This window comes from Ochotona curzoniae, unplaced genomic scaffold (assembly GCF_017591425.1).
Source record: "Ochotona curzoniae isolate NIBS_2020 unplaced genomic scaffold, NIBS_Ocur_1.0 contig_2210, whole genome shotgun sequence".
Classification (NCBI taxonomy): Eukaryota; Metazoa; Chordata; class Mammalia; order Lagomorpha; family Ochotonidae; genus Ochotona; species Ochotona curzoniae.
Window position 1 is genome coordinate 49,662,097 of NW_024465369.1, and position 72,089 is coordinate 49,734,185.

Consider the following 72,089-nt stretch of genomic DNA (forward strand, 5'->3'; position numbering starts at 1 on the left):
ATAATGAAATTCCACTTACTGCTGCAATATTCATTGTTGTTTAAGATGATGGTTTTCAGTATCTCAGGCACAATCTGAAATCTCAGAGAATATATTATTATTCAATGCTAGAGGCAGAAGTTGGGAAACAGTCCAGTTAAAATTCAGCAGAATTATCTTTGATCTGCTTTTCATTTTTTCAGAAATGGCATCATTTTTAAATGCATAATTCATTCTGTGTAACCATTTTGGCACTTTGAATCTTTTGATTATCTCAAATTTTTTGACTGGTGGCAATTGCCCTCATATTTTAGAATGAATTTAGATCATAATTACACAGAGAATTAGTTTTTCTGTTGAGTCTTAATGTTTTTCATAAGAATTATATTGCAAAAATAATATTTGAATCACACTTTTATAGCACTGTTCATTTTAGCTGTCACATATGCTAAATTCAATTTTTCTAGTCTTTTTACAACTCTAACTCAGCTGACATTCTTACAAATAATTCCACTTCTCTAAGATGGATAAGTTAGATACAAGAAGAGCAGATTAGAATAACAGCTATTTTCCATTTTATATTTTAAGAAATATTTTAGCATAATAACTTATCAGCTGAGACAGTGAGTATTATAATTAAATAGCATAATTTGGTACAACTTCCAACTTCCTAATTGCCATTTCAAATAACTAAGTGAACATCAAAGTGTCATATTCTAAAAGCCATCAAACCTTGAACATTAAAAACATCAACAGAAATAAGGAACATCCCCTGTCATTCTCATTTATCATTTCTATTTCATAGCCCAACAAAGCTTGAAATGTGTTTTAAAATATATATAACCTAAGTGTTGAAATAAGAAAAGCCATCTGCTACATACAAATGTGAGCTTTGTGGTAATCATGTACAGAAAGGGACTTACCAAATTATTACTGAATTAATGGTATCTTCCTTTCCTGTAGCTGAACAATCCAAACAGGATTTGACCAAATCGTTCTTGAAGTCCTGAAAGGACTTAATTCTGTTAGAATTATCTGTAATTAGTAAGTTATAGAAAGTAAACTTCATACAACCATTTTCAATGTTCATCAGAAAACAGTGAAGAAATTCATTTTGTAATTATGAAAATATATAGAAATATTGTGGTTGGAATTATTTTTAAAAACTAACAAATCTGAAAATGTGTAAATCATGCATAAAATTCTTATTTTCTGTCTTACAATTTTGCAGTCATAAGGCTTCCTCCTTCTCTCTGCCCCTCTTCTCTTCCCTATTGTGTTTTATGGTAGATCCTTCAGCTGTCGTCTTGATTTCAGCATTCTACCCTTACATGAGTCATGACACTGTTGGTACAAGCAATGGTAGGGAGTCGGAAAGAAGAAACTTAGGAAACATAAGATATAAAGCAATAAGGACAACAGAGTGGGAGAAAAGCTTCGCACTACACAACAGACAGGGGGCTAATATCCAGAATAAACAAAGACCTCCAGAAAAACCATAACAACAAAACAAGCCAGTCAAGTAATGGTTGAGGGAAATGAGCACTTTTCAAAAGGAACAAGTCCAAATGGCTAACAGACATATGATAAAAACCTCAAGCTCCCTAACAATAAAGGAAATTCAAATAGAAAAAACATTGAGGTTCCACTTGTCTACCAACACCTGCCTATGAAGATGTGGGGAAAAAGTTACCCTCCTCCACTGCTGGTGGGACTACAGGCTGATGCAGTAACTAGGGAAGTTGGTATGGTGAATACTCAGGCAACTGAAAATTCACCTATCATATGAGTCATCAATCCCATAACTGGGAATATATCCAAAGGATCTTATACATGAGAAAGGAACTTGTACCCCTATATTCATTGCAGCATAATCAACAATTGCAAGAACATGGAAACAACCTAGATACCCATTGAAAGAGGACTGGACAAATAAACTGTTATATATCTACTCCATGGAATAATACTTAGCTATTAAAAAGAATGAAATCCTGCGATTTGCCAAATCCTGCGATAGGCCAAATTGGAGACCATTATGCTAAGTGAAATGATCCAATCCCAAAAGGAAAAATATCATATGATTGCTCCAATACAAGACAACATCCATCTAAAATACATAACAAAAGAAAAAAAAAAGAAAGAAAAGGAGAACAAACAAGCCACCCCACAATAATGTAGACCAGACTACCAAGAATCAAGGAAGATAAACAGAAGGCATCACTAATAATGAGTGTATACTTCCAGTGAAACGTCTAGTAATACCTAGACAACAAACAGTACAATCCCTACTACTGGCCATGCCAACGAAGTCATGACCCACATAAAGAGCAAAAAGTTAGAACTGTTTTTCTTTCTAATTTTAAGTGGTTGTCCCTGGTGATTATCAGTGCTGATATGGCTGAGGAGCTATTTTGTTCATGTTCTTAGGGAATGGGTCATTATTGTTTCAATTTCTAGTTTTTTTATGTAAAATCTAATTATTTTTTGCTGTGATTTTAACCTTTTCACACTTCCTAGTCATTTGTATCTTTTTCAATAAGTTCTTGTGATTCAGTAATTGATCATTCGTAAAATACAGTTTGATTGTTTGTAAGTACCTGCCATTGTAAATTTCCCTTTCAACACTGTTTTTGCAAAATATCATGGGTAATTATATTCTTGTTCTTATTGCCATTTCTTCAGTACCACATAGGTCATGCAGTAGCATCGATTTCTACAAGAATATATTTTATTTTCCTTTTCATTACTCAAGCGATGCTTTGGTATTTTTGCAGCATGTTCTTTATCTTCGTGTTGATGAAAATTTAATGTTTTTCTCCTCATTGTGGGCTCTGTTCACTGACTCTGTGTTTAAGGGGATGTATAATACACGTGTAGAGGAGACTTTCATGTTCAGATGTGGAGAGAAAGTGCAGTATGTCTCTCTGCATCCAGACCAAAGATGGACTTTCAGTGAAAGAGTTGGAAATATCCTGACAGTAGGATGCTGGACTCTGACATTGTCCATGCCTGCAATGTTGACAAACAATTCAGTAGTGATGTGATGGACTTACGGCTGTTCATGAAGGAACACACATTGTACTACTAGAAGGAAAATCATCAGCAGCAGGGGAGAAAACTTGAGGAGGGGGGATAGAAAACCCCATAGCCTATAGAACTGTATTATAAAGCATTAATAAAAATAAATTAAAAACAATAATGGAAATAAAACAGGAGATATAATAAGAAAACATGAAAAACTATTGTAGCTGCAGTAATTGTAGCAATCTGCTACTGAGTTCTGCCTGTCTGAGATGTTAAGGACATATACATATAGGTGTCACCTATGTAACCAGTTTGGCTGTGGAATAAAAAGTAAGGTGGAAATCAGTCTAATTCAAATATGCATAAAAATAAAATGTCTGATGTCTAACTTACAGATTATGTGGAAAATTGTAGTTTAAACTGTGGCCAAACTGAGATAAATAAATACACATATTTCACTATTACAAGTAGGAGAATATGAAGCCAGCACTTGTTCATAAAATAGAATGGGTATGTTAAAGCATACATATATATGTCTACAATAGATACCAGATTCAAAGATGCAAAATAGTTAAGTGATCATTCTGACTTCCTGAGCACTACGCAAATGCCATTCTTTGAAATGTTTTCTAATTTCTTTTGAGATGTGTAGCATCAAAAACATTACCTTCTTGCTCATATTTAGTGTTACAGGTATATAGCATATTGCTTTATTAACTACATTATCAGTGTTTCGGTGTCTACTCTTTCAACTCCTATCAAGTATGCTAGGTCATTGTCCCTCAAGACTAAATGCACACCACAGTATTCCAATGTCTAATTAATTTTTTAAAGGGAGGATTCTTTTTTTTTTATCAGAATGTTTGTGCCCATTCTTGTAATGTTCCTACAGTTTTGCTTCACTGAGTCATCAACAGTGGGCATTAGACATCTGGTCTTTACACATATATCTGTTGAGACAGCCATTCCTTGGTTACAGACTTGCTTAAGCAAACCAGATGTTGCAACACAATTGTTGCAATTAATAGTCATGGGGTCATATATTCCTTACTGCTGTCTCTCTCGTCTCTGCTAGAAGTCCTTCCCAGGCTTATATTGTATAAAAATCTTTTGTTAGAGAGACAAGAAAACAGCAAATTAAAATTCTCTAATTGTCGATCACTCAGCCTGTTAATATTTACAATGAAAGCAAGTGCTGACTATTAAAATGAGGTTCTAATCAATTCACATGTTGAATAAGATACTGTTATCAGAAACAACAGAAGTCTGCGGAGAATAAAATAAAATAAATTATTAAATTAAAAAAACACAACATTTTCTAATACTATCACTGGTTGTTAAACAACGAAACTTCTGAGTCTTTCCAGCTGGAACAAGGTGTAAATGTTGCACTTTACTAACCTACCTATCATTTTTTTTTTTCCTGTCAAAACAGGAGCAGGAAACTGCTCTGCAGGTAAGAAAAGTGAGACACAAACTTATGGTGAGCAAGCTGAATGGCAACACATCAGGTGCTGAAGACCTAATCCTAATCTACTGCCATGCTCCCATCAGCAGTGGATTTTCCTTGGATGGACCACTGTGTGTGCTTCATATCTTATCTCTACGTTCTGGTTTGCTTTTAATCCAAATTTAGTTTTCATTGTGCATAGGATGTGCACTAAAAATACAGTTTGCTTGTAATGCATTTTTTTTCTCAACAGACCTGTTTTCCATATAGAAGGGGATTCTTTTGTTGAATAAGAGCATCTGTAATAGTTTAAGACAGAATTCCGGATGTGACAGGTATCTTCTTTCGATAAGGTGACACATTACAGCTTCCTCACCTCTGCAATTTTTGTATAGTGAAATCTATATAGAGGCAAAATTACTCTATCAGACCAACTATCAAAGTCAATTCTTATCTTCTGCATTTTAGATTTTATATCCCCTTGAATTAATCTTCTCACATTGTGAAGGACATTTGAAGTGGATTTCTGGTTTTTGTTGGCTATATTGAGTGATAATGCTGAGTGAAATTGTATTTTGAAGAAAGGTTATTGGCAGGGATTGTAGGCTTCTGAAATGCTGTTACAGGCTGTTAAGAATTGGATTAAAAAGGAATGAAATAGCTCTGAATGTCAGTGTTCACTATTTAAAATACATTTAAAGTCTTTTTCAAGTTCCAATTCACAAAGGATCTCATATTGGACAAGAGGAAATACCATTCCTGATGCTTTATTCCCTGTATTGTGAATTTATCCAGCAAGCCCTAATATTTAATCAGTGGATAAAATAGAATATTTAAGTGATGCGATCACACTTATTGAAAATAATTCTTAATTGAATAATATTTAATTGTCTTAATATGCAAAATCACAACAAAACTAGTTCCTGGGAAAAGTATAAAGGGAGAAAATATAGAAATCAATTTACACAATAGAAAAATGTCTTTCTATTAAAATATAGCATGCATAATCCACATAAAAGACAAAACTGATCTTTTACTTTAGATAGAACACTTGCCTGGAACTTCAGCAGGATTTACAAAGATATGCAAATTTCCCATTACGGCATCAATATATAGCTACACAAAGCCATGACCTAACTTTCCTTAAAATATATATACTATACAGTGAATCTGATAGTGAATTTGAAACAAAATACTTCAAGTTGGTAAAGGAGAGTGTATTGAAAAAAGGGCCACCATTTGAGTTTTATTTAAAAATATTTCATTGTTACAGTAATGTTCATATAAACATGATTACAGGAAAAACAATGATCATTTCTCTTCAGTCATTTGTAAATAAAATTTTTATATAAAATGGTTTGAAAATAGTTTCAAACAAGTGAAGAATATGTCTAAAATATATAGTCCAGCCATTCAAAAGGAAAATCGTTAGTACTAAAGAAGCACGTTTGTGCCTGATGTGATATCCTAGTGGCTATATCCTCACCTTGCATGTGCTGGGATCCCATATGGGTGCCAGTTCACGTCCCAGCTGCTCCACTTCCCATCCAGATCTCTGCTTGTGGTTTGGGAAGGCAGTAGAGGATGTCCAAACCCTTGGGATCCTGCGCCTGCATGAGAGATTTGGAAGAAGCTCCTGGCTGCTGTGTTAGAATAGACTCAGATCTGGCAGTTGGGGCCACTTGGGAAGTGAACCAAAGAATGGAGAATCTTCCTCTTTGTCTCCTCTTCTCTCTGTAAATCTGACTTTCCAAAAATACAAGTAACATTTTTTTTTTAAAGAAGAAGCTTGTTTGTAGAAATTTTTGCGTATATAAGAAAGCAAGAATTTTGATAGACAAATTATATGTAAATCAGATAATGTGGAAATACAGTAAGCTTTTGAAGGAGAATTAGTTCAACTCTGTGCTGTGAAATCTTAAGACTATAAACCCTTTCTTTTCCCCTGTGAAATTTTCCTGTTATTTGGTTATACAATGACCAAGAGTCAGAGAGTTTAATATAATTAAATGTTAGTCATCATTGAACTGTTACCAGACTTTTGCATTTTTCATTGGATGTTACATAGACTTTGTTTTAGTACTTGCTGGTGTGTTCTCATATGTAGGATTTTTATTGCACCAGTGTTTTTGGCATTTTCTCTTTGCTCACTGACATTCACTTTAGCCAATACCTTTGGCTTGTTGTGGGACACAGCATTTGGTATTTCAAGAGTGCTTCACTGCCTTCTGGGATTCAGTGTTGCTTTGCCTTTTTTAAAAACCTGTTTTACTTTCTTTTCCATATGAAGTTGTTTACAATGATGACTGTAGAATTAGAATCCGAATATTGAATATGAATGTACTGTATTTAATTGTGCAAAGAGAGAGTGCTTGATAATATAGTACTTACATAACAATACTTAATCAATGAGTGAATTTAATAATACTTAATTTTAAATTTGCTTAACAGAAATGGCAAGAAAAAAAATAACGCAGAAACATTTGATATGTTTTGGGAAATAAAAAATGCCTAATAAATGTATACCTGTAATAACCAACAAAGAAAAGAGATATAAAGTAATAGAACTAATACATTCAGAAAAAAAAATGGTTGAGCTTTACAAAATTATCGCAGACCAAATATCAAGCAGAGAATCACAAAAATTTAAGTCCAATTTTTAAAAAATCTTCATCTATACATACAGCTTTCTTCCAGCATCATTTCATTGCCAGCGATGTAAGTAGCAATGCCTTAGGCAGCGAAACCATACTTATCACTTTTGTGAATTGAGTCTTCCTTCAGGATGCCAGCGAAGTCAGAATCTGAGTAAAGCTTTATTCTCCCTGAAAAACAACTTTGAATAGCATAATATCAGAGGTAGGGCAACTCATTCCCTAGATCTGCAACATACTCAATGCATAGTAAAATCAGTTGCGAAAAACAGCAACACAAAAATCCAACACTTCAGGTTGAGAGGACCACATACATAAAATAAGAAAAGCAGCACCAGAAGTACAACTGGTTTCTCCATTGGAACTCTTACAGCAAATAAGAAAAAAGTAAAGAGAATGCAATATTAAGAATTGAAAGAAAAAAAAATCAGCATCTGGAATTTATACAAAGGATATTACTTTTCAAAATGAAAGGGAAATAAATGTATTTGATAAAACAAGCAAACAAAGAAACAGAAAAAAAATAAAGACAGAGATAACCATTATGATTAGAACTTCTGTGCAAGAAATGTTATAGCTCTGCTGGGGAGAAGGAGATTGGCAAAGGGGAGAAGCGTGGATGTAAATAAACAGAGAAAGATGATCAGCAGAGGAACAAGTAAATGAAAAAAAAGCTCTATTTTCTTCACAATTTCAAAAGGAAACTCATAGTAGTGATAAGTTTAAAATAATAAGGGAAGAACATGGCAGTAATATCTTAAATGATGGGAAGGTGGGATTTGGAATGGTGTTTCAAGAGCGATAGTAACCGCTATTACAGGCAGCTTTGTGGGTTCCAGCTCACGTGCTGGCTGCTCCGTTTCTGACCCACCTGTCTGCTTATGGCCTGGGAAAGCAGTGGAAGAATTACCCAAGCCCTTGGTTTCCTGCACCGGTATGAGAGGCCTAAAACTTTGGCTACTGTGGCCATTTGGGAGGTAACAAGAGAAGGGAAAATTTCTCTTTGTTCCTCCTTGTCTCTGTAACTTCGTTTTTGAAACAAAAAATAAGGAACTTTTCAAAAAAGGAGATCACTTACTAAAGAAAAAATGAATGATGTTGCTATGTTTCAGTTAGCTGAATTAACCACCACGAACTTTCCTGAATGAAGCAATGCACACTTATTCCTTCACAATTCTGATTATCAGGAGTTGGAAATAATCCCTCATTCCTGCCTGATCTTTAGTGCAGAGAGAGGATTCTAGTGCAGGTTCTCTGTCTCCTCATTTTCTGTCTGCCAAAAATGTCCAAAACAGACTTTATTCCTTCGCTCAGGGCCACTTTTCTCTAAGAAAAGTTAATATCATTTTATTCTCCTAGTAAAGACACAAAATAGATAAATTCTTTCAACTGCACAAAGAACATCAAAAAAACCCTTGTAACTGATGTAATACTTGATGAGGCCTTGAATGCTCTGTGGCTTAGAATAAAGATATCCATTTTAATGGACATTATATTGTCATTCAGAGTTAGTATTATAAGACAAAAAGATGTGCAGATTGAAAAGGGGAAAATTAGCAGTAACTTTTTTATAGATTAAAGTATGCCGATGTATAGATAATACAAATCATTTCAAACAAACAAGTGTCTCCTACAAACAACAAGAAGTAATATTGTAAGGTTATGGGAACCAAGATGTGTTACTCAAGTTAAAAAAAAATAAAGATTCTTACATTTAAAGTTATTTTAAAATATCACAAGAGACACATTATCTGGATGTTTTAGAGGTGGCAAACAAGTAGATGACAGAATAGAGAACATCATATATTATTAAAGGTGTTCCTGTTCTTACCTATGACCATACTTTGGCTTGAATGGCTTTAATCCAAATCCATGACAGTACAAAATGCTAACAAGGAAGTCACACAACAGGAATTTTCATTTATTACTAGTTGGAGTGCAAAACTTCTGCAATCTACCAGATCAATAAAGGTGGTCTTTATGAGAGACACATCAGAAATACTCCTGGATATTTCATCACCAGGTAATCTATACAAGATTCAGAATATTTCTGTTTTTATCATTTATAAATTTAAATACACACAGAGTAATTTATTGGAATTCTGAATGGCCAAATAATTGACCGCTGAATTTTGTCTCTTCTTTTTAAAAGATTTATTAATTTATTTATTGAAATGTCATGCATACGGAGAGGAGGAGAGACGGGAAGATCTTTCCTCTTTTGATTCACTTCCCAAATGGCCACAGTGACTGGAGCTGTGGAGATCTGAAGCCAGGAGCCAGGAGCCTCTTCCAGGTCTCTCATGAAGGTGCAAGGTTCAAGGCTTTGGGCTGTCCTCTACTGCTTTTGCAGGCCACAAGCTGAAAGCTAGATGAGAAGCTTGGCTGCCAGGATTAGAACTAGCAACCATATGTGAACCCAGCACATGCAAGGTGAGGATTTAAGCCACTAGGTTACTGTTCTGGGTTCCTCTTTTTCTAATATCTCAATGACTGGAGCTGTGCCAATCTGCAGCCTGGAACCAGGAACCCCCCCACCCCCCAGTCTCCTATGTGGGTGCAGGATCCCAAGACTTTGGGCCATCATAGATTGCTTTCCCAGGCCACAAGCTGGTAGCTGGATGGGAAGAGGGGCAGCTGGGATTAGAAATGGCAGTCCTATGATATCCTGGTTCGTTCAAGACAAGGACTTTAGCCACTAGGCCACCATGACAGGCCCTGTCTGTATTTTCTGATTGATTGAAGCATTTTAGTCATTTTTGATCAAGGTTATCATTGCAGGTATTCACATGGTCCTACCACTTTCTTTAAATAGTCTCAAGGTTTGAGTTTTGCATGATCAGTGAATAACACCAGATTTAAAGAATTTTTAAGAATTTTTACAATTTTAACGAAAAACACTTAACAAATATGACAGTCAATACCAGAGGCCGACAGAAGCAGAGAGAAACACAAAGATGTTTTTAGGAGTCTAAAATCCCAGTGGAGCATTTGGCCACTATTGGAACATGGCATGTAGATCTGTCAGAAAACATTCCTCTTTATACACAGAGAGTAAAATGTGTGAAGGCATGTGTTTAAAACACTTTGGAAGTTGGAAAAACCAGAACAAAAAGGTGGAATATAGTGTAGTAATCTGACAGCATTAGAAATTCATGAAGTAGCATCAGTAAACAAGCTGAAGGTGCCGTTATTGGCTTAAGTAAGTTAGGAAAATATTGAAGCTTGGAGAAACAAAAGCCCAAGGCTGTGTTCATTGCGATGTATACTCATTGGTCGTTTTAAATCTGATACCTCTGTATTTTTATGGGAAATTGATGCTGAAGTAAATAGGCAGCAGATTATAGGAACCGATTTTTTTTCTTTTTATGATTTGGAGCAATAAATAAACAGATGTACAAGTTCAGTTGAATCCATGAGAAGATAGGGTATAATTTAAGAAATTTTTATGAAAACTCAATTCTGAAAATGATATTGGCAGTAATATATCCTTGTCATGGATAAATGGAATGGTATATCTCTTACATGGTTTTCCCCCTCTAAAACCTCCATATTCAGGTTAATTATAATTGAAATATTATGTAAATCTCAGAATACTTTCAGGAGCCGGTGTTTGTATTCTTGTATCCAATCTGAGTGCCTGGGTTGGAATTCTGGTTTCTCCAACTTTGACTCAGCTGCTTTCTGATGTGCCCTCCAGGAGTCTATAGGTTATGTACCTCAAGTCATTGGGTTCCTGTCCCTTCTGGAGGACCTGAGATGGAATTCCTATCCACAGGCTTCAGCCTGGATAAACCCTGGCACTTTGAGTATGTTGGACAAACTAGTGTGAGCTCTCTAAGCTACTGTATTCTCTGTTCTGTTTTTCTATTTCTCAAAACAAAGTAAATTTTTAAAATTCCAAAGGCCAACACAAAAAGGTAATAGATGGTAATACCCAAAAAGATCTTAAGGATACATGGTGACTGGACAGAGAGGACAGATTGGAGGCAAACTTGGAATTGAAAGGGAAAAAAATAGTTGAAACAGATAGTGTGTAGATGCCAATAATAATACTAAGATATCAGTGTTCTGAGAAATACGTTACACTACTGTTTGATGATAAAATAACAAAAAATGGTGTGTGATAGGAGAACTGCTTACTACCTTTGAGAGTTTTTGATCTGAAGTTGTTTACTTAAAAATTTCATATTTTTTGAATAGTTTAAGCCACTTATTTTTTTTTAAGATTTATTTATTTTTATTGGAAAGGCAGATATACAGAGAGGAGGACAGACAGTGAGGAAGATCTTCCATCCGGTGGTTCACTCCCCAAGCGGCTGCAACTGCTGGAGCTGAGACAATCCAAAGCCAGGAGCCAGGAGGCTCTTCCGGGTCTCCCACGCGGGTGCAGGGTCCCAAAGCTTTGGGCCATCCTCAACTGCTTTCTCAGGCCACAGGCAGGGAGCTGGATGGGAAGTAGGGCTGCCAGGATTAGAATTAGTGCCCATATGGAATCCCAGCACCTTCATGGCAAGGACTTTAGCTGCCATGCTATCACGTCAGGCCCAGCCACTGATTCCTTAAGTATTTTGAATTGTTATTATTATTTTCTATTATACAGTTTTGTAGGTTATTTTGTCATATATTGTATTTCTTTGTTTTACCTTCATTGCAATAGTTATAATTTTATTTTTATTTAGAATAAGCATTGTTCTTATCTGCTTTAAAAAAGCAAAGGAGAAGGTAAGAAAGTCTTGGGGGAAAGTGACCAGTTGGCAATAATAATAATAAAGATAACAACAGAAAAGTATTGAAAAACTAAAATTGGTTGAAATATTACCATTATGTAGTGACTTTAAATGGGCTGGTAATTGAAGTCAAATATAGAATCTAAAACAAAGAGTCATAAAAGAGAGAAGAAATAAGAGGAAGACAACTAAAACACACAATATAATCAAAAGCAAAACTAAGAGCACACAAAAAGTTATGCAACTATTTCCCAAATGAAGTCAAATATAAATTGCACCTTGCTAGATGACCCCCAGTGATATCTGTTCCCTTGTGTTCCTACCTTAATGTGATTCCTTCCTATGACTTGTATGCCGATCAACTGATTTGCTTCCAGAAGCGGAGAAAGAGATGGCAGAAGTAATGGAAAGTCTCCTCCCAAGATGATCTGCTTTTCTGGCACTCTTTTCTTTCTCACTCCCTGGCTCTTCTCCCCTACACTGATGATGCAAGGTGTCATGATGTGAGCTGTCCTATGGAGACATGTGGCAAAGAATTCAAGAGAGTCTTTAGTCAAATAGCTTGTGAGGAACTGAGATCCTTGGTCCAGAGGCTGGAAGGCAATAAAACCTGCTGATAGAAACCGGGGTGTGCCTGGAAGTCTGACCCCCACAGTGGTCCTTGAAATTACCTCAGCTCAGGCTGATACCTCATGAGAGATGCTGACACATATACCTTCCATAAACTAATCCCAGAATTCTGGCAGAGCAACTGTATGATAACAAGCATAATGGCTTTAAGTCAGTAAACACTGAGTAATTAGTTAATCTGAACTAGTAACCAATATGTGAATAAGGCAAGATCAGATAATTCATTTTACTTTTATATGAAGAAAAGCAATTTTTGAAATTCAGTAGCTTAATACCATTTTACAACTTCCAGCCTCCTCTTTTGGTGACTTTGTGACAACCAAATTATTACAGACTGAATCTCTAACGGATTTAACTTCCTTGAAATACATTAAGAAATGACTCTCACAATGAATGGTATGGACACATATAATCTCTGGTCTTTCACCTTTAACTTTTCCCAGTACTATGTTTGATACTCCTTTTGAGTGGTGCCTGTGTTGCCTTGTGTTCCTCTCCATTGCTTCTGGGTGCTTTGGTGAGAATTCCAACCCAATGCAGTAGAATGGAGCTGAGAGTGTCTACACTTCAAACCCAAGGTTAAAAGATCAAATAGTTTCTACCTGGTTCTCCTGTGATGCCTCATCTAGGAAATGCCATCAACCATGCTGAGATCCGATGTTGGAGAGGACATATGTGGTTAATCTGTTAAATATCTCCAGCTGAACTCCCAGCTGTCACAGCCCTCAACTGCCAGCCACCTGAGTGAGTCATCTTGGAGTCCAGCCCATTTGAGCTTTCAGATGACTGTAGCCCCATCTAATATCTGACAAACAAAGCTGTAAGTCATTGCAAGATACTTTGAGCAGAAAAACAGTAAACAGTTGATTTCAGCTGCTAAAATTTAAGATAAGTTCTTGTAATCAAAACAAGTGTTCTAACATCTTCTATGTCAACAAAATTTATTTCTTCAACTTTTTCTCCTTCTGATCCATACTCTATATGTTGGTACATAAAGATTAATAGAAGAATAGAGAATATCAATAAGAACATTTAAAGACTTAATTTTTTTTGCCAAAAGACTTTAAGAATATTCTTTTTGTAACATTGAGTTCACTTTTGATGAAAATTCTAAACTATCCTAATGAATGCCTAATTAGATTGAGTATGTCAAAAGTCCATTTTTCCATTACAAATAATTTCACAGATGCATTCTATCACACTACAACATGCCTCTTCATTCTCTACACATAGCTCTTCAATATGAATCATCATTTTTCCTGCATTATTATGATTTCCTACTATGCCAGTCATAAGCTCAAGATTCATCTTGTAATATGCCCTATCTATCTAAGCTGCCAACACATCTAATAAGGTGTCCCTAATTTGATGCTTAATACATTGTGTTATCATGACCACAAATATCCATCAGCAAATATTAGATGGGATTTACAGAAAAGAGGCCCCCCAAAGTTTTTTGAAGTGTTATTAAAATCTCTTAATTTTGATAATAATTCTACTATTACAATACAAAAATGTTCAACTGTTTATTTTAGGTTTCTATTTTTTTATTATGAACAAATTATATCAAATTAAAAGAGTGCAAGCGCCAAGAGGAAGTGGATAATTTTGAGTACAAATAGTATTTTGGGGATTTATAGAGAGCAAGTGAATACTTTCAGAATGTAAAAAAAGGGGGGGCTATCAAGGTTAACATTTAACCTACTGATTCAGGCACTGATAGTGCCCACATCCCATATTGTAGCATCTGAATTTGATTCTTACTTCCACTCCTGGATTCTACCTTCCCAAGAATACAGACCATGGGAACAGCAGTGATGACATGCAACAGCCCCTGCCATCAGCACAGGAAACATCTTTTGAGTTCCTGGCTCTGAGTATCAGGCCTAGCCCCACTCTCACTGTTGAGGTCACTTATGGAATGAATTAGTGAATAGAAGCTCTCTCTTTATGCTTCTCTGTCTCTATACACAACTACATATTAAAAGATACAAATATAAAAAGGGCTTATCCACAACTGTACAGGTTGTGTTAAAGGATGCAACAGTATTAGTGATTTCCCAAGTCCTCTCCCAGTGTTCAACAATGTTTAAACTCTTACAGCACCAATTAGGACTGAAAGGGTTAGGAAAGAGAAAGGTTAGAACTCAAAATGTGTCATGGATTGACAGGAGATGCTTACAAGGGTTGTGGCATTCATTGGAGTAAAAGGCAGAAGAAGGTAAACACTGACAAACCTTGACCAGGATCGCAATGACAGGTGCATTGCTATCAGAGCTTGTGCTCCATTCTTCTCACATCCCTAATATTTACTTTCCAGTGACATGATCAGCTAGAAGACAACACTGCAGTCTATTTTTAAGATGAATGTCATCAATCTGTCTAGCCGTTATAATTCTGATATCAAAAGGTGCAGTCTATTCTTGTTAATTTTTGAGTCTTTCCTGGTGATATTTGCTTGAGTCACCGATTCAATAATTCAACAATAAATTGGGGACTTTTGAGATTGGATCATAAAAGATGTTCCAGGTTAACTCGCTGTGTGATTTTATCTTCTTAGTCATATTTTTTGTTTTAGATAAAGAAGAGATTTATTACGTGTTCTCTTGTATAGGGACATAGGTTTAGATAATATGAGTTGGATATAGAAACATCTTAAGAATTATTGGATATAAGTGTGCTTGTTGCATCATTATTCATCCATTTCTATAGTGTTGAATATATTTTAAAATTAAATTAAGAAACAAAAATGTCAAAATGTTCAAATAAATTACAGTACTGTACACATACAAAAATTAGAAATTGTTTTTGTTAACCCTAAATTAATTTTTTCAGTATTATACTTTTGGATTTGGGGATCCAAGTACTATAATTATTAGAATAACAAAATTTAAGTAATGACAACATAGCTATTTCAAGACAAATCGAATGCAAAATTGCTTGTTATGCTATTAGTGTACATAGGATGAAAATCAATGCATTTAAATGTTGTAGATATGAAAATCACAATATTTACATATGTGTAGATATTATGATATTTAAAATGCTTAAATAAGCCACAAATTTTAGGTTATAAATAAGCAGTGTTCACAGAGACTTATAAAAATTATTTTTCTTTAAAATTTTACTCAGCATAATTTACTTTTTATATTCCTGACTCAGCCTTTAAAATGTCTTTAGTTTGTTCTCTCATTGAACATATTTCCTTCTGCAGTTTTTATCTACCAATGGCAGGTAAAAATTTTGCTTATATAGATATATGTAAAAGAAATAAGATAGTTAGACTTTACCTAGTGATAAATTTTCATTTACACAAGATAAATGCACTCATATACATAGAATGGGAGACCAGAGAAGCTTTGTAATTTTTATTGCCAGAATTTCTGTCCTAAGTGGTTATTCTAATACATGATATTTTGGGAAAAAAGACATTATACCTGCAATACAAGATTTGAAATAAGAAATATATTTTTATTTGATAAGGTATTTATTTATAATGTACTGTTAGTTGTACTGTTCCCAGATCCCAAATTCTGTCAGATAAGCATTCTGTAGAATACTCATGAATTGTCACACTAGTCCTCATCATTATTTAAGTTATTACAATCATTTGTATGCTATTAATTTCCAAACCATTAGATGCCATATTTGTATAAATTTAAATATTATTATTTTATTATCCCATTTTGTTGAATGGTATAAGTGATATTTATATGGTTAATATATATTTTATTTTCCCATTTTGTTGTTTGGTATAAATAATATTTGTGTGGTGACAAATATTCCAAATGAGCTTTTCTCTCCAAAGTGATTGTTACATTTCCAAGAAAAAACTGACTTCATTTTTTTTGAGATTATGACAAAAGTTATTTTATTTGTAATTGTAGCTGAACAGGTGATACAAATAAAACTTGAGTCTCATTGCATTACCAATGAGGCTGAGCTTATGAACAAGGAATCTCTTTCTGTGAGAGAGATCTTGTTGCCTGAGAACATCTGGGGAAAGCTATCTGCAGAGTCAGTAAAACGTTGTCTGTAAAGTCTATTACGTTTTACAATCTAGTGGCTTTCGTATCACAATTTCAAAATCTAAGCAATCAGCTATTGAATATTAAACTATGGTATGATTTTTTCCCTCCATAATAAGGTATAAGGAGATTATGCTCCTTAGTTTTATTTGGTTTCTTCTAATTGAACAAAGTATAATGAATAGTCTTTTTAAAAATCTACTAAACGGAGGAATGATTTGCATTGATATTTAGGAAGTTTAAAAATCATAATTGAGTTTTGTGCATTGTCACTATAGAAAACAAAATGATACCTGGAAATATCTTTTCAAAAGAGTTTAACTCATTGATAAAGAAGGACACAGGCATCTTGAAAAAATAATTAATTTATCCTTTTGTTATCTGGTTTAAATAAATATGCTGCGCTATACAGATCAGAATCAATTCTCTTTCTATGAATAGCTTTACAAATTCTAAAGTAATGTTCAATAATTTACTATAAATTTTAAAACTTTATAAATTGTTTGTTTCTATTTTTCATCAGTGTTTGCAATGGGACATGATGACAGCCAAGGAGATAAAGGCAAGGCTTCGTAGGAAGGAGGCTATTTGAAACGTGCTTAGGACTGTAGTCTAGCAAAGTCTATTTTTCTGTCTCCCTGAACAAGACTGCATTACTGGGTTCTACTCAAGCTGCTGTTGCAAGGAAAACTCTCCAAGAAACTGTTAAATATGTCTTGACAGTAAGATGTTGCACCTTCAATGTCATGATACACTCAAATAACAGAATGATGGACTTGTATCTACTTGTATCTACTGCTGAAGGACTATGCTAATATGAGGGACCTTGGTGAGATGAGGCAGAAAGTCTGAGGGAAAATTTCTGAGCCTATGGAACCATATCATGAAAAGGAATAAGAAAAAGAAAAAGAAAAAGAAAAAGAAAAAGAAAAAGAAAATTGCGTTAGAGCAAAAAATGTGTGCATATCTTAGGTAAAATTGTCTGGCCTCTGTGCTGTACACTGACCTAATGCAGACGAGCACAGTAAACCTAGAAGTCATGTACAGCAGCACCACATGACTGAAGGATGCTGGGTCCTTGAATTTTTTTTGTACAGGACACTTGAAACAACTCAAACCAAAGAGTTGAAGAGTTTATCTTAGATTGTGGTCACCTTAATGTAATTCAGTTTAATAACTGGTAATATATAGTAAATACTGAATCTAGCAGTTAAGATGCCCACATATCACATTGGAATACCTGAATTTGATTCCTGTCTAGCTCCTGACGTTCAAGGCTTACTAGTGTAATCTCTGGCAGGCACCTGTGATGGCTCAAGTGACTGGGTTCCTATTGTGCATGTGGAAAATCCAGCTGAATTCACAAATTCTGCTTTGGGCTTGTTAGCTCAACACAACACTAGCATTTGCAGTGTGAACTAACAAAGAAAACTCCTATCTACCTTTTAAATAGATAGATGATAGATAGATAGATAGATAGATAGATAGATAGATAGATAGATAGATAGACAGACACTTGGTGTGTTAGGCAGCATGCTTGAATCCCATAAAGGTATGCCTGCTTCAGGTTTCAGTCTCTAGCTCCTGATTGGAGCTTTTTGCTCTTAGAAGCCATGGGAAGAAATAGTAATGACTCAAGTTTTCTATTTCCTCTCAATGAAAGAAGAAATTGAAAGATCAAAGTTCTCTGTGTCTGTGTCTCTCTGTCCTTGTCTCTTGATAACAAAAACAATTAAGAGAGAAGTGTCGAGAAGCACAAATGCATGCACCAGGGAAATTCCAGCTCTTGGTTCTCTATGCAAATGGCCTGAATGGTTTAGGCTGAAACCAGGAGTCCAAGAACCCAGCTGGGTCTCTAATATGGGTAGAAGGTTCCCACATTCCTGGATCATCTTCCGCTGCCTTTCAGGCATATCAGAAGAGAGTTAGATTTGAAGTAGAGTAGCCAGAATTTGAATCTTTCCTCCAGTATAAGATGCCTGTATTGCAAGCCTCAATGTTGGGCTTTATATGGATTATTCCTGAAAGATGTGAGAAAAAATTTGTAACCAAAGCTAGGTAAATTAAAAGGCTTCTTGTTCTATCTAATCCTTATAAAATTTTAAGTCGCGATAATAGAATAGAGTAATTCATATGTGCAATTATGTTGCTGATCTTTTCCTGTTCCTGGTTAAGTCTTACAAATGTACATTAATTATGGTTTCACACACATTATAATAAAATGCTCCCTGACAATTTTTCTTGTGTAGCTTCTTCATTTTTTAAGGAACTGATATTTATATCTAATCTTAGGATTAGTGTGAGGTTAAATAGTCTCACATTTTGAAATAGTATCCTTTGGCAACTTATTCACCTGATAATATTGTCTCCCTCTCTATCTGAATATAAATTTTATTTTAATTGATAAACATAAAAGGTACATAAATAATCGACTACCATTATGATGTCACCAGTGTTTTCTATCCTGTAGGGACATTGTTTCTATGGAAACTCACTTGAGCAGACGAATCACTTGCAGCTCTTGTTTATATTTGCTTTGATTGATACACATTGTGTGCGTGTTGAAGTATTTATTTTTATTGGAAAGACAAAGTTACAGAGAGAAGGAGAGACAGAAAGATCTTCCATCTGTTGGTTTACTCCCAACGTAGCTGCACTGGCAGGAACTGATCTCATCTGAATCCAGGAGTCAGGAGCCTCTTAAGTGGTTCTCCATGCAGCTTCAGGGTCCTTAGGCTTTAGGCCACCCTCTCTTGCTTTCCCAGCCCACAAGCAGGGAGCTGGATGGAAATAGAGAAGATGGGACACAAACTGGCACTCAAATGTGATTCTTGCGTGTGCAAGGCCAAGATTTAGCCACTTGGCTATCATGCTGAGCCCACACATTGTATATCCTAATCCAACTCTCCTCTTGGTATTACATATCCCATGCAAGTTCTTTTTGTTATTGAGTATTTAGAGGAGTCGCAGTAGTGTTACTGACATAATCCTGATATGTTATTTAAATTAACATCCTGTTGGCTTGGGTAAGAATGTGTCAGAAATGGCACACAATGTTCATTCTTGTGGATCCTTAGTGCCCATGGAGGAGGCACCAGACTTTCTCATAGCAGATTACATCCTCCATAACTCAGATGAGGAGCTCCCCTGCTGAACAAGAACATTATAACAAGCACAGTGCATCAAACATGGGATATCTTCATTAGTTTTAGTCAAATAAGTATTCGTGGTTATGTAATTTCCTTTGCTGCGGAATGTAAGCAGAAGTGCCAGCATGGTGGCCCAGGAGACCAATCCTCTGCCTGTGATGTCCATATCTCAGCAGGACACTTGTTTAAGTTCCAGCTACCCCACTTGCAATCCAGCTCTGTGCTATGAACCAGGGTAGCAGCAGAGGATGGCTCAAGTACTGCACCGTGTGGGATACACTGAAAGCCTTTTGGCCCCTGGCGTCTGACTGGGTCAGCTGGTGTGGACTTCTGGGGAGTGAACCAGCAGATTGAACATCTCTGCCTTTCTCTCTGCTTCTCTTTGTGAATATGCCTTTCAAATTAAAATGAGTAAATCCTCAAGAAAAAAAAATAACAAAGAAAAAGAAGATAAGGAACAGACCAAAATTTCTTTCCAGTTTGTTTTCCTACTTTCTTTACTTTCTTCCCCCATCTCCTTTCTTACGTCCTTTCTGTTTTCCCTTGCTTATTTCTCAGTTCTGCATGAAAAAAAAAAGAATCCTATTATAAGGACTCAATTGGGAACATTAACCTGCGGAACAATTTGATAGACTGAACAACTTATTAAGCCTTCTTGTGGAATCCATTTCTGTGCACTAAAATCTTGGAATGGATATTAAATCTTTTTTCCTTTTAAATTATTTTATTTTTGTAAGCTAAAAGGAAATTTGCACATTGAAATATCAGAATACTTTGGGCATGCACATAACCTTGGAAGAGGTTCTTCTACATGTCTCTCCTTTTTTCCATACAAATTTCCCCAAACATTTAAAACCCATAGTTTTTTTTTTTACTGTATTTACAGCCTAAACCATAGCAATCTATGATTATGTCATTTTACACTGTGCTACTTTAGTTTGATTTGGATATTAAATCTTGAACCACTTAGAGATGAGCTTTTCCCAGAAAATCATCCAGATCAGTATAAAAATGTCATGCAATTACATTGTTCTGGCCCAGTGTCATGGCCGAGAAGCTGGGGTCCTCGCCTTGGGTGTGCCAAGATCCCATATGGGCGCCGGTTCTAATCCCAGCAGCTCTGCTTCCCATCCAGCTCCTTGCTTGTGGCCTGGGAAAGCAGTCGAGGATGGCCCAAAGCTTTGGGGCCATGCACCTGCGTGGGAGACCCCAAAGGAAGTTCCTGGCTCCTGGCTTGAGATCGGCGCAACACTGGCCGTTGTGGTCACTTGGGGAGTGAATCATTGGACGGAAGATCTTCCTCTCTGTCTCTCCTCCTGTCTGTATATCTGACTTTGTAATAAAAAAAATCCTTAAAAATATTAAAAAATTATATTGTTCTATCTATATTATAATTTTTTAAAGAATTATTTATTTTTATTTTCCGTAAAACATCTGCCAACCTGGGAAGAAGCTACAAGGGACATTATTTGTTCTATGGTCCGAGATAACAAGCTGGGATTTTAAAAAAAACATTTACAAAATATACAAAAGTAAGAAAATAAGCATCAGAACCAGTTCTAACAGTAGCACAGATGCAAGAATGATAAAAAATAGAGTTTAAGAATACCCAAAATGCTAATAGCAGAAATGGAAGAAACATATGCAAACGTGTCAGGGTGGACAATGAGAGCAAAAAGGTGGGGATCAGTTTTTTGCCATGCTGAAAATGAAAGTTTAATATTCAGAGACTGCACAAAAAGAATGTGCTAGCCATTTTTTTAGTACATGACACTGCCATAGGAGTATCCAGGCTTTTGATCTTTGCAAATGCTACTCACCAGAAATTTCTTCTTTTATATATATACATTTTTTAAATTATATTTTTGATAATCTTTACATTGCTAATTAGGGAATCTGCCATAATTCTGAAACACATGATGTGGGTAGAATTGATTTTCCTGGGGCCCTGTGTGATGATTCAATTAGCTAAGCCTCCCCTTACAGATGTCAGGATCCCACATGGACTGCAGTTCATGTTTTAGCTGCTCCAGTTCCCATCCAGCTTGCTGCTTCTGGCCTGGGAAAGCAGTCAAGGACAGCCCAAAGCCTTGGAACCTGCATCCAGGTGAGATACCTGGAGGAAGCTCCTGGCTCCTGGCTTCAGAGTGGCCACTGTAGCCATTTGTAGTGTGGACCATCATATGGGAGAACTTTTCTGTCTCTCTCTCCTATTTTCAGTGAATCTACCTTTCCAATAAAAATAAATAAATTTTAAAAAGAGATAGTGTGCAATTACCTGGAGGAAAAGGAAACTAATTAAGAACATAAAATGATTTGTGTAAGAGTCACTGAGAATTTTTCTGCAGTTAATGGGATATCCTGATCCACAGACCAGGTAAGCTCAGAAAACACAGCAAAGGATAAATACTTAAGGATGGCACCAGCCAAAATTGTGACAGTAGCAAAAACAAATAAGTAAGAATGAGCATGTAACATATTCCAAGTGAAAAATTTCAGCCTGGGAAACAGTCTTGAAAAGGAGCAGAAGTAAAATTATTAAACCTATATAAGAACAAGAGTAAGAATTGTGCTGGACTACTTTTTAAACTATGAAAATAAAAATATGGAGGAGTATAACATATAAAACACTGAAAAGAAAAGAATGCCGATCTGTTACCTTGATCCAGTGAAATTATATTTCAAAGTTTCAACAGAACCCACTACACCAAAAAATAAATCTACTGGAATTCATTGTAAACAAATTTGTCATTACTGAAATGCTAACAAAAGTCTTCAAATAAAAGAAATATTATATAGCCATAAATTTGAGTCTTTATAAAACTGCGAGGGTGTTGGAAAAGAACAAATCAAGGTAAGAGAATATGTTGCTTTTCTCACTCTGAAATACTGGCTGGAGGAACAGCAGCAACAATATAAGAGAAATAACCATAAAAATAAGCTACCAGGGATCAGAAAAATCTACCATAAGTATTTATTTTGCACTAGTATTTCTGTAATTTCTACATTATGCAAAGGCATGTTTATATATATATATATACATATATACACATATATACACGTATATATAACTAGCTAGAGAAAACACTATTTTTGATAATGAGAGTGTATAAAATACTTTAAAATACTCTATTGGAAACCTGTGGAAGAAGAAAACTCAGGAGAATAAGAAGTAATATCAAATATAAAGCATAAATATATTTGATAAAATCACAATCAAATCAATAATTACATACATATGAATTGCAGAGGTATGAAAATTAGAGGACAGTTTTTTTTTAAAAGGTCCTACTGTATGTCCTTTATAGAATACTCACTTTAACATAACACACAGGTAAGTTAAATTAAAGGGACAAGGAAGCTACATTATGCTGACACAGCTGAATCCTAAACCATACTGGGAAGTGAAAGAAGACACTCTAAAAACATGCTATCTAAATGATTGCAATTATGATCTGGAAAAGTCAAAATCACACACAGGGTTGACATAGAGGGTGGGATAGCTGCTGTACAGGGGCCTTTTTAGGATGATGAATCTGTTGACAACTAAATATATATCTCTTTTGCTTTTCATGTTTTAATGCACGCACACAAATGACTGAGCCTGTGACTGACTGAAGTGAATATACAAACGTGCGATGTTCAATGCAGATGAAACTTTCCCTGATCGTTTCCGTCACATCTCTCAGGTGGAACTTGTAGATCTGGAGCACCAACAACAATGATATTATCCATCAATAATCACTGCAGTAGAAGTTGCTGCACTTGCCACAGTGATTGTTCATCTGAGGCTTTCTTGAAAAGAACAGCCAATTATAGCATTCACATTGTGCTGCATTTTACAAGTAATATAAAGATGATTTAAAAATCTAGAAGCGTTGGTATATTATGTGCAATTACTTTTTCACTTTGATTGAAGGCCTTCTGCATCTGTGGTTTTGACATCTGAAGGAGATCTTGGAAACAACCTCCTGTTGGTGACAAGTGATGACGACGCACACACAGAGGTGATGACGACGCACACAGAGGTGATGACGACGCACACACAGAGGTGATGACGACGCACACACAGAGGTGATGACGACGCACACAGAGATGATGACGACGCACACAGAGGTGATGACAATGCACACAGAGATGATGACGACACATATAGAGGTGATGACGCACACACAGACGTGATGACGATGCACATAGAGGTGATGACGCACGCACACAGAGGTGATGACGCACACACAGAGGTGCTGACGACACACACCGAGACGATGACGACGCACACAGAGGTGATGACGACGCACACACACAGAGGTGATGATGAGCACACAGAGGTGATGACGACACACACAGAGGTGATGACGACGCACACAGAGGTGCTGACGACGCACACACAGAGGTTATGACGACGCACACAGAAGCAGCAGATTGTGTTTCCGGGGGAACTCAGATTGTTTCAACAAGCATTTATCAATCAATATTGGCTCATTAGTTCTGAGAAATATGTCATACTGATGTAAAATGTTAGTAATTGAATATCTAGGTGTGGGGTATCTAAGAATTCTCCATATTCCATAAAAATAATGATTGTATTTATTAACACAAATATTCAAGTATTATAAAGTAAAAAAAAATGTTTTAAAGATGTTCACAGTTTTGAGTATGGGGCCTGGTGCAGTAGCCTAGTGACTAAAATCCTTGCCTTGCATGTGCTGGGATCTCATATAGGTGCAGGTTCCTATCCTGGTGGACCTGTTTACAATCCAGCTCCCTGCTTGTGGCCTGGGAAAGCAGGGGAGGACAGTCCAAAGCCTTGGGATCCTGCACCCTAGTGGGAGACCTGGAGGAGGCTGCTGGTTCCTGGCTTCAGATTGGTGAAGCTCTGGCCATTGTGGCTGCTTAGTGAGTGAGTCAATGGATGGAAGATCTTCCTCTCTGTCTCTCCTTCTCTATCTGTATCTGACTTTCCAACAAAAGAATAAAATAAAATTAAAAAAAAATTGAGCCTGAATAAATGGATACTACTGGCACTCATAGATGTAGTATAATATAGTATAGTTCACCCATCTCAGGAAACAATACATTATAAATACTTCCTTTTGGCTTCAATTAGATATCAATCATTTAATACATAATATCCACATAATGTTGTTAATTTTATTTCACATAGTTTTTAAAATCTTTTTCTGTATTTTTAATTGTTATTATTATTTCCCATGATACATCTTTTGGGCTCAGGAATTTCCCTTCCCACCTCTCCCTCCATCCCAGTGTTTCTCCCTTGTTATTACAGTAGTATAGTCCTTCTGCAACAGACACAAGTGCGACGTTTTGATCTTTAAATGCATCATGGTATTGTAAACACAAACAATGGTAGAAAACATATTATTGTCAAGATACATTTAGCACTTTCATTGGAAGTCTTTTATTTCAGGGGTAGATATGTGTAAAGCAATGCATCTTCAGTTTCTGGCGTGCTAATCTCCAGTAAGTAGTTCATCTATGGGAATGTATGCATTTACATGATTATATATGTATTTGCTTTGCATTTTGTATGCATGTTTCCTTCTATCAGAGAGAACATATTATATTTTCCTTTTTGAGATTGGCTTATTTCACGGAGCAGAACGGTCTCCAGCTGGGAGCATTTTGTTGTGAGTGGTAGAATTCCACTCCTTTTCAAGGATGAGCAGTATTCCACAGAGCAGGTGTGCTGCAGTTGCTTCATCAGTGGGCAGCTGGGTCGTTTGCACGTCTTTGCTATTCTTTAGACTTTGTTATTATAGACATATGGTTGCAGGTCACTTTCTCATAACTAATAGACTTTTTGACACATCTCAATGGCAAAATAACATTGATCTTCTCCATTGACAACGTTTCAGTACTAAATGATGTGATAAATTATTTATAGACATGTTATATGGTTTATGGACTAAGAATAGTAAAGTTACCTGTGAATCTTTTTTTTTTTTAATTTAGAACAAATTTCATTGAAAACAAAATAATTTTAAAAATCAAATACAGCTGTTTTCTCTAGGCTTGTGTATATATGAAATGCTAAAACATCGAAAATGAACCATTGACCTGTTACTTGAGATGCTGTCTTCCCATATTGTCACATACCGTTTTTAGCTTCAGCTCCACTTCTGGTCCTGGCTTTCTGCTAGTACACATCCTAGGAGTCAGTGGGAGACAGTCCAAGCACTTGGCTCTCTGCCAAGGATATATATGGCAGGACTGGGTTGAATTCTGGGATCCTGGCTCCTCTCTGGCTCAGTGTTTGCTTGCATAGGTGTTGGAAAATGAATCAGCTGAGGGAAGATCTCTGTCCACCTCTGTCTCAGTATCTAAGTTCCTTTGTCTTTTAAATGAGTATGTGTGCATGTGTGTATGTGTTTGCTTGCATGTGTGTGCATGTATGTGTGGTACATTTCCTTTTGAAACTCCATTTCACTCTGTGCACTAGTGGCAGTTGGACAAGCTTATGCTGTTTTTCCTTAGTGCTAAGGGGCAGGGAATTACTGTTTCTTCACTGCCCATATAACTGGACAAAGAAAGACAAAATTTTAATCTCTCCAAATTACTTTTAGCATTTTTTTTATATAACCAACTTAAGTTTTGTATAACCAACTTAAGTTTTTTATATAACCAACAGAGTTCAAAGACACTGCACTTGCACAACCTTACTTTGGGCTCCAAATCCACTGTTATCTGAAAAAGGCTATTATTGCGCTGGAAAATTGGGAATTTCATCTATACTAGGATAAATTCCCTGTAACTTTCATGATACCATCTAGGACATTTGTGCTTTTCCAAGGGGTATGGGCATTCTAACTCTGATGGGTGTAGGGAAATTAAAGTTTGTTCCATTAAATCTTTCCAGAAAAATAATTGTCAAAGACAAGAAGCAATCACATCTTCCATACACTTAATTGTTGTTTGTATGAGTTTTAGCAAAATCACTTGTATTTCAAAAATTTGTATTATAACATACAAAGCTTCTTTGTGTTACATTAAAGTAGCACAGCCTTAGCAACTGGATGGTAGTTGCTACAATATGGTGATCACCCTGCAAACTGCTCTGAGGAGATGTTGCCAACAGTGGGCTTTGCATGAGAAGAATAGATTTGTTGCGAGAGGGAATTTCTCATGCATTGCCGTAGTGTTCATAGTGTTTTGTTGTTTGAAGGTTATTTGTTTGGAAAAGAGCCTGGAAATTTTTTATATGCACCTTACCCCTTCTGGGAAGACGTTACTGTTTTTTTTTGAAATGATCAGTAAAGATAATATAATGAAGCAATGCTATCTTAGTTGTTCTCTTCAGCCTCTTTTGAAAGAGTACTGCTTTCTTTAACTTGTTGTTCCTTAATAATTCCAGGGTCCATTGTGCATAAGGTGTCTTTCGAAGTGGCTACCTGGTTTACTCCCTGTGGAATATGCCATATTTCCTATGCCATGTTTTGCACACATGTATTAATTCCATGACATTTTACTTAGTATTATTCATAGCAGAAATTGAAGATTTATCAATTCCTATTTCCACCTATCATTGCGCTTTCCCCAACATTGCATATCCAAAACAAGTCACTTTAACGTTCGCTTCTTAATATTATTCTCCATGAATGCGTTCTTAGAGCATGTTATAAATTCCAAAAGGAGTTCTGATTATGCCTTTTCCTTATTTAAAACATTTTTGTTTTCCAAAGGATCTTAGGTAAATGAAACTGAAATGTTACACTTGGCTTCCAACATTGCTGTATCCGCTCCCCGCCCCTGCGTCCAGTCTCCCTTCTCAGATCTCTCCACAGATGTTATGCTTCTATTGTCAAACTTCTGCAGATTACACTATTGCACTTCCGCACTTCTGCTTTAGACAATCTCCTAAAATTTGTTCCTTTATCCTGCATTATTTTGTTTTAAAGTTTCCATCTGCCTGAAACTGATACAAATAAAATGATACAGTGTGGAAACATCCCTCCATTCCACCAAGCCATAAATACAAACAGACCTAATTAATGCATCCACAAATCTTCTTTACATATTTATACAAATCAGTTTTACCAAAAGCATCAGCTAATAATGCAAAGAAATGAAAATAATCACATTAAGCCGCTAAGATTAGTATCTTTCTCTTTTTCTCCCCACAGCATGTGCCTAAATGTGTGTGTGTGTGTGTGTATGTGTATGTGTAAAAATCAGCAGTAAAGGCACAATACGTTTTGAAAGATTAATAAGATAAGGACTTAGTAATATAGCTGCAACTATAATCAATGCTAAATTAAGAATAATTAATTTTGATTAGCTATCTTGAGCATGAGACATTTTTTGCAAAAATTAATGTTAGTTATACTTCATTTGCCCTTTATATTAAATCAAGCACTGAGAAAAGTTCTTTACATATGTTATCCAATTTAATTCTCATAACATTCACGTGAAGAGATATTATTATTAATGAATATTATTATTCATCAGTTTAATAGACTACAGAATGAAATTGTGAAAAAGTTAACCTGGTGTAGCATCTCAGAGCTCACTTACCTAAACAGGGAATGAAATTTAGATCTTCAAATTCGAGAATATGAGGCATGTCTTTTTGTTAAAAGATTTATTTATTTACATTGGAAAATCAGATATACAGAGAGAAGGAGAGACAGGAAGATCCTCTCTCTACTGATTCACTCCCCCATTGTCTGCAACTGTCAGGTCTCAGCCGATCCGAAGCCAGGAGCCTCCTCCAGGTCTCCACGTGGGTACAGGGACCCAAGGCTTTGGGCTGTCCTCAACTGCTTTCCCAGGCCACAAGCAAGGAGTTTGATGGGAAGCAGGGCTGCTAGGATACCAACCAACGCACATATGGGATCCCAGGGCATGCAACGTGAGGACTTTAGCTACAAAGCTACCGCTCCACGCCAGAGGCATGTCTTTAGAAGTTATTAAGATGACATTTGGGCTGTATTTCATGTCTGAGTCCATGATTTATTATTCAGCACTGTTTCCAGTGCCAGATTCCTGCTAATGAGCAACTCGGGAGGCAGCATGTGATGGCTGAAGTACTGGGACCTCCCATCCACAAGGGGGAGCTCTAGGCTATCATCTTCAGATCCGCTTAGCCCCTAGTGACTGTGGATGCTTGGAGAGCAAATCAGATGTACAAAATCTCTCTCTTTTCTCTTTCTCTTCTTTTCTCCTATAATGCTTTGCCTCTCAAACACATAAGTAAAATGATACTTAAGGTATATATATATATGTATATATATACATATATATATATACATGAAAGAATTGTCTACCTACTTCAATAACATTTTGTCACTGAGATAGTCTGCACTTAGAACATTCTTCCTTGTTATTCAATCTAGATCTGTCTATGAATATTCATCAAAAAAAAAGGGGAACAGCCCTGACTTCTCTTGCATCTAGCAACCCTGATCTTACTGCTGAGAAATAAGGTTGAAGTATTCAATTTCACTAGAATTTTTTTTCTTTTATCTAGTTAACAACGGTTTTTTGTTTAATTTTCAGAAAAATTGGATATTTTTTCCATGTGGCCTTCACTATCAGAAGTATATTCCTGCAAACAAAGATACAAGGTTTTACTCTTGTTTCCATTGATTTTCTTCATATTTGAAAAACTGTGATATTTTATTTTTCATGCAATATGGCTATTTGCATTAAACCATTAAAATGTGTTCTCTTAAAATATACATGGAAAGATATACAGATGTAATATTCCACACATGAACGTAGAGGAGACTAATGTCAAACTATTATCCACATGATTAGTTGAATTCTTTATGATGTTTGTCTTTTTCTTTCATTTTTATCCCTAGTCCATATTTTGAGACAATATGACTCTTCCTTTAGTCGAATGAACCTGTGTCTACCACCATGGTGTTTATTGTTATTTTGAACCTATTTCTGTTTTCATTATGACTTCTTATATCTTTTTGTGCTATTGCTCAGCTTAAAAAACAAAACAAAAAACAACTCTTTTCAAGTGCCAAGAGTCAGGGCCATGCCAAACTGAAACCAGGCACTGAGAGCTTGGTCTGAGTCTCCAAGGTGGGCATCATGGATGGGAGTGCTTGAGCCGATTTCTGCTGCCTCTGGAATTTGCAATGGGAAGTATAGCTGATATTCTAATCAACACCTTAACACACTGAACGTAAAGGTCCACTTTTTTTTTTTTAATGCTCTATGTTTTCTCAGTAAATCTTTTTAAACAAGCAGAGACATGGTTGCCTGTGTTGACTCTGAGAACTTGCAATTATTCCCAAAAGATTTCTTGAGGGAAATGCTATTAAAGAACGTTTCTAGGAATACATACAATACAAATCATTTTTTCTTTATTGCAATTAAAAACTAACATGGTCTTCCTCTAGATTGTCTTTACATGCAGCCTGTGAAATTTGGAAAGAATTCCAAGATCATCCTCCTGCCATTGTCAATCTTACTAACGTTAACTTTTTCTTTAACAAAGCATTATTCTATGTGTCTAAGGTCTACATTTTCCTTTGGGAATTTGTGCATTATTATTTATGGTAGTGCTCTCTCTTTATTAAATCTCTTCTTCCTGAATTTAGTTCAAGAAAATGAAAGCTGGAGACACATAAATATTTTGAAAGCCACTAAATTAATTTTCACAAATGTAATCGTCCTGTTATCAAGGAACTCATTCTTCTCTAGTAAAATTACTCATTGTGATAATCACCGAGTTCCATCAAGACAAATAAACACAGTTTAACCATTTTTGTCTCCTGAAATATAACTGATCCTTTATCTTTTATGTTTCTTCCTTTTAAAACATTGCTGTGGCAGAAGTCTGTGATTCTAATTGCTAAGATTGTTGTTTTACATTCGCACAAACAAGTTGCAGCATGAAGGGAGACAGGGAGTGCAGAGGAGAGAGAGAGGAGGGAGAGAGACAAAGAACAGACAGTAAAAGCTCCTAGTCCTGAGAGAGGTGAACATTGAATACTTTTTGTCCAAGTTTTTTCATAGACTGTAAGGAGAAGTTCTCATGATTGGTACATGTGTGACAATAGTAACAGTTTTAGCTGGGTGAAAGGTAACCTTTTATCTGAAACGCAGTAAAGACAACAGAAAACACTTGAAACTTTCCCCCAAATGCTTCATATTTTTGTTATCAGGTCAGTTACTACAACACAAAGTATTCGTGATTTCCAGGGCTAGCACATGATTTCAACACGCTCCACAGGACCCAGTGGCTTCAGTTCTCTCAGTCTACAGATTCAAATCCTGATAGTTTGGAGCAGGTAGCCTCAAGGCCACCATCTATATCTCCATCTATCTCTTCTGGCCAGAAGAAGAAAGAAATTGCTCTTTGTTTCAAAGAAACATTTTTGTCTTCCATTCAGAGGGCTCATTCGTCGGGATTGTTGATGTGTTTCTATGAATGTGTGAGTGTGAGACACGTGTGATATCTGGAATCACACGCACATCCTACCAGATCAGGAGTCTGTGAGTTTTCCCTGCTACAGCTACTCATCCCTGCCCTGTGGAGTGTGGCAGGAGCCATCATCAAGCCAGAAACAATTGGGCGAGATTGTGTTGCACTTCGTTTCATTGCCAGACTATGGAATTTATTTTGCATTCATGCTCTGATTTTCTAAGAAAACAAATATTTTCATAGTTTCATTGTTTTTATTTCATTCTTTCTATTTTTAACCACAAGTAAATTCATAAAGTGTCCAACAATTATGTCTTTTTTTTTTAAAGATTTATTTTTATTACAAAGACAGATATACAGAGAGGAAGAGAGGAAGATCTTCCATCCGATGATTCACTCCCCAAGTGAGCACAACGGCCGATGCTATGCCAATCCAAAGCCAGGATCCAGGGTGCCAAGGCTTTGGGCCGTCCTCGACTGCTTTCCCAGGCCACAAGCAGGGAGCTGGATGGGAAGTGAAGTTGCCAGGATTAGAACCGGTGCCCATATGGGATCCTGGTGCATTCAAGGCAAGGACTTTAGGCGCTAGGCCACACCATCGGGTCCAACAATTATATCTAAAAATTTTAAAGTACTGATACTGACTTTTGTTGGTTAACAGAATTATACACGTACTTCGGTTTGCATGAACTATGTAGACCAATTGTTACTAAATTCAGACACTGTTCTTTCAATAATTTGGTGAAATTGCATTGGCACGTTTCTACATTATGTTTTGTCTCCTACATCATATTTAATTTAAATATTTAGAAACTTTACAAGGAAACAAAACGCTTGAATTTTTTAATACTGATCATTGTGTGAATATACATCTTTGATCTCACTGAAATTTTATCTTCCTCTGCTCATATCTTTTAAGTCTGTAGGTGTGAAGATCCACTTAATTTTTGAATTATATTATGCATCCTTATGAATTATCATAGCATAATAGAGCTATTTGTAATGTCATTAAATTTTCTTGATTAAAGGCAGGAAAAAATAATGAAAGTGAAAAACCTATTATTGTCATGTAGCATTGGATTGAACCCTTGACTGAGATTTGGAAAGCATTAACTTTTTAATCAGATAAATAAGGTACCTTGACCTCAGCATAGTAAAGACTGCTGGTTGAGAAAAATAAATAGGCAGAAAACAAATTACATTGTATCTTATGTAGATTAATACTATTAAGGGTGAAAAATAATTCCTAGTGCTGTGCACATTACCACATGCAACACTGCTCTGGATAGGATTTTATAATTAAATAACATGGCATCAGAGAATATATTTTATACCCCAGAAGCAGAATAACACTATTTGCATTTATAATGTTCAATAAAAACAAATGAAATTTTGAAATTATAGTAATCTTCAATAATAAACTTTAGTAAAAGGACAGTTTCCGTTCATTGCCTAATTTGGCATGATACGCACAACGTGCTCACAAGGGCGTCCTCTCTTTACCAGCAAACACATTGAGGTCACAGTGATTACTGAAATATGTGTGTAATCTCAAGTCTAAAATTAACTGCTTTCTTTCCCATGGGCACTCAGAAATCAGCAATTTTGCCTCTGACTGCATGGTATATATAAAGACACAATAAAAAAATTAGTTGGCTTTTTATACTACAAGGTCATTTTATTCTACAATCACTTTGATTTGATGTCGCATTCTTATGAAGTAGGGAGGATACGTGCTATCATCTCTACATTTTCTCTGATAATGTTGGAGGTTAAGTGAATTTTTCCATGCTGTATACCTGTTTTGAATATCAGAATAAGGGCTAATTCCCAATTTCTTCATTACTATTTCAATCATAGTAAGGGTCATTTGCTAATAATGACAGTAAAATGACAAGGACTAAACAAATATTTTAATTTGAGATTGATTTTCATGGATAGAAATAGGAACATTTATTCTTACAATAACAATAATATTAGAATAATAACTATATATGTTCATACAGCTCCACATATGGGTTAGGCACTTTTCTAAATGCTTTGACTCATAAACCCTTTTTGCATATTTTTAGATTAAGTTAATGGCTAACCCAGGCCAAAACTATGACTCAGGAATCCCATCCGTTAGAGGACAGAATCCATTCAGTACATTTATATCCTGCATCTACGTAGACAAGGTTTTCAAAATCTGGACGGAATCAGGCTCATCCAGAATGCCACCAATGTGCTTCCAGCGTGAGCAACCCTTATCCCCACATCCCTGCTGCTTTGTTCTGAAGTTCTTCCCACAGCATGTGCTAGGTTAATCACCCTGCTGGTGGGCTGTGTTCTACTCAGTACCAATAAGCAGTCCCTTGTGGTTTCCAGAAAGTTCTGTGTACATATGTACTCTCTGCTACCCAACCCTGTGAACTTCTGCTGCCTCCGTCTTTTAGGAATTCAATTCTTCCACACAGGTTTTCATGTGTGTTCTCCTTCCTGGAGCTGCACTGAACAAAGTATTAATTATGTGATCAAGAAAATTAGTAGGATTTGTCTCACTGCTTTCTGTTATAAAAAATGATGTCTGGATACCCAGTTGAAATCATAAATACTGACTCTCATTCAAACTTGACTAAAAAAAAATATGTACCTCTAAGTATTTTACTGCTATAAAATAGGGTTGAAAGAGTAATGATATGAAAATCAAGCTCAGGATGCTAGAAAAGTGTAGCAACTAAAAAACCTTCCCTCTAATAATAAAACGTTTATACAAAATATCGATATGATTAAAGAGGTGTAATAAGTAAATAATAGATAAAAACAAAATTAAATACTTCTAGATCTATAATAAAATGTATAAAAATAAAATTCTTACATTGAAATGGCAGCATCATTACTACATCCTAAATTTCTAGAAATCAGAAAAATAATTGAAGTTAGTCTATAAATGATTGAAATTTTATATAAATATGAAATTATAGAATGACTCAAAGCAAACACAAAATAAAAAAAATCAAACTAGACATATCTCTTAAAATACTGATTCATTATTTTGAAAGCCAAACATTTAAAGTGTTTATCTCATAAAATGAGAGAAAAGCAGCAATTTAAATATAAACAGTATCATCCCTTTAATTTCTTTGAAATATTTTATAATATTTCAGAGTCAGTTGTTTTCCCAAGCAATTAAAATGTCTGGCCCAGTACCTAGTGCCTAGTGGTTGAAGTCCTCGCCTTGCAAGCACCAGGATCTCATATGGGCTCTGGTTCTGTTCCTGTGACCCCGCTTCCCATTCAGCCCTCTGATTGTGGCCTGCACCCAAGTGGGTGACCTGGAAGAAACTCCTGGCTCCTGGCTCCAGATGAGCTCAGTTCTAGCTGCTTTGGCAGCTTGGAGAGTGAATCACTAGAGAGAAGATCTTCTCTGTCTCTCCTCCTTTCTGTATATCTGACTTTCCAATTAAAAACAAGGAGAGAGAGAGAGAGAGAGAGAGAGATATTTGTGTGTGTACAAATATACGTAGATATTCATGATATGGTTCTATAGGCACAGGGAATCACCTCCCCTCCCCTGCTAAAGCAGTATATTCCACCAGTAACATCACAAGTCCAAAATTCTGCTACCTAAGAGTATCATGGCATTGTAGGCAGAGACAATGGTACAAAGTCCAGCATCCTATTATCAAGATACATAAATATATATATATATATATATATAATATATATATATGTTAAAATAGCTTCACAGCGACTCGTCCCTTTATTTGGGAACAGAGACGCATGCTTCAACACGTTCCCATCTCCTGACATGCTGAACTCCCCCACATACTTCAATCCTGAGAATGCAGGCACACACATGCTCCACACACATCTAAATCCATTATGTATTCTGCTCACTTACATATATATCTATCATCCATTTTGCATCAACATTACCTTGCATCAAAGAGAACACATCACGCTTGTCCCACTGGGGGAGCCGCATTCCACTGAGCAAAATGGACTCCAGTTGGGATCATTCTGCCACAGATGGGAAATCCCATTCCTTCTGATGGCTGAGTGGTTCCATGGAGCAGATGTACCACAGTTTCTTATCTGTTAGCTTTTCAAAGGGCATGTAGATATTTTTTCTGTCTTTGCTATTGTAGATTAAGCTGCTATAAATATGGGGTTTCACGTCACTTTCTTTTTTGGTTTTTTAAATTTTATTTTTAATATTGCTTACATAGTTGACAGAGATGCATACCCATGTGGGCCTTTGATTAAGACGGGAAGGCTTAGGTATAGAGAAAGGTGGGTGGGGCAAAGGTTTCAGTCTTTCTGTTTGTTTTTCACCTCTTGAGTACTCAAGGGAGGAGAGGGAGAGGGCTTCCTACTCTCAAAGCACATAAACACCATGGGGTGGGAAATGGTCCTTTGAGGCCATCTTGCAGACCATGACGTGAGGAAGTGTTCCAAGGGTGTTACTTGAGTAGTTTTGATAGCTTTGAGATGTTGCCAGTTTTGTTGCTTCAGGGTTAAAAATATCTTTTTGGGCCCAGTGCAATAGCATGGTGGTTAAGGTCCTTGCCTTGCATTCGCCAGGATCCCATATGGGCACCAGTTCTAATCCCGGCCATCCTGCTTCCCATCCAGCTCCCTGCTTGTGGCCTGGGAAAGGAGTCAAGGATATCCAAAAGTCTTGGGATCCTGCACCCATGTAGGAGACCTGGAAGAAGCTCCTGGCTCCTGATTACGGATTGGCTCAGCTCCAGCCATTGCGGTCGCTTTGGCGTGAACCATCGGATGGAAGATCTTCCTCTCTGTCTCTCCTCCTCTCTGTATATCTGCCTTTCCAATAAAAATAAATAAATAAATCTTTAAAAAAAATCTTTTCAAGGTCTACTGGTTGACAAAGTCCACCTTACTGCACACACAGGCCCAGGAACTTTCTGTAAAGCTTGGTCAAGAATATTATCTAACCTGTTCTTCATCCCACCCTCTGATAAAGTAGTTGGCATTCCCCCGCTGGCCTAAATGAATTGACTTTCATGTCCCTTGTGTGTATCTGGACCTGCTAACCTGCTTAAAGGCATCAACAATTGAGGTTATGTATCAACATATGTACTCCAAGGTCAGACTTGATATCCATTTCAACTCTTACTGATCGGTGCTACAACTTAGCCCAATGGCATGGCCAAAATGATTTTCAAAACATTTTTGAAATCCATGCACATTTTTTCATAATATGCAACATCTGTAGGCCTTTTGAAGGCTCCTTGTACATAACATGATAGTTACTGTATTGCTTATACTTTATTCATCTTTTGGTAGAGGATAGCTGGCATAGTTTGTGTAACTGATCCTACAATATTCAAGGTGTTCATACTCTGAGTGGCTACTTAGATTCTCAGAGCTGCTATAAAATTATTTTAAGTTTAAAACATTTGAGATTCAACATATATGAAAACAAAGCATCTTTGAGCTTCCCATATCTGACTAAAAGCATCAACTTCTGGGAATTGAAACTACTATAAATCTCTCTTTTGGGCAAGTTCCAAGGTCAGAAGAATGACGAAGCCAGAAACACCATTTGCACCTGTGTAAAAACTGTTGTCAGAAACTTTATTTCCATTTGCTTTTCTAAAAAACACACGCTTTTCTTAAAAAGAAAAAAAAAAGAAAGCTAATTATTCTTCCTGAAGGACACTTTTTCCCTCCTCCCCTATAAAGTTGCATAAAGTCTTAAGTTTCAACCACAGCTCTGCAAGTTACACATTAGTGAACATTCCCACCTATGTGTGTGTCCCTTTAAGTTGTAAACAAACTCCTTTCTTTCTTGTTAGTCTCTTGTTTGTTAGATTAATTCACATATCTCTAAGAACGCATCATGAGACAATGGATGGCATTTTTTCCTTGTGTCATTGCTTTTATGTGATTTTATTTTATTTTATTTATTTCATTTCATTTTAATGAAGATAATATTTATGGAAGCTTAGGCGTTTGAAAGCAGCATTACAGACATAAATAGAAAAACACAGCAAAAGACTCAGTAATAGGCATTTTTTGATAATAAAATGGTTTACAACTATGATGTAATAATCAACCCATAATCTAAAACTTTTTTCCTACAGTGTAACACCCGGTCTGTGCAAGACCCCAGAATGCATTCCTTTCCTGTCAAACATGCCCTCAGATGCTTCCACTTCAAAATGTTCCCAGGGCAATCTGCAGTTCCCCAACCCAATCTCCTTTTGCTTGACACAGCCTGGAGTTCCCTGCCTTCCCTATTCATCTTGAGAAAAAAAAAAAAGTAAGAAAAATAAAATAGAAATGAGGAAGAAGAAAAAAAAAGGTTGAATTGATGCTGGCTTATTGGTATAGTTAATGCAAATTTGGCATTAAGTAGGCATAGAATGCCTGTTAGTCACTTGTTGCCAGTTCTCCGAACAGAAAACACTTGCCTAGGTACAAGACAACTTAGGCAGCTTCCCGTATTTGGGGCAGATTGCTTTCTCATATGCAGATTATACATCCTTTGGATATATTCCCATGCGTGGGTTTGCTGAATTATACAGTAGTTCCATTTTCAGTGTTCTGAGCACTGGCCATACTGAATTCCATAGTGACGCCACTAGCCTCCATTCCCAACATTCACATTTTTGCCCACATTTTCCCAACATTCAACATTCACATTTTTGCCCACCTTCACTCCAGTGAGATTGGCCTACATTTGAAGAAAATTGACTCTAGTATGTGAAAAAAATATAACTTTAAAGAAGTCCAACAGAAATAAACACACAAATAAAAGAAAAAAACAGGCTGTCTCTCAACTGCATATGTAGATAACTCAAATATTCGTATGTAACAGTGAATGCAATCCATAATCTTGTAAATTATATCATACTCCTAAAAATGATTGTGATATGGCCCAGGTCTCATACATAATTTATGCATTTTATATACATTTTATAATATACATAGGTAATTTTTATTGATTCATCGGTATTTCTAGATTACTGAGCAAAAATTTTTCTTCTTTATTTAATTTCTTTTGAAAGGCAAAGAAAGAGATATAGGAGAGAGGTTGATTGAGGTCTTTTATCTACTGGTTCTCTGACCAAATAAATGTTCACAACAGCTGGGACTGGGACGGTGTGAAGCAAGGAGCTAAGACATCAGTCTGGATCTCCTTTGTGGTTGGCATTGCAGTGCCCAGTGTCCCCAAGGGTGCCTGTTAACAGGTATTTGGAATTGGAAGCAGAGCTGGTGCCTGAATCCAGGCACTCAGTTACAGAATGTGGTTGTTACAAGTGGCATCTTAATTCTTGTACCAAGTAGGATGTAAAACGGGGAAAAATGATGCCACACATGTAGTTAGAGTCCAGGAAGAGTCCAGAGAATAAGGCAGGAAAACATTGATATCATTCCAAGGAATTTGTCAAAACTGTGAAAAATATGAACTCAAAGAACGGAAAACATCTTAAATAACCCACTAAATTAATAGCATCTGTGCTTGATCCCAGACCCAGCATTGTCAGTGTCACTTGGAAATTGGCTAGGGAAACAGTTTCTTTTCATCTTTGTCCTCCTTGTCCCCTCCCATCCCCCCCTTAAAAGAAAACTATGTGTATTACATTAACATCCACAAATAACAAAATATGTCTTTTTTGTTTCTTTGCTAGTTTTATTTCATATAGCAAAACAATCTCCAGTTCCATTCCTTCTTACACATTTCAGCTTCTTGTATTCTTTGTTTCTGGGTGAATAATGTTTCCTCATGTTCAGTCATCGGTTGATGGACAGATAGGTTGAACCCACATTTACTGCTGAATAGAGCTCTTGTAAGCCTGGCAGTGTAACTATATTCTTCATGTGCTCATTTGCTACTTTCACTTGATTTGTATATATATTGGCTTTGGATTGCTGAGCCAAATTAGAGATCTATTTTTAATTACCTGAAGAATCTCCATATTATTTTTCGTAATAGTTGTACAGTACATGTATACTAAGGTGCATCTTTTTGCACATCCCTGCCAACAATTATTACTTTCTAATATTTATTTATTTGTTTATTTATGTGTATTGGAAAGTCAGAGCTACAGAGAGAAGGAGAGACAGAGACAGAAAGATCTTCCATCCACTGGTTCACTCCTCAAGTGGGCACAACTATCCAAAGCCAGGAGCCAGGAGCCAGGAGCTTTTTCCGGGTCTCCCATGCAGGTGCAGGGGCCCAAGGCTTTGTGCTGTCCTCTACTGCTCTTCCAGGCCACAAATAGGGAGCTGGATGGGAAGTGGAGTATCTGGGACACAAACTGGTTCCCATATAGGATCCTAGAGCATTGAAGATGGGGATTTAGCCACTAGTCTATTGCACCAGACCTATTTTTTTTCTTTCTATAGCCTATTTTAGCTTTACTGTTACCCATTGTAAATATAGCTATTTTCTTATTAACATGTTTACACAATATAAGGAACAGTCTGTCCATGTACAATCTCCAAAGTAATTAAAATTACTTTTTAAAATCTGGTTTTGAAGTTAATGAGACAGTTTCTTTCCAGCTTAAAGAAACAAGAAGTAAAAATATATCAGTGTCTACTTATCTGTGCTTTTAGTATTTACTGAAAGGAATTCTATTTAAGCTACTTGTTTAGAGTATGAGAAAATTTTAAATCATTACAATCACTGAACAAATGTAATGGTTGTTCATTGACATATGGATCAATACAAACAACTGTTTTATTGATTGAAACTGTTAAGGTTACTAATATTGATACTTGTGATTCATTATTAACTCTTGTATTGTAATGGCATGTTGTTTCTATTTTAAATATTAATAAGCAAAGTAGATTTAATTAGCATTGATTGAATTTTGTGTTCTTAATATACTAAAAAATATACTGTGAAATGCTTTCTTTTTGCATTTCAGATACTCCAAATTGATAGTACTTTTTACAAAGCCAACGACATAACTTAAAATATATATTTTATGAACATTTATTTAACTTGTGGGTGTAGTATTTTAGTAGATGTTTAAAATTGTGAGCACCACAAATATATATAAAATAATTTTATCAACTATTCTTGTGAAAAGAGCTTTATTTTCAGTTTTCCCAGTGCTAAACCTGAATTCACATTTTAAAACATCAGCTATATGCATTAGATATAATATAATTAAATTTTCCAATAAGTTGATTTTCTTTTGCCAGAATGGCTTTCCACAATGGTAAATTTTTTTAAAAGCAATAATATAGTTTCTATTTGATTTATCTTGATACATGTGACAGTTGTCAGGGAAGGAATAGTATGTAAGAATTGCAATTGAGCAGAACAAATGAGATCAGGAATTATTGTATTTCTCTTACTATAATTAATATTAGTGGATTGCACACTTTCTAAAAAGTAGATTTAAAGTATTCTAAGGCACAAATTACTCTATTTTTTTTCTTTAAAAAAAAAAGATTTATTTATTTATTTTATTGGAAAGTCACATGAGATTTTAACAGAGAAGAAGAGATAGAGAGAGAAAGGTCTTCCATCTGCTGGTTCGTTCCCGATATGTCTATAGTTTCAGGAGCGAGATTATCCAAAGCCAAGATCCTGGAGCAGAAACTTCTTATGCTTCTCCCAAGCAGGCGCAATGTCCTAAGGTCCTGGGACAAACTCCACTGCTTTCCCTGACTTCAATGCCCAAGGCTGAATCAGGTTGATGCCAGAAAGCAGGAGCTTCTTTTGGAGCTGAAACTAGTGTCTATAACTTTCCTCCCATTGCAGACAATGGCCTGTTGCCTTCCAGCCACTGCATGGTGCACCATGTTCATCTGTGCTGGTGGTGCAGCACCATGAGGACACTTGTGATGTCAAGACCTGCCCCTCAGCTCCCACTAGCCACGTACTTACTAATCCTTACAACAGCACCCCGAACTCCCCTCCCACTGAAGGACTTTCATACAGTGCTGCCACTGGCTCCAGGACCCTCTAAAAGGTAACCCCAAAGCAGATACCTCCACTTTAGATGACCTATGGCATCATTGTTGTTGTCAAGGTGAAGTTGGTAAGTTGCCCATCCCACTGGCACCCCAGCTGGGTGAAGAGCTCCAGTGGATGCCAACTGGCTATGGGCCTCCAATACCATATCTGCCAAGCTTCATCCACAAATGCAAAAGATGGATGACTGGGGGTTGATGGCCAATGGCCTGCCCTTCAACGGGGCCAACAGAGGCACCTGGGCATTTTAGTGGCCTGCTCAGGAGCTGTACCCAAGGGCTAAACATCTGCCTTCCTTTTTGGTAATGTGATGCTGTTCCTAAGAAGTCATATTCTAGGGCTTGGTACAGAATCCTAGTGGGTAAAACCTCACCTTGCAGGCACCAGAATCCCGTATGGATGCCAGTTCATGTCCCAGCTGCATTGCTTCCCATTCAGCTCCATGCTTGTGGCATGGGAAATCAGTAGAGAATGGTCCAAAACTATGGTATGTGGAAAAAGAATGGTAGGAAATACATTTAACAACATTTGTAGAAGTAATTCACCATGACTTGTTATCCATTTAGAGTAATACTTACGCAGTGTTTGTCCAGTTATTCATTTTTAAATAATGGCCTCTGAATTGTCTTGATTAGATTAAATTTTCGTTATTTTTTTTGAGCAAAAGGGAATCATTATGCTAACAAATTTATGTTGTTGAAAGCTTAATAATTTTTGAAGAACATCATATTTTTATATCAAAATCTATCTCAAAACTTTGTCATTAACAATAACTACAATCTAGCCTTGTATATTTTGCCATATGATGTTGAAATATTGTTTTGCCACAAAAATTAGGGAACAATGTATCTTTTTTCACTGAAGAACATCTTTATAAATGAACTGAACACACAGTCAGACATTTTGTTTTAGCATGAATCAAGAGATTTAAAAAATCTATTTCTATGTCAGTTTTTACATTGTAAGAAGTTTTTAAATTGTAAGAAGTTTTGATATTTTTTAAAAATGAAATCTATATTTGTATTTATAATTGTAGTAAGTCCATAGAACTACATCATATTTGTTTTAAAGATTGATTGATTGATTGATTTTTCTTGGAAAATCAGATATACAGAAAGAAGGAGAGACAGAAGGAAAGATCTTCCATCTGCTGGTTCACCCCACAAGTGACTGTAGTAGCTGGAGCTGAGATAATCTGAAGCCTCCTGTATGGAAGGCAAGATGAATTTCTAGGCTTCGGACTTCAGCCTGCCATAGACTCAATCACTGCAGCATTTTACATTTGGGGTCTCAACCTCTCTCACGTTCATAATTCTCTCTTAATTTCTTTCTCTGTTTTCCTCATTCTCTTTTTTGTTCCTCTGCTCATCAAGTAAATGAATATATTCTTAAAATTGACTAAACCAACAAATTATGTTATGTTGTTACAATGGAATATTATAGCAAAATAAAAATGAATGACATTCCCCACATGCACAATCAAAATGAACTCAGAGGAATCCAAATCTAAATCATGCACATTCTGTGCTTTAAAATATATCAAACTTGAAATATGCAAATTGTATAAAAGTAAATATAAGAATCATTTGCACCTTTGGGAGGGCAGCTGAAAATCCAGAAATGGGATTCAAGGATGCTTGCAACACTTTACAGACATATCCGATGGTAGCTGAATATAATGTCTGATAATCCATGAAGCTGTATGGCTGCATAGCTTTTAAAATTCAGTAAAACTAAGTGAAGTAAAAAAGTCAAAGGCACAACTCTTGCCTCTCCTTGGTTTACTCTCTCTCTCCCACTCTCACACATGCACACACTTCTCAAAATAGAATACAAAATATAATATCAATTTTTATGATAGAAAATATTAAATCTTGATTTTTTTTCAGAAAAATGAATAGATCTGAAGGTCAATACGTTAGGTGCGATAAGCTGGGCACACTAAAATAAATGGCACCTGTTCTTTCTCATTTGTAGAAGTTAAAAACAATTACAAACATATAGTTCTCCATACTCAGTCATATGTCCATCATTGCAGGCATGGACAATGGCAGAGTCCAGAATCCTATTGCCAAGATATAGTAAAGACTTTCATTGTAAGTCCATCTTTGTCTGGAAGCAGAAATGAATACTACACTGCATCCTCACATCTGGATGTTAGTCTCAATTTCACAGCTACTGTACATTCCTGTAAATGAAAAGTCATAATACAAAATCAACAATAGAAAGAAAAATAGAAATGCCATGAAGTTAAATGACATGCTACTAGATATAACGGTCTCCATTACACAAAACAAAACCAATATCAGGGAGAAAAAAGAAGTTAACAACACCAAGAAGTTAAATAACATGCTATTAAATGAATAATGTGTAGCTGAAGAAATAAAGATCAAGAACCTTCTTGAAGAAAATGATGCCACTGCATGATCTACGAGTCATGGAATGATTTAATCAGAAGAAAGTGTTTTATTTTTTATTTTTTGATAAGTGATTTTTTCCAAATTTGAGCTCTACTATTCTTTTTTTTTTTTTTAGATTTATTTTATTTTTATTGGAAAGGCAGATATACAGAGAGGAGAGACAGAGAGGAAGATCTTCCGTCTGATGATTCACTCCCCAAGTGAGCGCAATGGCCTATGCTATGCCAATCTGAAGCCAGGAGCCTCTTCTGGGTCTCCCACATGGGTGCAGTGTCCCAAAGCTTTGGGCCTTTCTCGACTGCTTTCCCAGGCCACAGGCGGGGAGGTGGGTGGGAAGTGGGGTCCCCGGGATTAGAACCAGCGCCCACAGGGGATCCCGGGGATGCAAAGCGAGGGCCTTAACCACTGCGCCACCATGCTAGGACCAAGAAAGTGTTTTGAAGAGATGAAACCAACAGAAAACAACTAAATCCATGTGATACAGTTTCCGCTGATCTTTGTTGAAGTATGTCTCCTCCAGAAAATAAACAGATGGGTATAGAGGAGCTAGGTGGGGGGGGGGAGGGAATTGGGGAGCGGATAAGGGAATGTGGAACTGTATCATAAAATGATAATAATAATAAGAAAATGTAAAAAAACAATTACATACATTGCATATATGACATCTATTTATTATAAACCAGAATTTAAAACTATGATTAGTTGAGACTTGGAAGGATTCTGATGGGAAAGGAAATGAGGAAACTGGAATAAGGGAGTTAAAATATAGCAGGGTGTGGCCCAGCGTGGTAGCCCTAGGGGCTAAAGTCCTTGTCTTGCTTGCACCGGGATCCCATATGAGTATCACTTCAATTCCAGTGTCCCTGCTTCCCATCCAGCTCCCTGCTTGTGGCCTGGAAAAACAGTCAAGATTGACCCAATGCCTTGGGTTTCTGCACCCACGTGGGAGACACAGAAAAGCTTGGGGAGTGAATCAGCGTATGGAAGATCTTCCTCTCTGTCTCCTCCTCTCTGTATATCTGACTTTACAATAAAAATAAACAAATCTTAAGAAAAAACATAGCAAGGTGAGTATAAGTTTACGATGATGCATGGCACAATGGGCAGTCAGGTGACTGTAGCTCATGATAATGCATAATGAATCTAAGGGTCAGAAATTGCAAAATATTGCTTAATTCTCACACATATTTTACTTGGCTAAAACAGACGACATATAACAATTTCTTGATTTTCTACATCACTTAACAATCTTGTCAACATAAAGTAATACAAAATTACTCCTGGGAGAAACACATTTTGAGTCTTTCAATAAATGTAGTGACAACTCTCTCATTTTTACCTCACCACTCGCTTTTATTTTTGTGTCAGTTTTTAAATGTTATGCATCACACAAGTCTTTTGGAGCTTTCCCAATTTACATAAAAGTTATGTGGCATACTTCCAATCATTCGTATGGATGGGTGAATCAGGTTTATTTTAAAATGTTCCATGTCATATTAGGTTTTCTAAATTAAGACAGATGTTTGTTGACTTTTGACAGGCCAAAATTCTTGGAGAGAAATTTTCTACATCTAATAACTGATTAAATTAATGCATATGTCACTGTGCATATATTTAAGAAAAAATGTCTATCAACAGTTCTATTTGCATTGGAGGTGATCACTTTATCATGTTGGTGAGATGTAATTTGTAATCCTGGGATTGATTGCTAAACCCTTCGTTTTTCTAAGCTTCGTGTGCTACTCCTTTATCCTTACCATAGCATCATTCCACACTTTTATCTCTAAAGAATCTCCTGGTTGAGTCTTCTGCTAACATTTCTCTATGAAAGAGAAAGGCCTAATCATTTTCTTTCAACAAACATAAGAAATGCACTGGTTTAAAACAGAAACTAATGTTATTCATATCAATGGCATTAAATTAATTGTCATAATCATATTTATTGAAAAGTTTATCAGTATTTTATTATACTATTGTTGTAAACGGTCTGAACAACACAATTTGTTACAGCTGATTTTTCTGTGACATCTGATTATGCTTTCCTCACCTACCAACACTACACTGCTATACTCTCTCAAATACTCTATGTCTGCACACATATATTACTCACAAGATTTTTCCATCCTTCTCCCTGACCCTTTTCCCCACCATTAAGATAGTGAGTACTTGGATAACTTCTGAGAATAACTCATCTTCAATCTTCTCCCTGAAGTGAGGGCTTTATCATGCTGACTGTAATATGCAGTTGGAATTTAAGTATTAAAATACAATATGGGTTTTACCGCTTTTGTTGTTTGTAATACTAAGAATGTACAAGTTTTCAAATATTCCAATATCCCAAGTATGATAAACAGATGAATGTTGGTAATGAAATAGCCAGAGTTTGTATTCTAAAACATCGGATAACTTAAGTTTATTTTATTAAGATTTATTTATTTTTATTGGAAAGCTGGATATACAGAGAGGAGGAGAGACAGAGAGGAAGATCTTCTGTCCGATGGTTAACTCTTCAAGCAGCTGCAATGGCTGGAGCCAAGCCAATCCGAAGACAGAAGCTCTTCCAGGTCTCCCACGCGGGTGCAGGGTGTCAAAGCTTTGAGCCATCCTCGACTGCCTTCCAAGGCCACAGGCAGGGAGCTGGATGGGAAATGGGGCTGCTGGGATTATATCCGGCGCCCATATGGGATCCCAGGACATGTAAAACGAGGACCTTAATCACTATACTCTCACACCGTGCCCTTCAGTTTATTTTAAAACTATTGTTTATAACAGCATAGTCTTTGTGAGAATAAATATTAGATTAACTCTATTAAGTACAGTTTCCACTGAGTATTTTTTATAACCCCAGAATCTTATGATCATTTAGGGGATACCTTATGCCTCTTGGCTTCCATGTGTTTATGTTCCTGAGGCTTACTCATTCTGTACCCAGAGGTTTAGATGGAATTCATGTTTAAGGTCCATCTGGACTAGTTCTCTTCAGAGTAGCTTGGCAACCTTGCCTTTCAGTTATTTGTTGGAAGGAGCGAGCTATCTTTTTCAGTTTATCTGCCTATATTTTATCTATCTATATATCATCTGTCTATTTTACTGGCAGTCTCTAGGATAAATTCTATGTATTGCAAAAAGAAAACCGTTCTCCCTCTAAAAAGAAGGAAGAAAACAAATTAACAAGGCCCCATAAAATAAAATTAAAGGAGTGAATTCCCTACTAACTGATGTTTATATAGCCATGACTTTGGGTAGAACAAGAAACAGGAAAGTCCAAAGTTTAACTTGAATGCTCAGAATTATAGATTAAATTACTGGGCTAGAAGCAGAATTTTGTTTACTTCTCCAATTATTATCTGTAAGAAGTTGACCAAAGTTATGTATAATTAATGTTTACATTTCCATTTATCAAAGTTTACAAATTTTTGAGTGATAACTATGTATTTTGAGAAGACTTTTAATAATTCCTGTATTTTGTAAAGAGAAAACCTTATGAATTCATTTGAAAAATTCTGCATCCAAATAAACTTATATTTAGTACGTCTTACAGTTTATTTTGAACATCTTTCATTACATTTACCCCACGCGTGTTATACTTTCTTATTCAATTCAAATAATATAATCTATCTAGTGTCATTTCAAAATTATTTGCTGCCAGTATAAAATTTAAAGTTTAAACATTTATTAGATTTCAATTCTACTCAAATTGACCCATAGGTTTAGTGGCATCTCAATTTCCTGAGCATAATTGTAATAACTATTACACTCATGTTGTGACAACTATAGAAATGTAATAGAGAGGGTAAATTCAATGTATTTTCATTTCGTATCATTTTAAGATTTATAAACTTGAAAGGGAGAGAGATATCGTCCATCTGCAAATTCATTCTCCAAATAGTAACAATGGACAGGGCTGAGCCAGGCAGCAGTCAGGAATGAAATGTTTCATCTGGATGTTAGGACCTAGGGCTTTGGACCATCTGTCACTGCTTTCCTTGGCATATTTGAACGGAGTTGGATTGAATGTGGATCAGTCTGGACTTGATCTGGTACTCATATGGGATGCCAGTGTCACAGCCTGGGGATCCTGCACCCCTGTCAGAGACCAGAGGAGGGTCCTGGCTACTGGCTTTGTATAGGCACAGCTCTGGCCATTGACACTGCTTGGGGAGTGGGTCAGCAGATGGAGTATCTTTGCTCTCTATCTCTCTTCTTTAATATACATTGGACTTTGCAATAAAAATAAAATTAATCTTTTTTTAAAAAAAGTAAAATTGTCCTTCAGCTGTAGTCTTGATTCTGGCATTCTGATTTCTATGTGGGTCTTGACACTGTTGCTATAAGCAATGGTAGACGGTCTAGTATTTTGTTCAGGTATTTTAGAAGTTTCACTGGGGGCATCTGCTTTATTCAGGAATAAAGATGCATCCTGGCAATCTTCTTTGATTCCTGGTACTCTGGGCTCCATTACATCCTTCACTTGTGAGATTACAAGTGCATGATTATTTACCTTTGTATATCTTTTGTTTTATATTTTAGATGGAAGCTGTCTTATAGCAGAGTGAACATATGTTATTTGTCTTTTTGGGATTGGCTTATTTCACTGAGCATATCAGTCTCCAATTGGAACCACTTGGTTGCAGATGGCTTCATTCTTTTTAACAGCTGAGTAGTAATCCATCAACTAGATGTGTCGTTCTCATTCAATGGATGTGTAGGTTGTTTCCATGTTTTTGAAATTGTTGGTTGCACTGTAGCGAATACAGGGATGCCAGTTTCTCTCCATATGTATGCATCAATTCCTTTGAATATATTCCAAGGAATGGGATTGCTGTATCATATGGTAGATGAATTTCCAGTTGCCTTAGTATTCTACATAACAACTCCCACCATGACTGTGCCAGTCTACAGCCTCACCAGGACTGGATAGGGTACCTTTTCCTTCAAATCCTCACCAGCTAGTGTTGTAGGTTTTTTGTTTGTTTTTGTTTTTGTTTTTTATGTAGGCCATTCTTGCTGGAGCTAAGTGAAATTTTTATTTGTTGTTTTTATTTGAATTTCCCTTATGGGTAATGAGGTTTTCATGTTTGGTAGCCATCTGAATTTTTCCTTTGAATTGAAATTGTGATTTAAAGAATAAACACCACATGTTAAATATAAATGTAGCAAAGTCTGTAAGGTTTTAATTTACATACTTAAGTGGTAAGTACTAAAGGAAACTGAATGTGGACAAGATAAATAAAATAGACAAAATACACAATTTTACAAGCAAGCACATATTGCATACAAATATGCTCCTTCATCTCAAATTATTCTGTATTGAGATTGAAATTCTATGTTTATGTGTAGACCAACATGCTATTACAAGAAGTACATAAAACTTAAATTGGCAGATACTGCCAAAACATTATTGATGAAGAATAAAAGAGAAGGCCTAACTCTCCTACATAGCAAAATGCAATACAAACTGAATCACTATGGGCATTTCCGAGTTGGCCAAGGTAAAATATAATAAGAAACAATGCTTTTGAACTAGAGATGATTTTTATCAGATGCATTTTTAAAAATTAGGCACTATATTGATTATTATGTGGGGACAGAAAGTTGACAAGTCTACTTACTTTAATGGGTATAGGCCAGACATGTCACTAAACTTGCTGTAACTCATAATATAATTTTTTCTATTATCAAAAATTATCCAGTCCAAATACAAATAAACAAATCTTTAATAAAGCCATTTATAATTTAACACAAATGGGGAACTAGGGTCCTTGCTGAAGTATATTTATTTTGTTTGTGCTAACTTCAGAAAAAACAATAAGCCCATGATGTTTCTATCCATTTATATACAATCTTAACAGTAAGTATGGAAAAACAGAGCTAGAATTAATACAGGTTTTTATTTTTTCAATTATATCAAATGAACTAGGAAAGGCAAAAATTTTTTGAGGACATTTGTTTGTAACCACGAAGATTTATGACAAATATGGTGCTGTGTTACTTCCTGGAAGAGAGGCGGGTTGCCTGGGACTTGAAAGATAATTATAGGTGGATGATATAGGAATAATTAAGCATAACGTCATTATTTAGGGAAGCCCAAACAGATAGACAAATTTTTGTCAAGAAAACTTTTGACTAAGAAACAATATGTTAGTGTTAATTAATGGGTAGTGAATAATCAAAAAAACAAAAGTGCGACAAGCATTCAGCAAGCTTAGCTTCTCCCAGCTGTGAGTATCTAACACGCTGCTATGTAAAAGGTGAAAGCTTGATTAGCATTTCCACAAGAAGGAGCACTCCATGCCCCTCCTTTTCTCATCCATTCCTAGACACAGGAGAAAAGAGAAGAAAAGGAAAATCGGAAGCATTTGTCCCACACACCTTCCCCACTGCCTTGGTCCTGCCTACCCTGATCTGTGGTCCTCATGGGTGTGCATCCTTGTCAATTATGTAAACAACATAACAAATGAAATGAAATTGTATATAATTATCTGTATATAATATATAAGTAAATATGGATCTATGTATATCTGGATATTACCTCTAAATATTTATGTGTGTGTGTATAATGATCTCCCTCTGTCTTTCTTGAGAGAGACAAAAGGAACCAGTGTAGAAGAGTAAACATAAAAATACGTTCAGAAAAATCTTAGTTCTGCACAATTTTGACTAAGCTTCTCTGGCTAAATTTACTAGTTACTACGTGAGGGTAGAAAATATTTTCTAGAAGTATTTCAACATCTCGATTGTTTTTAATCCAATAATGTACTCACTTTTTTTTTTTAAAGATGTATTTTACTTTTATAGGAAAGGCGGATATACAGAGAGGAGAGACAGAGAGGGAGATCTTCCGTGCGATGATTCACTCCCCAGGCGGCCTCAACGACTGGTCACTTCCATTGCAGTTTAGCCTCACTTCTACATATTCACTCCTTCTTTCAACTTTGTTAAGTTCTTCCACAGATTGACTGCTTCCCGAGTAAGTTAAAGAGCTGGATATGGCTTCTATTTACTCTCTGTGTCTTGCCTGAACTAAGCCATAAAGGAGTAGTAAAACAAACGGCAGTTTTAGGTAGAAAAGTCTTAAAGCTCAAGGAAACTCTAAATAAATGCCATGGAATTTACGCAGGTGGCTAAGGTGATTTAGATTTGTGTGCATTACAAACTCTTGTCTGCTGATCTGTGTTGGAGTCCACAGTAATCTAATGAATCAATCCCATTCTGTGTTTCAGCTGAGCTGGTGGAAGCATAACAATAAAGCTTGCGAAAGGGAGTTGTCCTATTGATCTCTCCTCAACCCCGTCTCCCCTGTGGTATCTCCTGATCACTGCATCTCCATCCCCGAAGGATCCATGCCCTAAAGTAATGACATCATGGCATCTGAAGTTTCTACTGTGCCACAACCTTCCCTGGCTCTCTCTTCAAGGCCTGCCATTCATTATGAAACTAACAACCAAGAACATGTCAGCAAGGGCTTCTGAAGACTGTGAGCCAGTCTGTCAGCACCAAACACACACACAAGCATACACAATAAACACATATTTCTTAGCCTGGATATATTGACAAGAAAAGAGATTTGACTAACATGGCAGGTAAGGAAAAAAAATCTTGTTTTCCTCTCTCCCATCCATCAAATTAGAATTGTGGGAGTGACAATTTGGAAATGCAAGCGAGTTCTTATTTTGCAGCCAGGAAATAGCAGTGCTCAGGTCATTGATTATGATTTTTAAAAGGAAAAAACGGATTCAATTGACAATATGACTTTCAATCATGTCTGCCTCTGGAATGGATTTTACGTTTCAAGAGGATCTTTTTGTTCTTCAGCTCTGCTTTAAAAATACAGCTCTGGCTTCTTGCAGAAAGACAGATGCAGGTCCAAAAAGGAATAATAATTCCAGGCTAGTAATTTTGAGAAGTAAAACCTAAGAAAATTTTTGCATGCTAAACCAATGTGGGGAAGTAATTATTGCATCTTTTTAATAGGAAATATTAATCTGACTAAGAAAATTAAGCTGTATTTAACTATATATGCAATACATATATAATATATATAGATAAATATGTGGCATCTCCCTCATTGGAAATTGCCTGTAAATTATAGAGGCTCTCTTTGAAAGGCTTAATGTAATACAGAAATCTTAAAGATCTTATTAGTATTTCTGAAATTTTTGAAAATTCCAAAGCTCTTATTTCCTTTGAGTGTGGTTAAAAATGTGTTATAAATATGATGAAAGGGGGCAATGATACCTGGGCATTTAACATCCTCATTTTTTGACTTTATGAACTACAATTAGATAATGTCTGCTAATTGCTGTGTGAGGGTGGCAGAATGACTAGAGTATGTGGCAGAGTTAGCGATTTGTTGAGCGTATGGCATTCATCCAGGGATCAGTTGGCACTGACATTTTCTTTGCTCCTTTCTTGTTAGCATTGAATAGAAATAAACTCTGGCTCTTTATTAACTCCACATGCAACCTTGCTTGCATATTTCACTATTTTATATTTGCACTATTATTGGTTGTGTCTTTGATGCATTCTTATTTTGTGTAACTCAAAGGAATTCAACAAATTATTTACTGCAAACCGAAACTGAAAATTGCAAACGGAGTTGGAAGAACTTACAGCTTTTAAAAGTGGATCTACTTTTGAATAACTATTATAACAAAATAATGCTCAAAATGACAAATATTTTGTAAGGTTATGGACACTCTATTAAAGTTGTCATTATCTCAAATATAGGAGCAACCTGATTTTTGTCTAAAGTAAGGCTTGAGGAGAAATAGCTGTTTCTAAATATGTCCAGAAATGCAAAAGTTAAAGATAAGGAAATATGGTATCTACTATTAATAAACTATTAAGAAAGAAAAATTAAAGTATAAAATAATTTAGTGTCATTATTGTTTTTAACATACAGTGCTACCTAGATTAATTATAGAAAGAGTTAAGTATGTGGATTCCTATGGGTGCTGATTTGCAGTTACATGGCTAGCAAACCGCTTTAACAACAAGGAAAAAATATAAATGTTTCTGTTATAGACATTTAGATGCAGGATTTGTTGTCTCACAAAGCAAATGAAGCAAGTTAGTCCATAAAGAAAGTAGTGAGAACTGTTAGATATTATGTGCCATCTGAGTGATGATATTGAACAATATAGTATTTGTGGGAAAGCTTACTTCGATTATTTCTGCTTTTTCACTCTTTTGAGAAGGAATAAAGTAGAATTATGTGATAGACTTTTGCAGGCAGTTCAATACCAAGTAGCAATTCTTAATTTCAGCGTTAAAGTTCTTATTTCTGGGCCTGGCAAGAAAGTATACTGGCTAAAGTCCTTGCCTTGCATGTACTGAGATCCCATGTGGGTGCCAGTTTTTATCTCAGATGCTCCACTTCCCATCCAGCTCCCTGCTTGTGTTCTGGAAAAGCAGAGGGGGTGGCCCAAAGCATTTGGACCATGCACCCATGTGAGAGACCCAAAAGAAGTTCTTGGCTCCTAGCCTTTGGCTTTGGAATGGCTCAGCTCTGGCCATTGTGGCCACTTGAGGAGTAAACCAGCGGATGGAAGATCTTTCTCTCTGTGTCTACTTCTTTGTAAATCTGACTTTCCAATGAAAATAAACAAATCTTCTTTTAAAAAGCACTCATTTGTAACCATGGTTAACATGTTCTAAAATATGAAGCGAGTTTTATATTAGTCATCAATCAAGATCATTCTTCCTTGTTGCTTATGTGTAGCTGTGAACTGTGGTAGAAATGTGATGTCTGAAAGCAGCGCCAAGCCTCAAGACGATAGGACGTGAATTTCCTCCTTTACGACTTCACTCTTCTGCAGCCCTCCATTTCATCTGTCCTCCTTCCCTTCTTTCTTTCCTTCTTTCTGATTATTGAGACACATCTTTACGCGAAGACAAAATTATATGTTTCATTTCACCCTAGGTCAGTGTGACAATTGTAGTATTAAAGGTAAGTGATCCTCCTTACTAACCCCCATGTTTCCATATAACCATCACATCCACTTTATCATACAATCATCTAGATGAGCAGTGGCAGTCTCTCTTTCCAGCTATGCATCACATGTGGAGCCTTTTGATTTCTTTTAAACAAAGACAGATAATCCATTTCAATAAATGAAAACCACCCTAGGCTGACACCTAGAGTTCTGTTTGATTTTTTAAATCCCACAGGTGGTTTTTTTTTTTTTTTAATCTCAAAGGTTAATTTTATTCTTATTAAATTTGTAGTTTATTTTATTACAAATACATGGAATCAGAAGTGGAATAAATAATGATTAATATCCCAGCCAGTCCAGCTCCAAAGTATACAGCTCTTAATATGGAGTTTGCATCTTTCTTTGCAATTTCTATACATTTATAGGGTAAAAGATGCTTCTTCATATGCTTATGAATATAAATATAAAACAATGTGCCCATAGGAACCACTGCCTATTTGGTCAACTACACTCATACAAGGGAACTCCAATGTTGTTTGCATAAATTTTAATTAAACTCTAAGTTTATTTTGGGTGAAAATTTGTTGCATTAAGAAAGGCTTTTTTTATATTTTTTCTTTATCTTTCTTAATGCCATTCCAACACACTATTTGTTCTTAGATTATACTTGAGTTTCTGTGATGTTAAAAATTTGGGGCCCAGCAGGTGTGATGGCTCAATTGCTTAATCCTCCCCTTGCAAGCACAAGATCCTATATGGGTTTTGTGTCCTGGCTACTCCACTTCTCATTCAGCTCTCTGTCTGTGTCCTGGGAAAGGAACAGAATATTTCCCAAAGCCTTGGGACCCTGCTTAATCAAGGGAGACCTGGAAGAAGCTCCTGGCTTCAGATCTACTTAGCTCTGGCCGTTGTGACCACCAGGGGAGTGAACCAAGTGACACAAGATATTTTTGTCTCTCTTTCTCACTGTGAATATGACTTTCAAATAAAGTAAATTGTTTTTTTAATCTTTAGATACCAGAGCTGTGGCCTATTAGGTTAAGACTCTGACTGTGGCACTGGCAAACCATATGGTTCCTGTAATTGTTCCAGCTGCTTCACTTCCAATACAATTTCCTGTTCATGCACAGAGGATGACCCTTGGGCCCTTGCCACTAACTGGGGGACCCAGAAGAAGTACTAGACTCCTGATTTCGGACAAGCTCAGCTCTGGTCTTGGTGACCATTGAGGGAGTGAGCAAGACTATGGGAGATTCTCTCACTCTCTCTGTGTATGTGTTTTGTTTCCTTTCCAAACAAAAACAAAATTAAAAATAATTTAACCTGCTGTGCAGTCTCATCACTTAAACGTGGGTCTTCTCTTGCCTTGCTCATTGCAGAGTCTCAACAGTAATCAGCCTAACTTAACCATGTTTAATGTTTTTCCATTCAGCAGTACACTTTTTAAAAATTCATATGCAATGCCATTTTTTTTTTTTTGCTTTAAACTTTAAGAAAACCATTACTTTCTCATTGCCTAAAGTCACCTAAAGTAATTTAGGAAGGATTGAATGTTTTCATTACTTGAAGCCCAACTTTCTTCTGGTTGCTCTTATCTCAACTTTAAATACTGTTTGTAGTTGTTCCTACAGCATCCTATGCTTTCACACATTTCCAATTTAGATAGTACTTATATAAATTCTTCACTTCATTAGCCACTTCCGTTTCTTAAATTTACAGTTTATGTTTTAAAGTACATCGGAAAAGCTTGACTGGGCGAACATTTCGCTCCTTTACCTATAGCTCTCTCGTTGCTGTTAATTCAAGTCTCTCTATTTCAGCTAATAAGCAGCAAAACTCCTAGAAAATGCCTGTGTCTTACATGCAGAGCCTGGTATAGATGATAAGCTTAATCATTATTCAGCAAACACCTGAAAATAATGCAAACTTAATATTTAGAAATATTACAATGTGGCTTGGACCAAAGGTTTTTTTTTTTTTTTAATTACAAAAATCATAGAAGCGATAACAGCAGCAGCAACTGTCAGTGTAGCATGATAGATGGGTGTGTCACATGGTAGATAATGTTAGTGTTTTAGCCGTACTTTTAGAATAGTTAATATATCCTCCTTCAGTATGGCTTCAGCTCTCTCCTCCACCTTCTTTTAAAACTGTTATCTACTTATTTGTATTTATTTAAAGGAGACGAGAGAGAGAGCGAAAGAGAGAGACAAATAGGCTTTTGTTAATTCGTGCCCTAAATATCTGAAAGCTGACTTTGCCAGGCTGAAGCCTGTAGCCCAGAAGTCATTTGGAGTGGCCCACAGAGGAACGAATACCCACTTGCATGAGCAATCACCTGCTCTCTCCCAGGGAGCACAGTACCAGGCAGATGAAACAGTAAGCCAAGCAAGACTTGAACCCAGAGGCTCCAAAACTTGATACGTTTCCCAAGTGGCAGTTTAACCATATGTCACACACAGGTCCTCCCCTTTTGTTTTATTAGCACACACTGAAGTTGTAAACTCTTGAGAGTTAGCAATACTTTCAGCAAAGGTATGTGAAACAAAATTCGGGAAGTTAAGTTACATTTCGAAAGCAATTAGAATTGTCAATCTTCTGCCTTAGCTCATGCTCGCCTACAACGGACAAACCCAAAATGTTGCTCACCTGTGTTGACCTTGCCAAACACATTCAGATCGTCAAAACACATAGGATTCTTTGTTGTAAATACTTTTTAATGAAATCGTTACTTCAATCATCTCACCTGTTATGCGCTGACAGTAAATAGTCCTCTGCACTTAGTAAAATTCAGTGACATTAGAAAGCTTAGCAGATGTTTTAGGGCAAAGACATGAATCTCATCATAAGCGAATCAGGAATAAATTTTAACACTGATTTGTCATTTCATTTTTTTCTTCCTGATCTGTCTTGTAATTAAAGGGCCAGAGTGCAACACTTTGAATATGGAATGGCTTCTGAAATCTGACACTTTTGTAAGGGCATTTTGTAGGCTGTCTGATTCACAGCCACCCTTTCTTGTACTTCAGCTTTAGAAAATTTGTAATTCAAAGAGCCTCAGGAAAGGGCTGTTTGGAGCAGATTATCTCCATAAAAATGTCTCCACATTAGATATTCCCATGTCCAGAGCAATAATTAAACGCACTGTCTTGCATTTCTTTCATTCGTGATAGATTTTTTTCCTATCATCCCATAGAGTAAATTGCCTAGAATTTGTTGTTCCTTTGAAACATACAAAAGGGTTTGAAGTTTACAGTTTACAGCATCTCTAATGACAATTCGATGACTATTATGATCACCCTGAATTCATCATTTCAATAATTTCCAGAAATTAAAAGGCACACTGATGTCTTTGATTACCTATTATGTCATGCCAAAAGGACATGAGATTCTAAATTATAAAATCAGAATTAATCTATGAAAATTTCCCAAAATGCTGTGGGAATTAACTGAGGATTGCACTCAACTTGACTGATTCCTGCCAAAAATTTGGATTCACTCTGTAGATTTGATTATGGGTAATCCTGATGAAGTCAGCAAAGAAAGCAAAAGATAGATATTGATGACTAACATATATTTGTTGAGCCTCTGCTCTTTGTCATGCACTACTCTAGGCACTAAGGATGAAGCTCCAAACAGAATCAAGACCCAGCCTTTGCAGGACCTGAGCTCTAGTAAAGGCAGAGCAAAGCCTGTGACAGTAAGACAGCAAAGTACACCACCTCATGTGTGAGCAGGTGAAGCAGCTTGTTGGGGGATAGGAGGACAAAAACACATGGCAGATCAAACTTTAGGCAAAGTTTTTAAAGAAAGAACCTGAGATCAGCAGACGTTTTAGCAGAAAATCAAGTGAAGCTCCCTGGTAAACACTGACACTCATTTCAGCAAGATAGTTGAGGATAGAAATGGACCTGAGGTGCAAAACGTTGGCTGGTTCCCCTCAGCAGAATTCTATTCGGCACACCATTATTTCCCCCGACAGATTTTAAAGGAGTTAATTAAAAGCAAGTATAGGGGTGTTACAAGAATTTGATGGATGTGATCATGGAGAAATTTTCTGTGGAAGGTTTTGCAGATACAAACATTTGGTACAGCAGTGATGGCAGCCTGGAACACCTGCAAATGGTATCAGAATGTCTGGGCTTGCAACCTGGTTCTGTTTCTGGTCAAACTTCCTGGGAGGCTGCAGTTGATGCCTACTTGTGTCTCAGTCACATTCATGGGCTTTCCTGAATCATGGCATCAACCTGGCCTAGACCAGCTGTTCTTGGTAGCCTCGGTGCATAGCAGTGAACAAGTACTTGAACAATAACTAACTGGATCTTGGAATATGGGTGACCAGGAAGTCACGCATATTGTATTGGAACAGGAGGTGATACTTTTTAACCCAAGTAGAGTGTTATGGACACAGGTGTCTTACTACTGGCTTAACCTGATGGATCACACCACCCATATAATGAACTTTGAAAGCTGGAGTTTCCCCAAACTCTCTCTGTTCCTGATGGAAATCTGACTCCATGCTGTGACCCACGTCTCCATCACTGCGATCCCCAACTATTCCTGGGGCACTTATCAGAACTGATGCAGGGAACACGACCTTCAGTCTCTGAATCTGTGCGATAAATAAGTCTTTTGCTGTTATAAAGTTAGTTGTGGGATACTTTTGCTGTAGTAAGGCAAAGCTGACTTAGATTCTTCTTACAGTCAGAAACTCCAATTGCACTTGATTTTGTGCTGTCAATCAATGTGGGGGAATCACAGTTTTCTGATCTTCGGTTTTCTTTTCTTGGATATGAGTTGGTAGATTTCTAGATTACTTCCATATAGTTAGGATTCATAATTATTAAATCCTACATCAATTTTGTTGCTTTAACAATTGCAATTTGAGACACGGATAATGCTGATCATCATGTATACCTTGACATTCTGACCCCAAGTAAAGTCAGATATACAGAGGGGAGGAAAGACAGAGAGCAAGATCTTCCATCCAATGATTCACTCCCCAGGTGACTGCAATGGCCGGTGCTGCACCGATTCGAAACCAGGAAGCAGGAGCTTCTTCCAGGTCTCCCACATGGGTGTAGAGTCCCAAGGCTTTGGGCCATCCTCGACTGCTTTCCAGGCCACAAGCAGGGAGCCAGATGAGAAGTAGGGCTGCTGGGATTAGAACCGGCGCCCACATGGGATCCTGGAGCATTCAATGCAAGGACTTTAGCAGCTAGGCCATGGTGCCGGGCCCTGAACTATATGTGTTTTAAACTTGACCAAATTGTTTACTCACAGATAGATGCTCCATTCTCATTTATTATATTCCACTGTTTTAGTGCAAATTCTTTGCCACTTACCTGCCTTTTAGCATTGATCTTATGAAAAAGGAGAATCTATCTTTCTGTAATAGCTTGTGATTTTTGGCGCAATTGCAAAGGAGTCAAGTACAAACGCTTTGAGTATAAACGCTTCCTCACTGAAGACAGAACTAGCAGAAGAATAATTATTACAATGATTTTATTTTTCCTAAACAGTTTTTATTCTGCTTGACTAAAAGGGCCGGCCATATACAGAATTCCAACCACAAGCCTAGTGATCCATTTCTTCAGATACCTAACATTCAAACTCAATTTGAGTCCTATTAAATCAAAGGGACATAAGTCAGGTAATGTCATGTCTTGTAAATGCCTGATCTCACCATGATTTCCACAGGAACTTGATTTAATGTAAATGTAATTATGCAGTAAAACTGGATTAAAGGAAAGAAAAATGGAATCAGAGCTGGGGAGTGGGACTTTGCTAATGTGACTCTTTCTGGGAGTTTATCAGTGATTTTCCCACAGTGAAAGTATTGCTTCAGTGTTATACAAAAAGGTATGCCCTTTGATAGCACATGATTAAATATACTGTTTGGTTTTTTCTGACACATTTCATTTAGACTCTAGCGCAAGATTAAACAAAGTCTCTTAGGCAGTTTTTGTTTCTAAAATTCTGTACTAGAAGCAGAATAATGAATACATAATAATCAACATGTTTACATGTAAAACTATAATAGACACATGTTCAAGTGTTAGTAAACCTATGATGCAATTCTTTTCAATTTGAAATCCTTGTAACAGTGTGATGGTTGTAATAATTTTAAATATAATACTATTCCAGGTTGCCCTTTAACTTAAAGTTTTACAAGACTTTAAGAAATTTTGATGCCTTTCTATGAAAGATAGAAACAATTGCTTTTATTTCATTAACACTACTAGAAATGTCATAATGTTCAAAATAAAAACAAAAGAGCATAATTACTCTTTATAGAAATAACATAAAATATTTATAGATTGTTTTAGGGAACTATTTGCCAAATGTCCTCTCATCAGGTTTGTAGCTATTAGAAATTGGGTTATAAATTCTAAGTACAATCTTTCTAAAGATTAATTTTATTTTTATTGTGAAGTCCGATATACTGAGAGGAGGAGGGATGTGAATTCACTCCCCAAGCAGCCGCAACAGCCTGAGTTGCACCAATCCGAAGCCAGGAGCCAGGAGCCTCTTCCAGGTCTCCCACATGGATGCAGGGTTCCAAGCTTTGGGCTGTCCTCAACTGCTTTTCCCAGGTTACAAGCAGGGAGCTGGATGGGAAGCTGTGCCAGGATTAGAACCAGCACCCATATGGGATCCTGGCACATGCAAGGTGAGAACTATAGCCACTAGGCTACTGTGCAAGGCTCACTATGTACAATTTTTACAATGTGATTCACTTTATGTCAAGGGTTTAACTATATGTAAATTACTGACATTTTGAGCATAAACACATTGACATATTGTAGAGATAGTAATCATTTTAGTGTATCATCTCTAAAGATAATCATTGAAGCTGTTTATAGTGCTAGGGTATGATCATAAGCATACTGAATAACCAGAATAATGCTGGTTTATCATACTAACTGCATTTTTATAGTTAGCTTAAGCTTTTTAGATTATCTACAAATTGAATGATAAAGAGTATACTAAATATAACAAAATATTTTAAGAGGTTACAAGTAAAATTAAGACTAGAGTAAGATTTCCTGCTACAAATCATAGCATGATAGCATATTTGTTTGCTAAACATAGATAATCTTTTTAAAGATGTACTTATTTATTTGAAAGTCAGACTTAGAGAGATGGAGAGATCTTCCATCTGCTGGTTCACTGCCCAAATGGTCTTAATGGCTGGAGCTGGCATGAGCCAAAGCCAGGAAGCAGGACCCCAGGAACCTGGGACACCCTCTGCTGCTCTCCCAGGTGCTTTAGCGGGAATGCTGGCTCCCTGCTGGGTTAGCTGGAACTTGAACAGCACTGGGATGCCCATGCTGCAGCTCTTCTCTCACTCTGTCATAGTGCCAGCCCCTGATTGGACAGCCTCACTACTTCTCAGCCAACAACCTATGATATATTTATAAATGCATAGCTGAAAGACAGTGGTGAATTTGAGTTAAAAAAAAAAAAAAAACCTCTGACTGTATAGATTATGGCTTCATATAATTGTTGCATATTTCAAGTTACTTCATCCTACTGGTCTCTACCAGTTCATTAATGCAAAGGAGGCTGAGACAATGAGCGAAGAACCGAATGCAGATGGGCAACTCCCTGAAACGTGGCTGAATTCTTTTGAACACATATTTATTTGTTCACCTTAAGATTTTACCTGCGCATGGATCTGGTGCGGTGGTCTAGTGGTTAAAGTGATTGTCTTGAACCAGCTGGGATCCCATATGGTTGCTGGTTCTAGTCCTGGAGGCCCCGCCTCCCATCCAGTTCCTGCTTGTGGCCTGGGAAAGCAGTCAAGGACGGTCCAAAAGCTTGGGACCCTGCACTCCTCTGGGAGACCCGGAAGAGCTCCTGGCTTCTGGCTTCTGGCTTCGGTGTAGCACCTGACGTCGTGATCACTTGGGGAGAGAATCATCAGACGAAAAATCTTCCTCTCTATCCTCTCTGTATCTCTGACTTTGCAATAAGAATAAAAGAATTAAAAAAAAAAAAAATTTACCTGTGCATTTTCCCTCAAAAGATGAGTTCCCCATGTCCTATCTTCGTTACTAACATGGTGATTGAAATACTTATTCACAAAGCCACTGTGAGGCATACAAAATTCCAAAAAATGCTGCTTGCAAATAGCAGGGCGTCAGATAGGACTTTGTGCTCATTACTGTTGTAATCATCTCAGAGGCTTCAGTGCAGGGTTACATTGTTTCTGGTTGGAAAGATGAGTGACTTCTTTGTTAAAGCAATGCTTTTGTATGGTTAGTGACATATCTAAAGGGCCTTCTAATGGAAAACTGATACTAAAAATGTATGGATTTTAAATGCCTTTTGCCAAAATAACATTATCCTTTAATATATTGTTCAAGAAGCTTTTTGAAGTATTCTTCTATGTATACTGGCACTGCCTGGGGCTTTTCTCTCTCCTACAATGGCATATGGTTTCATCTTAACATATGCCTTTCAACATATTTCTAACATAATTTCTCACAACTGACAGTTTTACCTTATTATTATTTTTTCGTTTGGACACACTTTTCATTGGGATAACTTCACATGTTAATTCTTTTCATTTGGATAAAGGAGTTACAAGAGTCGAGGAACTGCATATTTTCCTTCATTCACAACTCCAGGCATAACTTCAGTCTTCCCATACCTCAGGTAGAACAATTCTTGTAAGTTAAAGTTTCTACCCAATTATATAACATTTCTGATGCATTTCCTTTCTAGTAAGAAATTGTGGAAATTGAAACTTTTCTCTTGTGGGTGTATTTCCACTATCACTGTTAGTGACTGGACTCCCTGAATTTTTCTATCTTACCACAATGATTCCTTAGAAAAAGCCGCTTCAGTTCTTGAGATAACCTGTCCCTGAAATAAATATGTTTCATTTATTCTTCTACATATATATTCACTCAGTAGCGAGGGGAAAGATGACAATATTTAGAATGCCTACCTTTTTAAACTGCTTTTAACCAAACATTTTTACAGCTACTAATTCATTTATAAATGTAATAAATCCATTGATAAGACTGCTATTCTTCTCACTCACTGGAAATTTGAGTTAAGATAAATGATCAACTTTCCTGTGAATGAAAAATTATAGTTAAAGTCGGAAGAAAGTCCAGCATGTTATGACCCTGTGATAAATAAACAAGCTTTATTAAATAAAATTGGAAGAAAACCAGAGTCTAAATTCACATATTTAAACCTGATGACATCATTTCTAAAAAACTAACTATAATCTAGATTGTCAGTTTGTGGGACATATGTTGTACAATCCTTTATGTTGTCTTGAAATAGTGTTAATACATGACAACTATCCATGTATATTTTAAATAACATTCATGTATTTTATATGCCTTAGGAAATTAATGTATTAAAACACAAAAAATATTTTGTACTTTAAATGTTTGAAATAGAATGTATTCAACTAAAAAGCTGTTCTGTTATGGATAAACATGGTCAACAAGAAATAGGGATATTCTGTTGCAACTGGATACAAATATATTTTTATTTTCATATGAATTTAAATGATGAAAGCTCTTAGATAATGACACATTGATTCAATTGGCTAATCCTCCACTTCCAGGCACTGGCATTCCACACTGATGTCAGTTTGTGTCCCGGGTGTTCCACTTTGGATCCTGTTCCCTGACTACAGTCTGGGAAAACAAAGAGCAATGACCCGTGGCCTTAGGACCCTGCATCCACGTGAGATCCAGAAGAGGCTCCTGAATCCGAGCTTTGGACCACTTCAACTCTGGCTATTTTGGCCATGTTGGGGGTAAAGCATCATACTGAGGGTCTTTCTTTCTATTTCCTCTCTCTCTCTATCTTTATGTAATTTTGATCTTCAAGTAAAGAACATAAGTATTTATATATAAAAAGTTCTTATAATTCATATTGAAATATATAATTATATATTCATAATTAAAATAATTCCCCCAACAATTTGCACAGAAATTATATGAAGGAAATTTTAGCATATATAACAGTGAAATAGTCCTTGTATTGACCTAACATGTTGAAATTACACCTGAAATATCCAGCCAGAACTCTGGGATTCCGTAGTTGTTGAGAACATTCAGGCTGACAACGCAACTGCTTATATATACTTTATTTTATCATATTATCATCATAATTATTATTTTCTATCATATGATTGTATAGTTATAGAGCTTGCCTTCCCTTCCATTTCTTCCTCCTTGTTTTCCTTCCCCAGCATTTTCCTCTGTATGATCAGATTTGTATAATTCTTCAAATTATAATTACAAGTTTAACTTCTGCTATTCAAGTGTCTCATAGCATTGAAAATATAAGCACTGCCAAAGAAAAGTTATTGCCAGTACAATAGCTATATTTAGGTGTCTCCTTGATTATAACACAGATAGCTAGTGAAATAATTCCTCATACATCTGTGAAAGTGCTTCTGGAAAAAAATTGTCATTTGAATCAATGGACTGAGTAGGAAAGGTGTGTACTCATTCGGTGTGGGTAAGAACATTTTTATCAATTGAGGGACCAAACAGAAGCAAAAGACAGAGGAATAGTAATTAAGCTCTGCCTTATAGAGACATGGAACTAATTTTACTTGCACTTGGGCATCTGAACATCAGATCCAAAGATTCTGGTAGTTGTGCAATGGCCACAAAATCCGGGCACCCTGTTCTCAATTTATCTTCTTCGTCATTTTACACATGTGCTATGTTGGGGCTTCTCAGTCCCAAGGTATGTGAAGCAGGGCTAAGAAATTCCTTCATTTCTTTTTTCTTTTTCTTTTTCCTTTATCTGTTTTTTCTTCCTTCCTTCCTTCCTTCCTTCCTTCCTTCCTTCCTTCCTTCCTTCCTTCCTTCCTTCCTTCCTTCCTTCCTTCCTTCCTTCCTTCCTTCCTTCTTTCCTTCCCTTCTTTCTTTCTCTCCTTGTTTTGCTCTTTATTTCTTTCTTTCTTTTATTCTCCTTCCTTCCTTCCTTCCTTCCTTTCTTTCTTTCTTTCTTTCTTTCTTTCTTTCTTTCTTTCTTTCTTTCTTTCTTTCTTTCTTTCTCTTTCTTTCTTTCCTTCTTTCTTTCTTTTTTTACTTTCTTTCTTTCTCTTTTATTCTCCTTCCTTCCTTCCTTCCTTCCTTCATCTCTTGCTTATTCTGTTTCCATGTGTGAATTCAAAATATCAAGCTCACATGTATGAGAAGGAAGTCATACAGAGTGGCCTACTTTTTAAATTTTATTTTTTCCTAATGACTTCATCTCTTTATTGCATATTGCTATCTTTCAAATGTACAGTTTCATAACACATATAACATATTTTTTCTTGGTGCTATAACAATAGTCCTGCACCTAAACGCTAAATGGTTCCAATTACTACTCATACACTAAGTATATATTTATACTAAATAAAAACAAGGTGATGAATAGTTGGTATAATGGTTAAGTGTTTAAGATATTTAAGATGTTTCTTGGGATGCCCATATATGTGATTAGTTTCTGGGGTCAAGTCATGTCTCTACTCTTGATTTCAGGTTGTAGCTAATGAACATTCTGGAATTCTTCAGATAGAGTTTCAGTAATTGGGTGTCTACTACCAACATGAGAAATCCAGATGAAATGCTAAGCTCCTGGTTGTAGCCTAACCCAACCCAATATTTTGCCAGAATTGGAGAGTAAATCAGTAGACAGAAGATATCCATCTGTCTCTCTATTGTTATTTGCCTTTTTTATTTATAAAGATTTATTTATTATTATTATTTTTTTATTGGAAAGGCAGAGAGAAGAGACAGAGAGGAAGATCTTCCGTCCGATGATTCACTCCCCAAGTGAGCGCAATGGCCGATGCTATGCCGGTCCGAAGCCAGGAGCCTTTTCCGGGTCTCCCACGCGGGTGCAGGGTCCCAAAGCTTTGGGCCGTCCTCTGCTGCTTTCCCGGGCCACAGGCAGGGAGCTGGAAGGGAAGCGGGGCTGCCGGGATTAGAACCGGCGCCCATATGGGATCCCGGGCGTGCAAGGTGAGGACCTTAACCACTGTGCCACTGCGCTGGGTCCTTGTTATTTGCCTTTTAAATAAACAAATATTTCAATAAAATAGAGTGAATTTAAATCTAATATGACTTTGAGGAGCAGACACAGATTTTTTTTAAATTTTTAAATTATATTTTTGACAATCTTTACACAGTTAATTAGGGTAAAAAGGTTCAAGGGCTATAGGGAAGTGAGTAAGAATATTATTTCCATAGTTTCTTTCATGTATCTGAGGCAAGGGGACCCTTCTTTATTCCCCCTGCCGGCTCTGCTCCCTCCTTGCCTGGTTCTCACGCATACTGTTTGGGTGCTGCAGTAACATCCGGTACAGGCAACCTCACCTTGGCATTCCGTATTGTGCACTGGTTTTTGTTGCGACCGAACCTGGCTTGACCCACACTCTGTTCTGGTGTTTGGATTTGCCAGTGGATGACATGGACTGATTTAGCCTGGTCTGCCCCCAACCCATGTCAAATGTATGCCAGTGGGACTGTTCTGCGCTGCTTCCTATCATGATTCTTGCACTTACCCTGAAGGGACTCTGTCCTGCCAGAGGAGTTGCCCAGGCTCCTCCATCAGAACCTCTCCCAATGCCAGGTTTCATGCTTACCAGTGGGTCCATGAGCCAGCCCTACTCAGTTCACCTCCTGTCCTAGCAGGATCCATGGCTTTTCTTGACTGGCCTTTAAACCAATCTGGTTCTTGCTGTTGGATGTTTCAGCCCTGCATTCTCTATCACTCCCACCTTTTTTCCTTTTTTTTTTTTAATTTTGAGAATGGCACACTTTTAATTTACATTATTGTCACAAACGTAACCCTCTATTACACACAAAATTCAACAAGTAATACAAAGAATATTCACCCTGCTTTTGGATACAGTTTTAGGTGTCATAAATTAAACAAGAGATCCTATGCATAACTTGTCCAATTTTTGCTAGTGATGACATCTAAAATCAATGTCACAGACCAGATATCCACACTGATGAAAGTGAAGATGCTGAAGATTCTTTCATCAAAATGTCACAAAACTGTGATCCTTTTAAAATTGAAGCAATCAGAAAAATATAAATTGTATGTATTTATGGAATTCCATGTGATGTCTCAGTGAATATATATAGTATGCAATAACCAGACTTGGTACATGTATTTTGTTTTAAGGCCATCCCAACCCCCAGTTCTCCAGTTATCAAATCCTTGCAACCAAGAGCCCAACTCATAAATAATTGGTTTATAAATATTTTTTATTTACATGGATATGCATAGTGTTTGAATATTTGGAACAGACATTCCTTATTTTAGTTATTTAGTAGCATATCATTCAATCTCCACGTATTTGCATCTCTTCTGCGATATTTTGACTTGGTCTCCAGTTTCACTTCATGATAGTCTGAGAAGATGCATAGTGTTATTCCATTTTTTTTTAATTTGCTGTGGCTTGTTTTGTAGCCTATAATGTGATCATTTCTGGAGAGTGTTCCATGTATTACTGAGAAAAAAGTGTATTCTCTTTCCATAAATTACATGTCAATTAAGTGCATTTATTCTTCTGCGTGGATGAGCACTGTTTCCTTGTTGAGTTTCTGTCTTCTGCTTCTGTTTCTTGAGGTTAATGTGCTGCTTATTTCCCCCACTGTTACTGTATTGGAGTCTGTTTTTCCCTTTAAATCCACTCATATTTGTTTCACTTAACTAGTTGTGCTGTAATTTGGTTCACATACATTTATTATGGAGATTTCCTCTCACTGAATGGATCCTTTGATCATTATATGGTGTCCTTCTTCATCTCTTTTAATGTTCTTCACATCAAAAACTAAAAATGGTTACACTAGCTGGCTTTTCCTTGCTTTTAGCCTGGATTAGCTTTTCTGTCCTTTCACTTTCAGTTTTCACTTTTTTTTTTTTTTTTTTTGGTGAGATATGTCTCCTGTAGGCAACAGATATACATGTTTTTTTTTTTCTTTTGATCCCAGTTTGCTAATATATGATGTTTGATTGGTGAACATAACCATTTACATTCAGGGTTAATAACAGTTGATAGTGATTTGGCTCTGTCTTTTTAGCAATGAGTCATTCATGTTTTTATTTAGTATTGATTTGGTATTGATTTCACTCACTATTGTTATTTTCTGTATATAACATATTCCTTAAGTTCCTCAAACTCCAGTATGTGTTTCTCATTGTTGTTTTTTTTTCTTTTCAAAGATTTATTTTTATTATTCTTTTATTGGAAAGGTAGATATACAGAGAGGAGAGACAGAGAGGAAGATCTTCCGTCCGATGATTCACTCCCCAAGTGAGCGCAACGGGCCGATGCTATGCCGATCTGAAGCCAGGAGCCTCTTCTGGGTCTCCCACGAGGGTGCAGGGTCCCAAAGCATTGGGCCGTCCTCGACTGCTTTCCTGGGCCACAGGCAGGGAGCTGGAAGGGAAGCGGGGCTGCCGGGATTAGAACCAGCGCCCATATGGGATTCCGGGTGTGCAAGGCTAGGAACTTAATCACTTGGGCCACTGCGCCGGGCCCTCTCATTATTGTTAAGAAGCTTTATACTTAAAAAATTTCTGTATCCCTCAGTTACTCTATGTCTTCCTCAGTTAACTGAGTTTGACAAAGACTTTTACTCCTTTGCATGGAAGACATTAGCAAAATTCATTGTGCCTCTGCCCCTGCTCTTGCTCTTAGTCTTTGTTACTCATTACAGAATTCTTATACATGGGGCCTTTTTTTTTTTTTTTTTGTATGTTTGTTTGTGTTTTTCTGTGTTGCCAATAGGTCTGTCAACTTTAGTGATCCTATTCAGGACACAGTACTTGGACTTTGTACATTTGCAGTCACTTGTGCCACCCCTTCTGGCAAGTTTCAGTCCTAGGTTCTTGGGCAAAGCTTCCACCATTGTGTCCATAGGCCCAGATCCAGTCTCACAACTCACAAACCCCTGTGATCCCCTTCTGTGGCTTCAACACTGCCTGCACAGCCTTTCTCCCACTCTCGTTCAAGCAGTATCAGGATCAGGGAGATACCAGCTGTCCTAAATCACAGGGGTGTTAGTGGTGTGGGTCTTTTTAGATTCTACAGGCCTGATATTTTTCACTTTGGATTGCTCTCTGGAAATCTACCCAATTTGTTGTGCTAAGCACATTTTTTTTATGCTGAATATTACTCTATGACATGTATTATTCACCATTCAGATTTTAAAGGACATCAGTGTTGTTTTCATTTTCTGATCATTATGAACAACACTTCTCCCAACATTCCCACATAGTGTTTTGTTGTTGTTGTTGTTTGCTTGTTTGTTTCTCTGAAATAGTACAGAGCCTGCAATTTACTGCACCTTTAGTTAGAACCTCAAAATGTATTTTTGTAGCTTCCTTACCAGATTACAGTCCCACAATTCCTTAATGGCTAATGCAGTTACACTGCATCTTCACAGCATTGGGTGGATTTTATTTTCTATTTCAACCATTTCGATATGAATATAATGATTTTTATTTTCCATCTCTATAAATAAGTATTAATGCTTAATAACCTCTGTTATGTTGCGCCTGCTTCCCATATTTTAGTTGGATTTTGTCTTTTACCAGAAATCTTTTGCGGTTATTTGTATGTTCAGCATAAGAACCTCTTTTCAAATGATATGGGTTACAAACATTTTCTTGTGAAATTTGGCTTTTAAAGATGGATTTATTTGTCAGTACATTAGATTTTCAGGGGCAAAGCTAATGCGTGATGATTGCTATGACCCAATTTCCCATCACTTTTCATGTTAATATATTAATACAGACAGAACACATTCATTGTAGTTTCTGGATATAGTCTTAAGACAGTGATCCATTTTGTCTCAATTCTAATTCTGGAGTCCAGTCTAAGAACACATTGCAAGGATGGAATCAGAAGTTTTTCTCTAGACTTGGACAATTTATAAGGAGCTAGAAATCCGTTTCTGTATTTTTCTAGGATGGAAACAAAAATTTACAGTAGTTTGCAGTCAAAGTGAAGTTGGTACACCCAATCCTGCATTATGCTATTTTTTTCCTGATGTTTTTCTTTATCCTGTTGGGGAGGGGGCTGATGAGGGAAGGGGTAAATACTGAAAATCTGTTAAAAATCAAACATTTGGGAAAGTCAACACATTTAAGGTGTTAATAGATACATTGATTTATTTAAGCAAGTTTCTTCAATAGTAATCTGAGAAAATGTGATAAAAAGAATTATGTCTGATGGTTTGATGACAAATAGAAACTCATTTTGGCTCTCGAGCATGGTATATAATTCAGGAAGGTGAAAGGTGATATTAAGTGCTTTCAGAAAAGGGACAAAAGGGATGCATATTAAAATCTTCTCATCATATATATAAATATACATATATATATATATTTTTTTTTACAGAAACTTGTCCTATCTGTTTGCTTTGTGCTTTTTTTGTGCCTGGCAAATTCAATAGAAATAGTCGTTACTACTGATACTGCCAGCCCAAGGAGTGCAACAGGCCTGAACTGAGTGTTCTGGAAGTCAATTCTGCTTGGGCATTTTGTATGTGCAGCAGCAGTTAAGGAATGATAGAAGCACTCAAATGAATGTTTTCTAGGACAGCAAGTTCAAGAGCTTGGGATGCCAGGGAAGACGTCTGTCTTCTTGCTTGCTGTGCTCACATGATTATCTCCTAACAGTCTCAGGGGCTGTATAATAGTGGGTTTGGAGATGAGACCTCAGATTATTACCACATCTACAAGGAAATTCAATACACGAACACAGTAATAACTGCTGGGGATAGTGCAACGGGATCCCTCACTTTTATAATCTCCCATTGTTTCCTCTGACTCTAGTTGTATGCCTCTCTCTCTTCATCTTGCTTCATGCTGTGCAGCCCATGGTACACTTTCCAGCTTAAGTTTCTTAGAATAATTCAGGTCCTTCATGACAAACTAAATGAAGGTCTACATTTTCACTGGCTCTTCTTTAAGAGATGATACTGTCAACAGGGAAACAACATGGCTGATGTATGATAACTCAGATTGAGAAAGGAAAGAATTTCCATATAGAAGCCACGTCTCTGAAGTCATGTCACATTATCTCATTGGGTTCCATGTATGAGATTCAACTTGCCACACTCAAGCAGAGGGTGGAGAGTGATTAAACAAGATGAAAACACTAGAAATCTACCTTACTAGGTGTCTTACAAGAAATTATGTTTCAGGCTTACCATGGTAATGTCATTCCTTTAGGAATAAGAAGAGGACATTTCAAAATGTTGATTATTTTATTAGCTTTTCTCATAACTGCTGTCAGGAAGAGTATAACACCATGCTACATAAATCACTTGCAATAGATCTGTTTAGGCATTTAATGAATACTTGAAAGATCATTAACTTAGTCCCTGATAGTATCATTCAGTTGCCACTACTTCTGAAATGGTACAATTATAATTCTTGATATGCAATCCATACTTTATGCTCTTCTCCTCATATAAGGCAGAAGAGAAATAAACAACAATCTTATTAAAAGGCTCTGCCATCCTGTATGCAATCGTTAGACCACTCGGCCATGCTACCATATGCTGGATGCAATCCTAAAATCATTCAGGTGCTGTATTGTCTAAGTTCTATGTCTCAAAGCCTGACACCTGACTGCAACACCGGGGCCCCGATTCCTTCTCTTTTTCTGTGCTACCCTCCTTTCTTTTTTTTCCAAGGTATGTCATTAATAATCAAATTTTAGGTGTCATTTCTGTTAAAGTCTGTGAGATTCATTTATGGAGAGGCTTGAGTTTCTTGATTTGTTTTCTACAGTGTTGAAACTTTTGCTTAATTTGCACTGTAAAATTGAATACGAGTGTCCCTATCAAGTGATAATGTCACTCATTTTTCAAAAATGTACTATATTCAAAATAATGTGGAGAGCAAAACATTAAAGTTGTATGATATTTAGCCTCAATTTTTACTATATTTTCTTCCATAAGACCCAATTCCTTAGAAGAGGGCATATAACATATCAATATTATTAGTTTGTTGGTTTTTAAAAATAGAGATCTATATCAGTATTAGGGGTCAAATATTACTCTGTCAGATATTATAGGGAATTTTGTTTCAAACATCAATGACATTGGGTATCAGAGAAGTTAACTACTTTTCAGCAGTTTATTTTCTTTTTCAGTGAATAATTTGAATGCTTTTCCATTCTGCAAGGGTTTGCTATGACTGTTAAAATAACTTTCCTTAAACCTGACTGCTTAAAACAACATAAATGCATTCTTCCCCTGTTTTGGATGCTAGAAACTGCTTGAAATCAAGATCACTGGTCCAAAATCAAGGGGTTTACATTGAGGGTAGAATTCATAGGGTAGAATCTATCCATCGCCTCTCCTGCTGGTATTCCTCGGCTTATGATGGTATCTTCTTGGATTCCAAGGTCATATAACTTTCTATTTTCTGTGTTGCATGCCTTTCTGTGCCGTCTTATAGGCACACTTGTAATTACATTTTTCTAATACTCCAACAAAATCCTGTTATCTCAAGATCTTCAATTCAGTCACATCTGAAAATTTTTACCACATAAGGCAATGTTGATAAGTTTCTAGCAATTAGGACGTTGATACAACTTTGCAAGTTATAATGTATCCTGTAATTAGACACCGGATCATATTTCCTGTATGTATGAATGAATGTACTCTGTATATTTACCTCTTAATTTCTATGAAAACTGTTACAGTGGCAACCTCTGGGAA